Here is a 72,089-nt window from a genome sequence, read left to right on the forward strand (position 1 = left end):
TAATCAACTTGAACATGTAACTAAAATTCATTCATAAGCAAAAGAATAGATCCATAATCAAGTAAAAGTGTAAAATTAAACCACCTCAAAATACAAGTGCTCATACATACATACATACATACATACATACAACATACATACATACATACATACATACATACATACATACATACATACATACATACATACATACATACATACATACATACATACATACATACATACATACATACATACATACATACATACATACATACATACATACATACATACATACATACATACATACATACATACATACATACATACATACATACATACATACATACATACATACATACATACATACATACATACATACATACATACATACATACATACATACATACATACATACATACATACATACATACATACATACATACATACATACATACATACATACATACATACATACATACATACATACATACATACATACATACATACATACATACATACATACATACATACATACATACATACATACATACATACATACATACATACATACATACATACATACATACATACATACATACATACATACATACATACATACATACATACATACATATCAAATGTCAAAACCCACAAAATTGATCAAACATCTCACTTGATCTAATATAGTTGAAATTTTAAAATGAAAATCATAAATTTTAGATCTTATACAATTGAAATTCAAACCCAAATTTAAAGTGAAAATCAGAATTTTGAGATCTAAAATTATTAATTGAGAGTTAAAACCACATTTTAAAATTAAAATCAAAAATTTAAATTAGAATAAAATCAAAAACTTGAACTAAAATTCTAGATAAAAATCATCATATGAACACCACCTAAAACACGAATTGATGAATGGCGACGGCTAGCTTGAGAGGAAAGAGAAGGAACACCGCTGTTTGCAGCCACCAGCCAGCTCGGCAACGCCAAACACTAATTAACTCGCTACAACTTGCACCCAAAACAGAGAAAAACAGATATTCAATGGTTCAATAGAACCAAGGGCGTTATACAAACAACCCAGAAATATCACATTCGGACTTTCGCGACCAAACAACCCAAAAATCATCACGATCAGACTTTTGCGAACCAAACCACCATGATCGGACTTTCGTGAACCAAACCACCATGATCAGACCTTCGTGAACCAAACCGCATCGGAGTTAGAGAGTTTAAAAACAGGGGAGTGATGGTGGTATAATGGGTCGTTGTTGTGTGTGTGCATGGTGGGGAGAGAAGTGACTAGTAATTGAGGGATGAAGTTAGAGGAGAGAGGGGTTAGGGTTAGAGGAGGGAATGAGGTGAGAGATGAGGGAAGTGCCGACTTATGAGGGAATTAAGTAGGGTTAGAGTGGAAATGTGAAATACCCAGATTTCTTTTTCTTTTTTCCTTCTTTTTTTTCTTAATAAATTATACTTATAAAACGATTATCTATAAGAGGCGATCTACTACGTATATCATATAATGTTATATTTGGATATATCATATAAAGTTGTTAACTTAGACAAGCGCTCTATAAGTTTCAACCTACAAAATGCTTATCTTACATAGGTGCTATGTATAATGCTAGAGATTGCCTATGAAACTTGACAGTTATGTATTGTGTGTTGCTTATTCTCCTTTTTGTGGTAGTGGATTATAGCTAATTGTAGCTTATCATTGATGGTACTAGCTGATTTGAAAACGGGGAAAACGACCTCTATTTACAAGGAAAACAGAGAGTGTGGACGATCAGAAAAGATCAGAATTTGGAACGGAATAAAACAGCTCGTATTGCAGGGTGACGAGAGTATCGCGGCGCAACAGAATCCATCGCGACACGATGGGGTCCATCCCGGCGCTATAAAACTACCGCGGCGTGATGGTTTTGTCGTCCTGTGATGATTCTAAAGATAAAAAGGTCATACGGAGTTTTATTTCCAATAGAATTGGGTTAACAAAATACATCCTTACGTCTTTGAATTTGATCGGATAAGAAAAGAGAAGTTTTATTCGGCTTCGAACTCTTTTAATCTTTATCTTTTTCGGAAAGGATAAATCAGAACCTTTTAGAGACTTCTAGAAGCTTCTAAGGAATCCTAATGGGTTTAGGATTGGGAATAAGATATTTGGACCCTCACATGATCATTGGGTCATAGGTAAGGTGGACCTAGGCTCGGTTTGGGCTTGGTTTAATATTTTGGCGATAACTTATTAGTTTTATGTCGGATTTGGGCTTATAATATATCGTTGAAAAGATCTTTTCAAGCTCTATCCAACTAAATAATAATTGGACCAGTATTATGGACCAAAATAATCTGGTTTCGACTTTTTATGAATTGGACACGAAATGAATGATTTTGAGGACACGAAATGAATTATTTTGGATTTAAAGGCACGAAATAAATGATTTTGGATTAAAAATTTTTCGGTAAGGTTAAGAGTACGGTCAAGACTTAAGGAAATTTCACGAGACTCTTCGACTCTTTACAAAACTCGTTAATCAAAACGTGCAAGGTACTCATCACTGGGTTTGATTTTTGGGGAGACACAATCAGGTGTTTACACCTAGAGCTTTAAAAAACTGACCCGAACCGAGAATCTGACCTGAACCGGCAATGATCTGAACCTGACTTGTACCCGAACAATAGGGTGAAACTAGTGACCTGTAACCCGACCTGAACTCAACCTGATGTTAACCGTCAACCGATTTGATCCAATATTTTATGACCTGAAATCGAACCTGCATCCGACCTGATAATAACCATCAACCGATTTAATCCGACTCGACAACAATCCGAACCCGAACTAGTACTTGACCCAATTAGAACCTGAAACCGGTTATAACCCAACACAACCTGTTATTGACCCGAGTCATGGAAGGTTTGATAAAAATTTTATATACCTTTTATTCAGCTTATATATTGGTACAATTCTGTAAACCCTCAATCCTAACAACATATTGGTACAATTTGTTCACCTTATAGACCATTTGTTCTCTATTACTTCGTATATAGGTTTAATAAAATCTTGATAATGTTTGATCAAATTATGAAAGGTGTAATTATTTAGGTTCAACTTGACCACATCGATATTTATTCGAATTGAACTTGAACCAAAACCAAAAATGATCTAACTTTAAGATTATCCGACCAAATAATTATCCGACCCAACCCTAACACAAACCCGAATGTATCATCTATTAACCTGTCCAAACCCGACTCAACACAACTTGAAGTTGAAATCGAACTCGATCTGAATTTGACTCGAATCAAACCCGACCTACACCCGAAAGGGTGAACGACCCCGAATAACCTGAATCGAAATTGATCCGAACTGAACTTGAACCTAATATGAGGCTAGATTGACCCGACATAACCTGATCTTGATTTGACTTGAGACCTGATTTGACTAGACCCCAACCCGACTTGAATACCCGAATTAACAGCTCTATCTACACCTGGCCTTCTGAAATTTCAGTCATTAAAGTTGGGCCACATGTTCACAATATACATCATTATTATTATTAGTATTTTCGTGTTTTCTCGCACAGTCGCAGGGTTCGAACACAGGTGAACTTTGCATATTACACACATTCGTTATTTACTAGACCATTGGACTAAGGGGTATCAGCATGTACATTAGGTGCAAAGAAATTTATTTAGCACGTACATTAGGTTATTATTTTTAAAATTCTTTTTCCGGGACGAAAAAGGTTTTATGCCTGACATGAATTAGTGTCCAATTACAAATTCCGGCAACAAATTCAACGAAATATGTCCAACATTCAATGGTATAGATCAACCAAATTTGAGTTAACATAATTTTAAAAGTAAATATATTTTTATCAAAAATTATTAACATCAAAATTAATTTCATTAGTCATAAACACCGGCAATGGGTCACCATGCCGAAAACGGTGAAGAAGCTGTAGGGCGAACAAGCTTGACAAACAACAGTTGCACCGGCGAACCCACCTCATCTCACAAATCAGAAATTTCGAAATCTTGCTTTTTAATTATTTTTGCTCTTTATAAACGCTTGAGTGAAAAAAAAATAGACGAAAAAAAATAAGAGACAATTTTTTTGGGGATTATATACTAATTAAAACAGGCAGTTGTAGGGTTAGGATTTTATTTGAAATTCAAACTTCAAATTTCAAAAAAGACGTTTGAAATTTGAATAAAAAGTAAAATGACCCACCTAAAAAAAAGATTTTTTATTTTTTTCATTTTCTTTTTCCGGCCAATAGGAAGAGTGGTGCACAAGATGTTTTTTTTTTTTTCTTTTTTCAGCCAATAGGAAGAGTGGTGTACAAGATGCTTTGTACACCTAATGTACCCTTATCATCTCTCACTCCATATAACATATAAAACCTAGATTTCAACAAAAGTATAGTACGAAATTCTAGAATTATGCAAACAAAAATACAAACAAAAACCGAAAAGAGAGAGAAAATTTACCTAGATTTCACCATTGTTGCAACTAAACACAATTCAAAACAAAAAAAATAGAAAATGTAGATGAACAATTCTGCAAACCGAAGACGGTAAACGCAATTCGAAGCAAAAATAGAAAATGTAGATGAACAATTCTAGAAATTTGAAGGCAATAAAAGAAGAAAGGAGGAGAGAGAAATAAGAATGGAAGAATTCCGAAGAAATAAAACCTTGAAAATATCACGTGCAAGTAGCATGCAGCAACATTAGAAATAAAATAACATTTATAACCCTGGGTATACCGTACCCCCAAATAATAACACTAATTCTATTTGGGTGCTTGGTGTTTCAAAAATCTCATGCACTTTTACATACCATATTCGACAATTTTGACAAACACAAACACAACACAATTTACACAAATACAACCATGAATAAAATTCCCAAAAAAAGACAGCCAAAAATCTTATCCTCGAATCCAACACGTGTTCAGTCTTATAGCCTTTTAGCCCAAGTAGATTTCAAGCAAGACAAATTCACACAACTTCATCCAAATCCTATACGTCGTCGTATTACCCTTATCAATAACACCACTCTCACTCTCACTCTCACTCCCTTCTCTTACCAACTGGCGTACACACTCACTACTTGCAGTTGCAGCAAAACCAGAGGAGAGAGAAAATGGTGAAACTCGGCGGGAAGAAAGTAGGAGAAATGGTCGGAAAAATCGGCGGTAATGGCGTCGGTCAAATTCTGATTGCCGTCGCTGCCGCTCTCTTCGTTCGTTTGTTTTCCGGCCCTGGTCCTGCGTTGTTGCCGGAGAATGAATTCGACGGCGATGAGAATGAATTTGATGATTCTGATGAATCTTCGTTTGACGGAAAAGTTTTTCCGGTCACTATTCGTTGGAATAATATTACTTGTTCACTCTCTGATAAGAAGTCTAAATCGGTTAGTTTCACTGAATTCTGCTGTTATTTTTATGAGTTTTTGTACTAGTATATAGTTTGGTTTGAATAATTGTTATTGTGATTTGTTGATTGTTTATTTTTATTGAATTATGCTAATGCTGTAGTTGTTGACTTGTTGTGGAAAATTATACTAAAAAATTTATGTACACCCGGGTGCAAGGCGCACCCAAGGTAGTTTTTGCCTCTACGTGCACCCGGGTGTATATAAAAGCTGTTGGGAAAATTATCCTCGTAGTATAGTACAATACTTTATTACCTCTGAAGGTTTTGTAAGCTTTTCGTTTCAGTTCATTTCTTTACACTATTTTTGGCAAACCCCGTTTATTACGCAGTATTCTTAGTTAATGAAGATGTACTCTAAAATAATCATCTCAGTCTGAATTTAAAATTAAACTCTGTAAGCTTTCGGCATCAACTTCTCCACAATTCCACTTATATACATTTCCATCGGCAGAATTTATGATCGGTATTGTTATCATCTTGGAGAAACTTTGGAGAATTTATGCTTTCTAGAATACAAATAGTGCTTATAGAGTGGGTGGGGAAAGATTTATTCAAAAGTTAAGTGATGGGGTGCTTGCAGTTAAGGAGGTTTCACGTTATGCGTAAGCCATGCTCTTAGAGGCATATAGAATTATGTTCATACCAGGTATGACAGTTTGAGAAGCTAGTGTATATCAAGTCCATCTATGCAAATTCCAGGATTTGTTTGCGAATAAATTTTTGTATTTACCCTCCCCGCATCGGACCTAATGGACTAGTGTTCAGTGTCAACTATTTGGGAAAATGTTAGGATTCAGAGTAAATCTCATAAGTTTGTGAAAGACCAAAAATGGTTTGGTCATAATGATATGCTCTTTTGACTTGTAAGGTTTGGTGCACTAACAATTGGAAACATGGGGGGATTTTATTACCATTTACTGGAAATGTGGCACTATCTTGATAAACAAAGTGTCTATATCCATAGAACATTACAAGAATTTTTTTTTTAACTAAAACTTATAGTGAAGCAATTATTGGAACTTGGAAAGGTAAAAGCAAATAATAGTTGCAGTATTAAACAATGATAATGGTTGATGAAGTTACAGTATTAAACAATGATAATGGTATTGATGAAGTTAAGTGGTAGAGCCCGCAATAGAAATTTAGCTCCTCATTTCTGCTGCTAGATCTAACATTGAGAACTTGAAACACTTGCATAACTTATGAGTTGGAATGCCTAGAAAGTACAAGAGTGAGCAAGGCAACCACCCCCCCCCCCTCCCCCTCCCCCCCACAGTTGGAAACTGTGATAAAGATTTTATTAGCTTCAAAATCCTACTCCCTCCATTTGTATTTATTGATGCAGTGTGTAGAAGATGTACATTTTTTAAGGAGCTCATGTGTAGAGAAGAGAGATGTAGAGAGCTAAAAAGAGGGGCCCATGTGACAAGTAGAGAGAGATGATAGAGAACCCATAGCATATATTGTGATTAGACTAGTCAGCAGACTCTTGAATATGAAGCCTAAGCCAAAGTTAGCTGTATTCTCATAGTAGCTTTACTGTTGTACAGGGTAAAGAAAGTAAATGTGAATATTGCTGAGCGATCTAGTCTAGATGACTAAAAATGGACTAAATTTAGTAAAAGGCTTATGTTGTGTTTGAGCTAAGGGATTACTTCGACTTGAGTTTTCTTCTTTAAATGATTGAAATATGTAATTTCTGGTGGTGGGTGCCCTTTCTCTTGTTGAACTTCCTAGGGCAGAAGTGCTTTGGTACACCCTGATTATCGGGGAAGGTTTTTTTTTTTTTTTTTTTTTTCTAAAAAAAATAAAATTATAATTATATCATGATCTATTATGAAGAACTCAATGTATTCTTTCATGGGTGCTGAATATATTGGCAATTTTTCTTAAATTTGCTTCTTTTGAATGAAGTTTTTGTTTTCTAGGATATCAAATGGCCATGGGCATCATGGAGCAACGTTTTTTTCTAAAATCAAGACTAAACAATAGAAATAATACTTGTGTTGTAATATATTTTTTTCTTTGGCAGAACGCGCCTCACGGGCGCGATAACAAAACCACCAAAAAGCAAACGGTTTTTCAAGCCCCTAGTTTTCTAATACCAGTTTCCTCTAGCTTTTCTCCGGCGGACCTCCGGGCGATCTGAGTAGGCCGCTTTCCCTCTCAATTGCCGGTGAGTCCATTGCTACTCAGATCCATCCATTTTGCGGCATCGACTCCGATTATTCGCGGGGAGGTCTTCAATTCCGAAAGCCGTATCTTGTGTAGACCACATCAGCCATCGCCACCGCCGTCTAAGAAGGCGCCATACTGGTGCCGGCGACTTGGTTGACGGCTAATCCGTAGTTGTTTCCCTGTGGTTGTTTGGGGGACCTGATGGTCCGATGTGAGGGATCTCAAGGTCCACCGATTTTCGTTGCCAGTGTCTGTTTGTGGTGGTTGGGTCTCGGCCACCGCCGGTCTGCAGCCTGGTTCTGGGTTGGCCGCCGATTTGCCTTCCCTTTGTTTCTTTAGCACTCTAATTTTGCCGTTCTTCTTTTGTTGTCATTTCTAAGTTCCGTCATTTTTCTTTCCCTTTTCAATTTTCTATTATGGACTGCCATTTATTACTTGATGCCCTAACGCACATCCATTTGAACGATGATTATGACGAAACCATTGACAACTTTGCCACAAATAATTGCCCCCGGAACATGCTTAATCAAGCAAAGGAATGGAAAGTGGAGGGTAATTCTTATTTCAAGAAAGGTGAAGTCGTTCTTGCTGTAGGTAAGTATGACAGAGGGTTGAAACTCCTATGCTTTTGTCTGGAATTGAAGATGAATGTGTCCTTCTATGGAACCTTGCCATATCTCTAGAGTTAAATCTTGTAGCTTGCGCCCTAAAGGTCCGTGATTTCGAACAAACTAAGGAACTCTGCGCATTAGTCATTATGCTTGATGGTAACAATACTAAAGTCCTTTACAGAAGGGCTTTAGCCGAAATCAAGCTTTATCAACTCGAAGAGGCCCAGGATAATCTTAGCAAAGCAACTGAGAGTAAGCCTAGAAATCCGGGCATCCTTCGCGAAATGGAGAAGATGGAGGGGTTGAGAAGAAAAGCTAGCTAGATCAAGAGAAAGAGGGGCACTAAGGAGTCCGACTTGTCCCACGCCATCTTCAACAAAAAGAGGAAGATCAGTAATCCCTCTGTCAACCTAGGTTCTAATGGGTTGTCTAGTAGCGATGCTCAGAGTGATATTACAGCCTTATCCACCATGGACGTTGCGAATGAGATGTTGGCAGAGAGCCTTATTAGTACACCCAATGTTCTTACCTCTTTGGAAAAGGAGGAGGATGATGCTGCTAGTTTTCCAAACAACCAAGATTCTTGATGTGCTAAGAACAAGGGACCGAGGAAATCGCACATGTTCCTCAAAGGTTCAAGAAGTAACAAGTCCCTTAAGATTTTTGAGTTGTCTTATTTGGAACTTTATCAAGGGAAAACCTTGAGTTTCTGCAAAAATTCTTTTGTATCTTGGATGACTGTACGAGTGAAGGAAAAGACCACCTATGATGGGATTTCAGAGCCCCATAGGCAAAGGAATCCAAAGCTCCTAAATCCTCACTCTCGCCCACTAAGATGGTGGGTCCAAGAAGGAGGTGTTGCAACAGAAAGGGCCAATAGGAAAAGGTCAAGTGAACCCTGGACTCTGCCGTGGGCAGCCACATTGTTGGACTTCCAAGCCCAACAGTGCTGTCATGGAGAAGTTAGATGATCATTTACCCACTAGCCTAACTTCTAGTAACAATGAGGGTTTAATTATTGAGGAGGGGAACGAGTTACATGCGAGAGATTTAACTACCACTGATTTCAATAAAGTGGAATCCGTAGGTTCTAATGACGAAGACTCCATGACTGTTGAACCCGATCATGTGCAGTCCTTTCCACCACTCACCATCTTCATGTTCTCCGCCATGTCAAGAAAAAAATGGAAGGCCAATAAGGTCAAGGGTGAAGAAAAAGAAAGGTAAAAGGTATTCTACTTGGTTTTGCTGCAGCTTAGGGCTAATTTTGGCGATGGATATCCTCAACCCCCTTATTTGTATTGCCAAGCTGTAACCCCAATCCCCTTTTTAGTTATTGTATTAGTTTGGTTAAGAGGCTTAAATTTTCTCGTTGTTGTATCGAGTCAGTTCGGAGCTAGTCTCCTTTTGATCCGTTGTAGTAAAAAAAAAAAAAAAAAAAAAAAAAAAAGGTTTTTACATTAGATTGCCTTCATTTATGGTTTAGGTGTGGGTAGAATGGTAGATTATGCTGCTATCACACACTTTAAGAAGCAGAAGCTTTAAGATGGGGCAGTGTATATATATGGAATAGAAATGGCTGTTCAGTAGTGATGAGAATTTTACATGTCTAGCACACTTTGTGGCAATTAGATCTTATGGCCTAATGTTTCATGTCTGGGCAGCATAATTTCAAATAAAATTTACTTGCTTGATTGCCTGATTTATTGTGTAGGTAAGATTCCTGCTGAAAGATGTTAGTGGGGAGGCTAAACCTGGAAGGTTGCTAGCAATAATGGGGCCATCAGGTTCTGGGAAGACAACATTACTTAATGTTTTAGCTGGTCAACTTTCAGCTTCGCCAAGGTTAAGTTTATCAGGTTTCTTGGAGGTCAATGGACAGCAAAAGTCAAAGAAATCTTACAAGTATGACCACCTTTCATGGAGCTAATCCTTTTAAATTTGATCATAGGGTTTTTGTTTCCTGCTTAACTTCATTCGATGATGTTCTTGCTGTTCTAGGTTTGCTTATGTCAGGCAGGAGGACCTCTTTTTCTCACAAATGACTGTCCGTGAAATACTTTCTCTTGCTGCAGAACTACAGCTTCCACAGATGTCTTCAGCTGAAGCAAGGGATGCTTATGTGAATGATCTCTTGTCTAAATTGGGCTTGGTAAGACTGATGCTATTTGATAATTTGCTGAATCCTCCAACTGATTTTTATATAAGCATTTTGGAAGATAATTATGTGCTCACCTTTTCCCTTTTATTTGCCTGTGTTGAACTATTCCCAAAGGTCAGTTGTGCAGATTCAATTGTTGGTGATGCAAAGGTGCGTGGAATTAGTGGTGGTGAAAAGAAACGTTTGTCTTTGGCATGTGAACTAATTGCAAGTCCTTCAGTCATATTTGCAGATGAACCAACGACTGGTATGCATGCTTCTCCTTAATTATGCAAGCTTGAAGGTCTTCTCTTTTCAGTATGATATAGTCTTTGCATTATATTTCATTGACTTGAATCTTAATACATTTATACATGTCTGTCAGTGTGATATACATTTTATTTTACTTGATATGCTGGTTCTAATCAATTACTCATATATTTTATTCCATGGACACAGTTACATAGTATCACTCCAAACATTTTCTACAACCAGTGGTAAAAGATTATCAGATTATGTTACCATAAGCCTTGGGATTTATTTAATCTTCAGGGCTTAAAAATAAAGCTGGTTGTTGAATTTATTCGCTTTATACAATTTTTCAAGCTCTAATCTTAAATAACCGGGCTATATTTGTGCATTTATTGAAGTGGGATAGCATGTACTCTGTATGTTCTCTAATGCTTGCCAACTTTTCTATTTTCAAGATGTCCCAATAAATATGTCAAGCTTTAGATAATTATATACTATAACATATAACATGGCACAAAACTTAAAGGCAGTTGGTCTAAAGAAATATTAATGGTGTGGAGTAATACAATAAATGATGCTCCCTTTGAGTTTTTTATCCCTCCAAATTCTTGTAGTATGACACCTATTATAGGATTAAAGAGAGTTTGTTTGCAATTATTTAGGTTCTGTACTGGCACAGTCTCTTTTATTACTCCATATTGATTAGGTAGTTTAAAACAATTCTAGTTGATCTTCATTGTATCTCAGAGGGTTACAGTGCAACTCCATTGTTCTAGTGGGGTCAATAAATAACTAGTAGGAAAGTGGCATTTGGTTACTAGTCTAGAATAACCTACCCTCCCATTACTAATAATGATTTTGTTACATACAAGGGCTTACACCTACCCTCCCAGACCTTTTCATCAGTCTCTTCAATAGTCCCTATGTATTTGAGATTGTAGTAGAGGTTTAGTTAACATGCTCACATAGTCACATATGTATAATTGTATATCTCTGTTATAGTCCTTTTCACTCCAAATTGAATTTGCTTTAGATTTGTTAGATCTGTTTGATTGTCTCTTTAGTCTATCTGACTTTTGTTACTTTCAGGGCTTGATGCCTTCCAGGCAGAGAAGGTAATGGAAACGCTCAGTCAACTTGCACAAGATGGTCATACTGTGATCTGCTCAATACACCAGCCCAGAGGATCGATTTATTACAAATTCGACGACATTATCTTGCTGACAGATGGTTCTCTTATTTATGCTGGTCTTGCTAGGGACGAACCATTGGCATACTTTGCAAAGCTTGGGTTGGTTGCTAAATCTCACACTATCTGTAGTTCTAATGTCACCTAATATTTGGTATTTAATGGTGTAAGCATTGGGATGTTGCCTAATCTGTGGGTGCACCCAACAGGTACCCTTGCCCAGATCACATCAATCCTGCTGAATTTTTGGCTGATCTCATATCTATTGATTATAGTTCATCTGAAAGCATTAACAGCTCTCAAAAAAGGATTGATGGTCTTGTTGAGGCATTTTCACAACAAACTTCCTCTGTTATTTATGCAACTCCACTTACCAGTGAAGATAAATTTATAAAAAGAACGAGGTTTGGTAGAAAAGCTTGTGCTAAGAGAGGGAATTGGTGGAGGGAATTCTTCTTGCTTCTTAGACGTGCGTGGATGCAGGTATTTGATCGCATAATTTTTCATCTTTGTATGGATTTTTATATTAAGTGCTTAGAAATGAGTTATTTCTTCTATATTTTAGTAATCCAGCAATGTGAATACATAATCTTGTCTGATTGAAGATATGATGTTTGTTCTTTACTTAATGGGTCCAGGGAATGGTACAGTATGTTTTTTAGTTTATGTTCTAATCTGTCCCACTTATCTCTTGTATACAAAGTCACATAATCATTTCTGCTAGAAATTGATCTTCTTGTTTAATTGGTGTCTCGGTTTCTGAATGCTGCTATCATATATCTTTTACTGCTGCTATCGACGTGGCTTGTGTGATACACATTTGTCTTCTGAGAGATTTCATCAGTTTATTTTCCTGTTGTAAGCTTTGTAATCTTGATCTTTGTTTTTGTTAGTTTTCCTAATCTTTTAAGTTTGGCTTGATCAGGCTTCTCGAGATGGGCCAACCAATAAGGTACGGGCCAGAATGTCAATTGCATCAGCAATAATATTTGGTTCAGTCTTCTGGAGGATGGGAAGATCTCAGATATCTATTCAGGACAGAATGGGACTGCTGCAGGTACAATCTGTACTTCATGAGTTATTTGGCTTGGATTAGCATATAGTGTCTGCACGTTCTCTTTTAAATATCGTCGGGGAAGGAGCTTCCATGGACCTAGGAATAAAGCAGGGGATTGTTGATAGAAGAATAAAAGATATGTTAACGAGGGATGTTGATACAATAGTGAAGTGTCACAGTCTGTATATTTGGGGTTTGGCATGCGCAGCGCACTCTTGCCTTTTGGCGGTAAGAATTGAGATGATTGTATAATTTCTGAATCCTCTTCGAGTCAAGTGCTAATTAATCTGGTATAAAGGCTTTTTGTTGTGTTGAAACCCCTTTGTTGTACACATGTGAGCTGTCCCTAAAAAAGAAAGAGAAAAAAGACTTCCATATAAGCTAGAGGAGTTACTCCTACTATCGCCAATTGGTTTTAATATGGAACCTCTTTTAGGCTTGGAAGTGAGCCGAACTTTTTTTTTTATTGGGTTGCCTAGGCTTGTTTCATATTCTTTGAAATGTTACAAGTTGTTAATTGCCCCCTCCCTCCCTTCCCTCCCCCCCCCCCCAAGAGGCTTAGTTGATTTTATTACAGCAGCAGTAGGTCAAATGTTGTTGGCGCACAATTCTTTTACGAGTTAAAAACTCTATTTTTACACATTCTAATGGCCACTATGCAAGAAGTATTCAACAAGCATAGTTTAAAGGCTTACGAAACATATAAGTTAGTTTTGTGTAGATAGGGAGGATACTAGCAGAAAGAGATCAAATAAGTTTACCAATTCATAGGTTTATATTCATCTTCAAAAGCAATTAGTGTATAAGATTCTTAAGAACAGCCAAAGTCTTTTTGCCACCAATTCTGAATGTAATAATCATAGGTTGCGGTCACAAGTGGTGTCTAGTTGGTGCTGCGTGGCGCATTGCATCCCTTGCGGCATATATTGACAAATTATACTTCATCCGATCTCTTTTATTTGTAACGTTTTGACTTTTACGCTTGTTAGTGCAATTCCAAAAATATAAATTGAGAAAATTTAATAAGATCCCATATAACTATATTTTGCCAACATATAAACCAATAAAGGTGGTCAAATGAGAGAATGTGAATACTGTAAATTTCCAAATGTACTATTTACATGCAGTACTTGGACTAGCTTTGATGATTTATTGTTAAAGAAGCATATGGTCATGTGGGATTTTGTTAGATTCAACTCGTTGTATACTTTCATAATATCAATTTTTTAATTAGTTTTACTTACTAATAATTTAAGATATTAGTGATTGAACTAATGCATTGACAAGTGAAATGAGAAAAGTAAAAGAAATAAAAATAAAATTAAATAATTACAGGAATTATTATATAACCTTTTCGAACACATTTTGTAATTTATGTTGTGAGTTTAAGATCTGTCCTATACATATGTAGTGATTATTATGTGAGTCTAAACTCTTAAGTGTGAGTTTTGGACTTTGGTAGTTGCCATACAAGTAATGGCTGATGCATTTGTACACTAACCTTTAATTATGTTGTGATGTGAACTTAATGCATGTAATGAAACTAAGTCAGAAACCTTTTCATAACAAACATCCTACATTTGCTTCAACAGTAATGATTAGCCAGATACTAGCAAACCTGCCAGGCTGCCACACAAGATCAGTAGTATTAAGCTATTAACTATCTGTCGATTTCCAAACTGGCTTCCGTTGTGCCTGCCTTTTCTTGTTGTAAGCTCGGTGATTATTTTTTGGTTCCTTGTGCTGGTAAGAAAATTTCTAGAACTTGTGGAAAGTGTAATCATGTGACAAATTTTCAATTTTATGTTTTCTAAAAATATGTTTTTGCAAAAGCTGAGATATTTGATTGTAGAGTTACAAGAGTGGAAAAATTATTTATTACTCTCTTACATAATCATAAGCTAATTTTGTCGCTTAACTTTTGAAGCTTGCTAAATTTACGTTATATGTTATGTGAATGCATGTGTATATATCTTGGTATTTTCTATTTGGACTTAAGTGTATGATATATTGGGAGAAGGCTTTTTGTACCACATAGTTTCTTTTTGTGGATGTATCTTGGTCCCCTCTGCTAGATACTAACATGTGTATCCTTTTAGGAAATTTTCCAATTATTTTTGAGAAAGTTAATAATGTTTTAAATAGGTGAATTTTCAATTTTAAATTGCTCACTAGTGACTAGACTATGCGTCTTTATTTTGTGTGTGTGTGTGCTTTTAAGCTGCCTTTTGGATCAAGGGTCTAATGGAAAAACCCTCTTTACAATATGGGGGTAAAGCTGGAGGAGCCTCTTTGCAATTGTACATGCAAGGCTTCTTATGCTTGACCTTCTTTATCTTGCCTAGGCATGAGCCTCAGTGGAGTCTTTGGGGTAGTGTTGTAGTTGTGTATGCATATTTAATCTCCAATATGTACCTGTGAAAGCATAGATGTTTATCTGTCAGTTTGTGTAAATGGGTTGTATTTGTCTTTTTTTTCCCTGATTTTGTATGTATTTTGCTACTTCTAGGTTGCTGCTATAAATACTGCAATGGCTGCTTTGACGAAGACTGTTGGTGTTTTCCCGAAGGAGCGTGCAATTGTAGATAGGGAACGGGCAAAAGGATCTTATTCATTGGGTCCATACTTACTGTCTAAGCTGCTGGCTGAAATACCTGTTGGGGCCGCATTCCCGTTGTTGTTTGGTTCCGTTCTATATCCTATGGCACGCCTGCATCCCACTTTGTCCAGGTAAAGTTCTGTGAAGATCCTGTAAACAAATTTGCGGGTGAGAAGAATTCACTAGCTCTACTCCGTGATGAGCAATATTTAAAGGGGAAATGGGTTAAGGGGTTTCTTTCTACTGCTGGTTTTTAAGATCTGGTACTAGGCGAGCTAGAATTGGTTTGATGCTAAGGACTTAAGGAGCCAGGCACCCTCTCTCTTTTATGTTTGCTTTGGCAATGGACATCCTGAGTGCTTGTGCTTTTCATTTTATTTTATTTTATTTTATAATTTTTATGTTTGTTAGTGTATTACTTGGATCAATCTTTTCCTTTCTGTACCCATGTTATACTCTTATCATATGACACATACCCGTATAGAGCATGTGTTTGATCCTTCAAAAATAGCAGAAACCTTGGAAAGCTAGATGAATACTTGGATTTTGGAATAAACCATATCCATGTTCAGCATTGTTGGCAAGCCTGAATAACATAAATGCTCAGGACTGGGAGACCGAACAAGAGGCTTTAGAGTAGTGGGAGAGGAGGTGTTTATTTCTCTTCTGCAATTTGTGGCTTCCTATGTTCTTTTTGTCTGATGAACTATAGCTATTTTTTTTATATATATATATTTCCTTGTCAACCCGAGAGGTTCCTTTCTGTGATTTTCCATATTTTCTTTGGCAATTCTAGTGTCATAGACTCGTAAGATTAATGTTCAAGTGCTTGTCTCACTTTGGATGCCTGTGTATGCACTTTATTTGGCATTTCTAATGATATAGAGTTTTTAATTTCTTTGTCAACCCGAGAGGTTCCTTTCTGAGATTTTCCATATTTTCTTTGGCAATTCTAGTGTCGTAGACTCGTAAGATAAATGTTCAGGTGCTTGTTTCACTTTGGATGTCTGTGTACGCACTTTATTAGGTATTTCTAATGATATAGAGGTTTATGATTTAGAATTTCCACTTTGAATTGGGCTTTTTTTTTTTTTATAATTCCAATTACATTGCACTTCATGTAAGTGTACTTTATTGCTGTCGCACATAGAGTTTACCATTGTTGTAGTGTGTTCTTACGTAGGCTGCATGGGTCTATCAGCCTTCATCTGCTCGTTTGACCTTATGTCACCCATATTGGCTTTTTGAGTTTCTTTTTGTTCACATAATATGCTCCTTTGCAGCTCAGTAGTTGTTGACGACCTTGACGTACTGGCTAATATATAAAGACAAAAATAAATTTAGTTTCATAAAAGCTACAAGGTCCAGCATGTTTTTGGGGGCTACTGGGCTGTTCCTCAATCACAGGCTACCCCTTTGAAGTTTGAACATCAAATCGGGTCTATCAACCCAAAACTCGAGAGTTAATGCTTCATAGAAAAATGAAAGAGAGCTACCTTCAAAAGTAGCAGTAAGCAATGGTTAAACGTTTTTTTTTTTTTTTTTTTTTTTTTTTTGAAGAAAAAAAAATGATCGGATGAAGTGGAAACTCTGCAAGTTGTGGTAGATGTGTATTCAAATAGTATACTAGGATAGTAATTCATTCTGTAATAATGTATTACAGATGTGATCATGTGCATCCAATTTGATTGTTCCAAGCTATCCATTAATCTAGCATTCCAGAGCCCATAGGATAAGCAATATTTCATGTGTTCTTGGGGGCCCTGGTAGTAAGTGGTTTTGAAGGTTTTATAAGGAATGATTGTTATGCTTCAGAAAGATTCAAATTCTTCTACTCTGAGGCAAGTGTTATACTTGTTTGAACAGCTTGGCAAAGTTGAATTTCTGAGATTTTGTGTCACTTTGAAAGTATCCTACACAAATAGCCATGCACATTTGAGGATCTGGAGTGTGTTTGACTTAGTGAGGTAAATCAGATGAGCAAGTGGACTACTGGACTAGGAGAAAGTAAATCAAAACCAAAAGACTCTTATTGCTGAATTACTTATCCATATTTCAAATTTGATGAAACTTGAATTTGTAAAAATGTTGTGCATGAGGCTGATCTTCACTTTTGCTTGGTAGATGAAAGTAGGTAGTGTTGTACTCCGTCCGGGGTTTTTTTTTTTAATAAAGTTGAAACGATTTGACTTTTTGCTTTATTCACTTAATCCACTTTGAATAATGTTAGTGATTTATACATATGAAAAAAAATAGTTTGTGGGTATTAATTATTATTATTATTATTATTATTATTATTATTATTATTATTATTATTATTTATTCATAAATTAGAGATATTATTGGTCAAAAATTTGCATTGGCATATGTGCCCAAGAGAAATATTCACTTAAAAAATAATGGAGGGAGTATATATTGTATGGCATAACTGGTTGCTTTTCAGAAAATTTGCTAATTAGTGGAGTCTTGAAAAAACATCTTTTTAATCAATTCCTTATTTACCATCTGGAAGTACTTCCTCTGATTTCTTTCACTTGCAACACAGCCTTATGGCACGCACTTTGAGGAAGAGATTAGACAATTTAAACGAATAAATTTATCAAAATAATTTTTACACATGGCACTTAACCTTTCCCTATTTCCCGTGTTAAAATTATTTTGATAAAATCGTTTATTCACCTTCTCTAATCACCTCCTAAAAGTGAGTGCCTCGAGGCTGTGCTGCAAGTAAAAGAAAATGGAGGATGTATTTGTGAATTTCGTAAGAGTACTGTTTTTAGTCCTCATAAGTATTTTTTCAGAAAAATGCTGAGTAATATTACACTTTCTACCCTATATGCTTACTTTGTATTTGTGACCTGCAGATTTGGTAAGTTCTGTGGAATTGTGACTGTAGAGTCTTTCGCTGCATCTGCTATGGGTCTAACTGTGGGAGCCATGGTTCCATCCACGGAAGCTGCTATGGCTGTTGGGCCATCTCTTATGACTGTCTTCATTGTCTTTGGGGGATACTATGTTAATGCAGATAACACGCCTATTATATTCCGCTGGATCCCACGCGCGTCTCTGATACGATGGTAATTGCACCACCTCTCCTGTCTCCAATAATAAATCTATAGGTTTAGCCTTTAGGCAGGGAAATCTGAACAGTTGCCTGAAAAATAATAATTTCTGCATTGCTTTTGTCCACTTCCGAATATTTTTCTTTATTTGTAGGGCTTTTCAAGGACTGTGTATCAATGAATTTAAAGGCCTGCAATTCGAGCATCAACATCCATTTGATCTACAAACTGGAGAACAGGTATTGACTATACAGAACCCCCCCCCCCCCAAAAAAAAAAACCTCTTCTTATTTCTTTTTTTTTTTTTTTTTTTTTTTTGGGTTTTTGAGATTTTCTGAAAATCAAGGCTATTTGTTGTTAGTGAAAACCAGAAGAAAATTAAATTCCTAGCTAGTAAAGGAAGATCTGCAGCTAAAATTTATACTTAATATGAGATAAGAAACTATGGTTTTGCGGTTGACATTTCCTTGTTTCTACTAGTATCTCAATGTTTGTGATTTCAAGTTCCTTGTCTTTCCACATCTCTGTTTGCATTAGCATCCCGCAACACAAGAGTTAAGTGACATATCAACTTCAGACTTCCCATCGTTTGGATACATATACACATTGGAGCAAACCTGTTCCTACATAATTTTTATCATCAATCAAATTTCTTAGCTGTGAACTCGATTCACATTTTGGTTGCAAAACATGAACTCAATTTTGTATGAGTAGAATTAACCTCCTCCTCCAACTGATATAAAGGTTTGTCAGTAGGGTCAGGAATAATCGCTTTATGGTCAATATGTTATTATCATCTAATTTTGTGACACTTTGTGAACAATCAACTCAATCAGTGAATATAAACTGTAATCTGAGCAAAATGGTTCAGCTGCTATGCTAGTTCATGGTTGTCTTGGAGGTTTGGTGTTAATGAAACTTAAATTCTAGATCTTCTTAAGTAAGCTCTTCATCTTTTTCTTTTCTAATAATAAAAAATAAATTAACAAACCCTCATTTTTTGGGGTTCTGCCCACTAATTATACTTTCACAAACAGAGGAAAGTAAGAAAAAGGTAAGGAAAAGGTGGATTAATTGTGGGGCAAGGGGATAAGGTGGTATAAAGTGTGTACTAGGTTTGGAATTTTTATTTTTATTTATTATTTTTTTAAATGGTGGTTAGAACGAAAACACACACTAAAACAGAAAGTGGGTAAATAATTTTTTTTTAAGTAAACAAATGTGGAAGTGTGTAGGATGGAGAATGGTTAACTACTTGTCAAAAAAAAAAAGAATGTTTAATAAGAATATTACTTTGTCCCTCTGTTTTGGACTAGCTGGTGTTCATGCTCGAGCCCTTTCGAGAATAGCAAACGTCGGCTACTTTGGGGGTTTAACCAAGGGAACCTCCTTTGCTGCCTAAGTCACTTTTCAAGTATGAGAGTTTGTATATTTAAAGAGAGAATTTGTTTAGAGAGAAGTGAGAGTAAAGTACAATGTGTCAGGAATCACTCCAATGGGAATAAGTAGGGGGTACTTATACTGTGTTGCAGCTGCGTGATCATCGGGTGCCCCACACGTGTATGGGTGAGATAATTCTTTCTAGCTGAGCTACTTGACAGACTAGTGATCAGCTAGGTTGCCATGGGCTTATTTATGCTTAGAGAGATATCATGATACGTGTCACATCTTTTGTTCAGGGTTATATCCCATACAGTTGGGAACTTGGGAGTATGTGTCCTACTGGGGGGAGTATCAAGTAGATGACTACGACACATGATCTGAAATGAGGATTTTAAGCGCCATGGATGTTGCGAGTGTGATCATATGTTAAGTTTATGGCAAATACTATTATGAGTGTGTAACATGTAACAGGGAAATGTTCATCATTAAATCCAAGTATACAGAAGAATATAACTTCATGCCTTGTAAAATGGCAAAGCGGCTAAAACATAATAATGAAGCATGCAGTGTGTAATTTTTGCTGTGTTTGCATGCCCGTCACCAATGAGTTCAGGCAACAGCGACCTGAAATCTAAATTGCAGATTATGATGATAATGACATAATCAGGCAGTTGATTGAGCTCCTTTGTTGTCTCTCAAGCAAATCACTGTCCAAAATGTGAGGAAATTATTGCCAAAAAAGGAAAGCAAAGAAATAAATATAGCTATTAATCTATTATGTAATTGTACATTGTATTACATTTTGGATGAAAAACCTTCATATATGATTTTATGATCCTAACCATTTAATTATATAACCATTATTTTTATTCTCTAAATTATTCAAGTAAATTAGCAGCTTGGATGTTTTAGCATTTAAGATGTTAGATTTGTATTATCTCTAGGAGATGTTTTGTCTGCAAAATAAGTGGAAGATTTGTCCTGCATCTTATGTTTTCAGTTATCAGCTATTTTATGACATGGAAAATAACGAGGTAGGAAGATTTGTTTTGCAAGTTTTTGTTAGGACAGGAACCATCCTTGAACTGGCTCTCATGTTATCAGTTTATATGTGTGCAGGGGAGAAACTATCACTGTCAGTTATACAGATATTAATATGTTATGGTTCTCTTGTCATGTGATATGTTATCGGAATTTTTTCGTATAAAATGATATATGACCTGGTAGCTTTGCACTTTGGCTTCAGTTGTACGTTTCTTATTTTGACTTTTGAGATCAATCTGCAGGCACTGGAACGACTTTCATTTGCTGGCAGTCAAATTAGAGAGACTGTGGCAGCGCAAGGCAGGATATTGTTATTTTGGTATTGCACAACTTACTTTTTACTGGAGAAGAATAAACCCAAGTACCAACCACTTGAGGTTCCTTCTCCAGATCAAGTGCACCAAGTGCTACCATCCGAGACAGACATAGATAAAGAAGATCAGCATTTCTCTGATCAAGTTGAGGGAAAAGAGCAGCTTGAACCTCAGGCAGATCAAATCCAACCATTTATCCTGGAAGGTTTGTAGAGTCTTGGGTACATTATAGTTGGCATACGATACGAAGGCATTTATTATTTTATCTCATACAGGTTCTAAGTAAAGAAGATATACTATGGCAGCAAAGGAGGCTGTCTTGCCTGCTCTGATAACAGAAGATAACTCAGTAAACAAGCTGTTGTGCTCAACTTCACAATGTAGCTAGAATAAGGACATATAAGAAACTGATCAATTTGGTCCATACGGAATGCTTGATCAGCTAGAGTCTGATCATAGAGCTTGTTTTGTTGTACAGAATCACTACCAGATTTAGTCTGTATTCCCTTTTTCTGGTGTTTTATATGTTTTCCTGGAACGGTGGTCTAATTATAGTGTCCCGATGATATGGGAAACTACTTAATGTCACATATTCACATTAACGATCATATTCTGGAATAACCCGGTGACTAATTTTGAGGCTAAGCGCTCATGGCAAATCAAAACTGTTGAAAGGGTGTTGTAGAAAAGATTATTGTTCTATGGTATGGCCGTATGGGTTGGAGTTAGAATCCCCGTGGAATGATGTTCTGCTAAACAATAAAAACAGTCAACCAAACACTAGAATGGATTTAAGAATTTGGTCCAAGAAACACTAGTTGATTCGATGTGTTCTGCCTCCATCAATTGCACAATGTAACGCAACTCTTTGTGAGGTGTAATGACAGTATTGTTGCCATATTTGCTCCCTTATATACGGGTTACTGACTTTTGTAGGTCAATATGTTATTCATGAAAACAACTTTTCAACATTTGTAATATAGAAACTTGAAGATAAAAATGTTCAAACAGATCGCATCAAATGCAAAATAGAAAAGCTTCAAGGAATGCAGCAAATTTTTAGAATTAGCTAGAGTGCAAGAAACAAGTTTTAAAAAAAAATAGTGCATGCAATTATACATTTACACGTAGCAATAATAATTATACTCCTTATAATTAAGGAAAAAAAAAGTATATTCTATTGTGGTTCATTGCAAGGTATGAAATTTGAGTCCCACATCGGTCATATTGGGGGCTAATGTGGTTTATATAGGACAATGGGCTCTCCTTCTCTTGAGCAAGTTTGGGGATGGATCTCCTATTATCCTGTATCAATGGTATCATTGTCGACCACTGCTCGCTCCTTTGCGTCCACAATGGCCTTGTTTGGCAAATGACGGTTCGCTGGTTCACTTGGCTTGTTTGACCAGCTGGAATGTTTGGCCATTTATAATGGCTTTTTCATTTTGGCTTAAATGCCAGCATTTTCACTGAATGAAAAGCCAATTACCAAACACTGTTTTTGGCTATTTGATCACATAAAAAGCCAAAAGCTAACCACAAAGCCATTAACCAAACATGGCCAATGTGACCGATGGAGGTGACGCTATAATGTGTTCGTCCGGGGCTCTTTCTCGGCCTAGAGACCAAGAATCTCTTTTGAGACATCGTGGTGCTTGTGGCTTTCCCCAAAACTGCTTATTCAGCGTTGGCACCAAGTACCAAGGGCTGATACCGCTCTTAGTAGCTTAACAAGATAAACAACCACTCTCCTAAAAGGGCTATCCTCCCATCTATATGACCATGGTATGGAGTAATGAATACTCTACCATTTGGGAATTAAGCATCCATCAAACTTAACTTGGTTGCCAAGTCCCAACAATAGAAATTGCAAATGGAGAAATTCCACCAAGACCACAAACAGCAAGCCAACAAAATAAGATGAAGTCATTGATTGTTTATTGCAATATCAAAGCCTTAAACTATATGGCTATATCCTAAGAACTTGCCTCTAACTCTGTAAGAGCTTTACTTTAAAAACGTAGGGTCTCTCACCATTTATAATACTCTCTCCATTTGCTTTTATTTGCCTTCTTGGATTAAGCCACTTTTAAAATTTTTGATTGAAATAATATAATTAGGGGTCGTTTGGTTCGCTGTAATAAATAAAGGGAATAGGATTCTATGGGAATCATTCCCTTTGTTAGTGTTTGGTTTTCCATTTCAATCATTCCCTTTCCCCTTTGATTACCCAAAAACCTTCTACTCCCATTCCCCACCCCCCTTACCTTTTCTATTCCCTTTCCCAGCCACCAACATACCCACCATACCTTTTCCATGTCGGAACTCGCCACCCCTCACCGGACCACCGCCTCCCTTCACCGGACCACTACCGCCAGCGAAAACTGACCGCGAAACCTTAGCGAAAGGCCGACAACCACGGGCGAAACCGGCAGTTTTCGAAGGCCAAGATCCGGTGAATTCGCAGGCCAACATCCGGAATCTATGGTCGCCTCTCCTTTCGTCGCCCCTCCTCTCACCGAAGGCCAAGATCTGACAGTTTTGGGCGGAAGAAACCAGCAGTTTTTGAAGGCCAAGATCCGGCGAATTCGTAGGCTAAGCTCCATCGAAATCGCAGGCCAAGATCCGAAATCTATGGTCGCCCCTCCTCTCACCGAAATCCACCAGAAATCTGGTTGCGTGGGTGTGGTGGTGGTGGTGATGGTGAATCCAGTGATTCCCATTGTTTTTATTACACGAAACAACATACTACATTTGAGGGATTTTCATTGCATTCCATTTCATTCCCTTTGTTCATTCCATTCCATTTACCCCATGCAAACCAAACGACCCCTTAGAAAGAAAACCGATGAGATCAATGTAGCTCTTGTGAGATTTTACAAGAAAAAAGTGTATCCATTGTAATTTAATTTCTCCATTCCGTTATGTTTGTTACACTTTGAACATTTATTTTTTACAGAAATATTCCAAACACAATCAATAATAAGGAGCCAGAGATAATAGCTTTTAGGATTTGGCTTTTACCCCTTTCACATTTTTTGCCTTTTCACCCTTGCTTTTCATCATATAAGAGTACTTCCTTTGTTTTCTTTTATTTACAACACAGCCTTCGACAACTGTAGACACCTAATTGTATCTCCCCAAACACCAAACCCAATGATGACTGCCTTTAACGTTTTGATTGACGAGTTTGGCAAAGAGTTGAAAGGTCACGCAAAGTTTCCTTAAGCCTAGAACATCTTTCTAACCTTACCCAAAGTGTTTTTAATCCAAGAACATTCATTTCGTGTCCTTAAATCCAAAAACATTCATTTCGTGTCCTTAAAACATTCATTTCGTGCCCAAATTATAAAAAGGTACAATATGATTGTTTTGGTCTATTTTCTCATTCCAATTATTGTTTAGTTGGATGGGGCTTAAAAATAGCTTTCCAACGATATATTATAAACCCAAATCTGACTTAAAACGAATAAGATATGACCAAAATACTAAACCGAGCATAAACCGAGCCTAGGCCCACCTTTAGTACGACCCAATGATTATTTGGAGTTCAAATATTTTATTAAAGCCCCATATGATCATATTCCTAATCCCAAGCCAGCTAGAAACTTCTAGAATATTCTACAAAGTTCTAATATATCCTTCCCGAAAAGTTAAAGATCAAGAGTTCAAGATTAAATAGAACTCTTATGAGAATCCTTAATTTTTAAAAAGACGTGCGGATATATTTTGCATAGATAACCCAGCAGAAACCAAATCTCGTACCAAAATTTGCTATCTTATGAACAATCACTCAACGACAGGTTCATTGCGCCGTGATAACCCTGTGACGACGCGACAAGAAGTTTTATCACAGTTCAGAATTCTGATCTTTTTCCAATTGTTAGACTCTCTTTTTTCCTTATAAATATAGGTTGTTTTCCCCGATTCGAGTTCATCAACCCAACCAAAAAAAAAATAACAACAATCATCAATAACCCACAACAAGAATTCAAGAGAATTCCTAAACCCATGTCCTTAGCCTAAATCCTAGATATATCCCCATCATTCACCATACTTCCTTCGCGTGATTCAAATGCTCCAAACCATATTCGACGTTGTCTTCGACCTCGACGTGAAAGGTTGATATTTCTGAGGGTTTGGACCCAAATCTATATTTCTATTCCTATTTAATTTAGTTTATTATTTAGTTTATTGATTTTTTTTTTCTTGAAGTTTACTAATGTGTGTATTGTCTTAATAGCAAGAAAGTCGAAGCATCAAAGTGAGTAATTTAATTACTTTTTGGAATAGAAATCGTGTTTTGGATAACGCTTTGATTTTGCTATTAGTAACATGCTAAAATTGTTATTAATCTGTTTAGTATCATGCCTGAGATCTTACTACTAACGATGTTTTCGTGATGATGCTTATGATGATAATTATACGTTGCTTGATTACCAATGATTCGTTGCTTGATCACACCCCTAAGGGAATCTGTAATTGAAATCATGCGTAATAAGATAATTAATAATTGGATTTAGGTTTAATATTATTTTAATTCAAGTGATCACCAATATTAGATTAATTGTCCATTAATGATCAACCAACATAGATTATAAAAGTTTAGGATTAATTTAATGTATGACTGTTGATCGAAAAGCGCGCATGAATATCAATAAGAATCAAGTAGAGACTTATTTCGAGCGGGTTTGACTTCTTTTAAGAGGAAAATTCGTACCATCATCCCTAAACATCCAGACATGATTCCGAACCACTATGGAGTTAGCAATCTCTTTGATTGTGAATGGGGTGTAACCTTCACAATCGTGAACAGTTTACAAGTTCCTAAAACTTGTTGGCGACTCTTTTTCTCTAGCTTATTTTTTCTAGGATCCCCGGCATACCTAAAAACATGACTCACATGTAGGGCGGAGGAAAAATTCCCTACAGTTTTTGGCGGCTCTACTAGGGAGGATTTCTAATTGATTCCTAATTTGTTTGGAAATTAATTAGAATGAGTGAATGAGACTTGAAAGATTCTTGATGTTCATGCACGTAATTTTGATTAACATTGTGACATAAGAATAAAAAGGTACGCATTGGAAAGATCATCCGTAGTCCGTAAAAGCATAGGAATACACGTAGAAAAGGCCAGAAATGTTTTTCACAACTAAAATCGAAAAGACGCTATGAAAATTGCAAAAAATATCGAAGGTTGAATTTTCTGTAGAGCGCCAGATCTGTCGCATGGCAACAGTGACCAACGTCGGACGACCTCTTTGTCGCTTAGCAACAGAGTTGTCGCCAGACGATGGTTCCTGCCGTCCAGCGACAGAATCTAACGATTCTGCGCTAGTCTTCTCTCTTCGCGTTTTGTCTGGTTCTAGTACTTTCTCGACGATTTTTACTTCCTGATTAAGTTTTTTGGACCTTTATAAACCCATATGTGTTTACATATGGTTTTATCCCTTGGGAATTCATGCTCCGTCAACCCTAATAAACGCTCCGTGCAATAAAGGGTTTATCCGAGTTTATTGAATTCACAAAACCATGGAGTTAAGTTTAACTCGCGGGGTCCCGTCCATCGCACCAACCCTTCTAAGGTAAAGCTTCTGTGTGATGCATTCGGACTCTTAACCATGGACCCTCTTGGACACAAAAATCCTTGACCTTAGAGAACAAGAGCCATGGTTAGGTGGAAAACTCATTGCATTGTTGTGACTACTTGGCTACTTGTGCATAGCTTGTATGTGTTTAAACTAACCCTTTGTTTTGACTTGTTTCTTGTACATATGACTATACATTCTAAACCAAAGCTAAAAGGACCTTGATTAATTAATTTGGTTAATTAAAATGAACCCATAAAGTCTAACCATGCTCGACCTAGAAGACTTTAGGCCTAAATCTTCGAAAGAATAACTAAAAACAGATCGTTGTGGTGCACCAATATTGGCGCGTCACTCCGGATTTTTGACGCCTGACAATGGTCATATATCATCGCGTCGCGACAAGCTTATCGCTTCGCGATGGAACCATCGTCATGCGATGGTTCAGCCCTTCTTTCAGCGTCTTCACATCGAGTCTAACTACCAGTTTTAACGTCTGTATATGGTCTTTCCCTGGTCTTGTATGAGTCTAACCACATGTCTAGTCACTTGGTTAAATCACGAGTCTTGTAAATATCACTTACACCCACAAGTCTTCATACACACCTTGTACATACTGTCTGCCATGACCATGTCTTAGATCCATGCACGAGTCATCTTTTTCTAATCATTTGAATTGAGGGTCTGTCTTATTCCCAGAAATATCCATGTTTTTCCACAAGTACATCCTTTCCCTTTACATAACTTTCCATACATTACATACCTTACCATAAATACATTTTCTTTCTTAAACACTTTCGACATTCACACACTTTTCCCTATACACATATACCTTCCTGCATACTTCCCTCGTACATGCTTTCCCTATACATATCATTCCCCTCATACACTATGCTCTTTCCTCATATGTGCATATTGAATCGAGTTCGAGTCATGTGATTGACAAGAAACGTCCATGGTTTCCTTTTCTACAGCGTTTGGTCAAGGAAAGAGGGTCGATTAGTTCGAGATAACTCGTACATTCAAGAGATCTTCTTCAAAAACAGGGTTCGAAGGAAGAAGAAACAACCAATGGCGGCCACTAAGGAAGACATTGAATCTCTCCAAAAATCCATGGACACTCTTTCCGAGCTTGTCAAGGGACTCTCCACTCGAGTGGAGAAAGTTGAAAATATCAATGAACAAGTTCTGCCTAAGACTATCAAGCGTATCCAAGAGAAGCTAAGCCAATTGTCCAATGATTATAAGTATCTTGATATGAGTACCAAGGGAATCTCATTGGATAAGAAACTTCTTCCGAACAAGTTCTCTACCATTGACATTCTAAGTTCAAGCCCACAAATAACCCTTACTTTCACTTGAGAGCTTTCGAAACAGTCATGGAAATGAAGAGGATTGACAAGCAACTCTTCCCTTCGATTTTCTCTTTTTCATTAGAACCGGTATGCCAACAATGCTTCTTTTTCGCGGACTCCAAGGAAAATGCTACTTGGGAGAATATTGTACCTACTTCCATCAAGAGATACAAGTGCAACGTACAAGTAGAGACTGATCACTAGGAACTCGAAATAATGAAGCAAAAGGACAACAAAAGCTTTACCGAATTCTATACTAGGTGGAAGGAAGCTTCTGCTAGGATGATTAAGGCCCTAGATGAAAAAGACTCTGTGTGAATGTTCATAAAAAAACCTTCAAGACAAGTATCAAAAGCACCTAAGGTTCTTGGGGTTGACTACTTTCAAGATAGTCTATGACATAGGTATTGACATTGAAGATGAGCTCTTGAAAGCTAGGGTTAGTAACAATGGAAACAATGGCAATAGCAGGAAGACCGACAATCCTTCTTCCTCTTCTTCCCATCAAAATATCAACTTCATTAATAATGTCGATGCCGATGAAATCTTGGCCCTTGACAAGGACACTTCAAAAACCAAGAAACCCAGAAGAGAATTCACACCTATTGGAATATCCTATAATGTCGCTTTCGATCGTCTTTACGATTGGGGCTTAATCAAGCCTATTGGTCCCACTGAAGATCCAGCACCAGAAAAGCGATCTTCAAGATGGAATCCCAACTCTTATTGCAAGTACCATCGAGGCAATGGTCATACCACGGATGAATGTTATAGGCTTCAAAACCTTATTCAAGATCTCATTGATGCAAATAACTTCCATTCCCTCCAGCTGGCAAGAAGACTGGGTAACAATGAGACAAGGCACAAGGCACCTCATTTTTTAGGATTTTCATGAATTTTCTTTCTTATTTTTGTGTTCCCCTTTCCCTTAATTAGTCTAGCATAGGCACCCTCCATCATTTTTTAGATTTACTTCATGTGTTTGTTTTTACCCTTTGCATTTCAATAAAATGAGCATTTATTCCTTGCATATGATCATCGCATTGCATTTCTATTTTTTTTTTCTTAAAAAAAAATAAATAATCCTCGTTGAGCACGAGGTATACCAATTATTTGAGGCACCCCTTGTAGCCATATTATATCACCTTTAACCTTTTAAGTACATGATCTTTTCTTGATAAACCACTTTGAGCCTCACGATAAACCTTCATTTTTTCAACCCATATCTACCTAAACCTTGGGATGGGACGGTGTGCAATTTATGCAATTTTAAAATCCAAGTACAATAGCTTGAGTGATTCAAAAACTAATACAAAAGGCCTGAGAAATTCCTAAAGCAAAAGCAATAAAAGTGTGCAAAAGGGCAAGTGTTACAATGTCTTTAATATGAACATGTCTCGGATAGTGTCTCTTATTGAGTGCTCGGCACCGTGCCTAAGAAACATGAATACCAAATGAGCGATAGACCGCATGATCGGGATTTCCCACACTTGTCCAAAGAAAATTCAAGAACAAATGCAAAAACAAAAAAAAGTTCAGAAGAGAGAAACCTCAAGCATACAAATACCAAGATTCAAATGCAAGGTTGCACACCTTGGGGGCTTATTTTGGGTCTTAAGCCTTTATTCCTTCTTCTTCAACCTTTAGCCTAACCCCGTTACAACCTTTAGAAGACCTCCTTGAGGTGTACACACACTTGTGTGAGGTTCGGCTAGAGTTACGTGCGGCCTGATTCCTAACGGATACGTAGGCAACCTTACATTGGGGTGCGACCGTAATAAAAATGCATTCACTCATATTCACATCATGATCATATGCTCATCCCCATCCATTTAGAGCTAGATTTGGGGGCTTTATCCCTACTTCATTAGCCTACCCAGCCTAAGAGTCACCATCATTTGGCTCTTCACAAAATATTTTTCCATACCCTTAGCCTTTGCAGCATAACCTTAGTGTCACTCTCACACACATCACAAATATGTTGCCAAATAATCCTTCAATCCCCTTAGGAACCCTTTATCATGAAATCCTGATACGACCTTGAAGCACACCATGTTATCTTAGAATCACTCATTATCATAATCATCATCACAAAGTATGAGGTACTTAGCCTCCGAGCCTAAGTTACCCAAATACTTTCATTATCGGATCATCAATTGAGATAGTCTAGGATGCTACAATCCTTGCATCATGAGATACAACAATTAATGCATACACTTAACTAAGCTCATTCAACATGCGTCATTACTCGATTCATTCTTTTGATCTTTTTTCCTTTTGGGAAAGTTCAAAAACTTCATTTTTCATCAACATTTTACCCCTTTTCATTTTTGCCTACCCTCATTCATTTTCACGTCTTTCTTTTCGGGAGAGAGTCGGTACCCTCCACAAAAATGACAAAATTTTTTTGCTGGTCTACATTAACAGGTTGCACGAGCACAATCACCACACAATGCACACGAGTCATGCACATTGAGTCATGTCATGTCACCACATCAAGTTGAGTCTGCACACACGAGTCATGCACTTTAAGTCATGACATGTCAAATCAAACCGAATCGATTTGAGCACATCAAGTTATACAATGAGTCAAGTTACACAATGAGTCATGTCTTGAGTCAACCAACTGTCAAGGTCCTTTGGCAAAATTTAATTTTTTGCAGGTCTCAGGTACATCACCTATGCGGCAATTTTTCTAAGATCAGATTGTCATGTATCATCTCCTCTAGCAATATTATCGAGAGTGGATTGTCACACAACTTATTCATCTGGCAATTTTTCTAAGATTGGATTGTCATTTATCGTCTTATGGCAATATTTCCAAGAGTGGATTGCCACGCATCTTCTTCATCTGGCAATTTTTCCAAGATTGGATTGTCATGTATCATCTCCTCTGGCAATATTTCCAAGAGTGGATTGTCACGCACTCACGCATCATCTTCATCTGGCAATTTTTCCAAGATTGGATTGTCATAAGTCATCTCCTTTGGCAATATTTCCAAGATTGGATTGTCATACATGTATCAAATCCCTTGGCAATTTTTTCTGAGATTGGATTGTCATTCACCGAGTTCACCATGGCAAAGTTTCCCAAAGAGGATTTTCATGGGTCGTTATTCAATTTAATATTTCGGAAAAGGCTCCCCGACGTGGATTGTCATTCATTTTAGTGGTGGAAAAATTTTCCCGAAGCGGGTTGTCGTTTGGCTCTTCCGACAAATGTTCCAAACGCGGATTGTCGATTGTGGCAATATTTTCCTAAATGAATTCTAACATAGCATTGACAAAATTTTCCGAAGTGGATTGTCTTTCGAGAGTTATGTTCCAAGGTGTAGATTGTCGATCGTAATAATATTTCCTATGATGGATTGTTACGCAGCATTGGCAACTTTTCCCGAATTGGATTTTGGCAATTTTACCGAGATGCGGATTGTCGTTTCAATCGTGGCAACATTTCCTATGGTGAATTACTACGTAGCATTGACAGTTTTCCCTAAATCGGATTGTCGTTCATTATTCAGAATTGTGTTGGCAACTGTTCCTAAAGTGGATTGTCATCACTAGCGCGTACCCGGCGATGTCAGTTCGCGTCTCTTTCGCTATAACTTCTTTATTTGTAGAACTGACTTTTTTGTAGGTATCGACGTTAAAAGAATGGTTTAGGATCGCAAAACATTCTAGATCATTCTCTGTCCCTTTCGGAATACTTTGACTATCATTTCGAAACTTACGTTTCTCCAAACTGAGTCAAAGTGGGGGCTTCTGTAGACACTTGATTGTGTCTCCCCAAACACCAAACCCAATGATGAGTGCCTTTCACGTTTTGATTGACGAGTTTAGCAAAGAGTTGAAAGGTCGCGCAAAGTTCTCTTAAGCCTAGACCATCTTTCTAACCTTACCCAAAGTGTTTTCAATCCAAAAACACTCATTTCGTGTCCTTAAATCCAAGAACATCCAATCTGATTATTTTGGTCAATTTTCCCATTCCAATTATTGTTTATATGGGTCTTGAAAAGAGCTTTCCAACGATATATTATAAGCCCAAATCCGACTTAAAACGAATAAGATATGGCCAAAATACTAAACCGAGCCTAGGCCCACCTTTAGTACGACCCAATGATTATATGGTGTCCAAATATATTATTTAGGCCCCATATGATCATAATCCTAATTCCAAGCCGGCTAGAAACTTCTAGAATCTTCTAGAAGGTTCTAATCTATTATTCTCGAAAAGATAAAGATCGAGAGTTTGAGATTAAATAGAACTCTTATCATAATCCTTAATTTTTCAGAAGACGTGCAGATATATTTTGCATACATAACCATCAAAAACCAAATTCCGTATGAAACTTTGCTATCTTATGAACCATTGCACAGCGACAAGTTCATCGCGCCGCGATAACCCTGTCGAGACGCGACAAGAAGTTTTATCACAGTTTAGATTTCTGATCTTTCTCCGATCGTTTGACTCTCTTTTTTCCTTATAAATAAAGGTCGATTTGAGATCATCAACATAATAAAAAAAAAACAATCATCAATAACCCACAACAAGAACTCGAGAGAGAATTCCTAAACCCATGTTCTTAGCCTAAACACATCCTAGATACATCCCCAACATTCACCATACTTCCTTCATGTGATTCGAATGCTCCAAACCATATTCGATGTTGTCTTTGATCTCGACGTGAAAGGTTGACATTTCTGAGGGTTTAGACCCAAATCTATATTTCTATTCCTATTTAATTTAGTTAATTATTCACATTATTGATTATTTTTTTCTGAAGTTTACTAATGTGTGTATTGTCTTAATAGCAAGAAAGTCGAAGCATCAAAGTGAGTAATTTAATTACTTTTTGGAATAGAAATCATGTTTTGGATAACGCTTTGATTTTGATATTAGTAACATGCTAAAATTGTTATTAATCTATTTAGTATCATGCCTGGGATCTTACTACTAACGATGTTTTCGTGATGATTCTTATGATGATAATTATACGTTGCTTGATTACCAATGACTCGTTGCTTGATCACGCCCCTAAGGGAATCTGTAGTTGAAATCACAGATAATAAGATAATTAATAATTGGATTTAGGTTTAACATGATTTTAATTCAAGTGATCACCAATATTAGATTTAATTGAGCATTACTAATCAACCAAAATATATTAAACAAGTTTAGGATTAATTTGATGTATGTATGTTAATCGAAAAGCGCGCATGAATATCAATAAGAATCAAGTAGAGACCTATTTAGGGCGGATTTGTCCTCTTATAAAAGTCAAGTTCGTACCATCATCCCGAACATCCAATCATGGTTCTGGACCACTATGGAGTTAGCAATCTCTGTGATTGTGAATGGGGTGTTACCTTCACAATCGTGAACGGTTTACAAGTTCCTAAAACTTGTTGGCGACTTTTTTTCTCTAGCTTCTTTTCCTAGGATTGCCGGCATGTCTAAAACATGACCCACTGTAGGGCGGAGGGAAAATTCCCTACAACAAGTTTTTTTAAATGTTGATTAGAGCAGGTGAACGAGCGAATTTATCAAAAAAAAAAAAAATAACACCAAGATTAGAGAAGGGATTGGTATTACGTGTATAAATTATTTTGATTAATTTGTCTGTTTACATTACTTAGGGCTTGTTTAGTTCACCTTATTTTTTCTTATCTGAACTTATCTGATCTGGTCTGATCCAATTTGAAGTTATCAGATCTGGTCTGATCCGATCTGATCTCATCTGGTCTGATGTGATTGTTTGATTTGACCAAACTTTGACCTTAAGTGTACGATAATGTATAAGGAAAAAATATATCAAGTGGGATCTTGTTAGATTTGTGATAATGTGTATTTTATTAATATGTAATTTTATAATTTTCTTCATTATGAAATTAAAGATATTTAGCAATAAAAAACTCCTCATAAAACGATGATCTGATCTGAACTTTTTTTTTTTCTGATTTGATCTGATCTAAACTTAATTTTTCTTAAATAAGTAAATATAAGTTCAACTAAACAAGGCCTTAATCTCTTCTTTAATGTGCGTGCCATGAAGTTCTGTTGCAACTAAAAAAACAAAGGAAGATATGATATAACATCTAAAATTCATAAAAAAAAAAACAACAAAAAAACTCCCGCATTCGTTCCTTTTGTTTCTAAGGCCTTGTTTAGTTGATCAACTTATTTTTAAGTATTTTAGAAAAAAATAAGTTTAGATCAGATCAAATCAGAAAAAATAAGTTCAGATCAGATTAGAAATAAAAAGTTCAGACCAGATTAGATTAGAATTAATAAGTTCAGATCAGATCAGAAAAAATAAGATTAGATCATTTACTTATTATTTTAAACTCTAAATATTTACATAAAATTTGTGGGAAGCCGAGAAAATATCTAAGCCCCCACTCCTTTAGCTATAGCAAAGTTAATCCTAACAAAGATATGAGCTGCTGTCTAGCCTCGATATCCTGAGCCTGAGAGAATTCTGTACCCGCTTAAGCAAATTAAAGCAACGAAATTTGTCTCTAATTCTCCCAATGAAGAAAAGAAGAAAGGGATAAAACCATACCCCATTGTTTCACACTTAGCCTAATACTTTGCACGTTTGCGACTAGCCGCATCTATCACCACACGACCCGGCACGAAATCAGACATCGTAGGCTATGTCAAGGGCGATGACCCAATAAGGTCAACACACACATCTAGCCCCTATCCCATGAGTAGAGTAACATGTCTGCATGTCGGATAGGCTTGTCTTGCCCACCACATAGCATGTAACCTCCTTACCTGCAGAAATCGCAGACCGATAACAAATTTCGACGAGGGTGTCACGAACAGCATTATGTCGGTTTTTAATACCAACAATACAAGCACATGACACAGCATGATCTCCATAGATATCTCCAACAAAAACCCTAGAGCAAGCAGAGCACAGCTTCAATGCGGAAAACAAGGGGACCCCCAACCGGTAGCATAGCACAGAACGATAAGTCTTACCGTTATTATTATTATTATTATTATTATTATTATTATTATTATTATTATTATTATTATTATTATTATTATTATTATTATTGTTTCGGGGTTTTTTGATGTCCTACGGGAGAGTTACAATTCCGGGACTGGTATCCTTGCGCCTGTACCTGCAAAACAACGGAGACTCCTTGTGGTGGGAGCTCCGCCTCCAACGGTCAAGTTAGTACTTGATTAAGGAGTAATTAATGCGGAAATTAAAGTGATTGGGTCTCTCTTGGTGAGAGTGTTTAAGGTGTGTAATCTGCGTATTTTTCGTAATCTTTCTTAATGAGAATTAAGGGAGGTATGCGCCGGCACGTCACTCGGCTCCTTGGCTCGGTCGGGCTATCGAACACGGAGTCAGAAGTGAATGACGAGTCGGACCAATCTGCGAATCGAGCGAGCTACCCTTGCGTGCAATGATGTGGGGGTAGCAGAAACTCATCGAGCTAAAACTCACCAAAAGGTTTATTCGCTCAGTTCCTTCATCAGCTAGACATTAAAAATGCATTCTGACATGGCGAGGGAAGCAAGCACCTGGCTTTTTGACCCTCAGAACCTGGAACTGCAGCTCTATCTGAGGACGACTCGTAGGAGGTGAGAGGGGCCCTTACTCCGTCCCACACAGTGTACTACTATCGGCCCTACCAGGCAACATCTACTTACACAAGCTCGATCAGGAGATAGGGAGGATCCGACAGAAGTACGAAATTCCGATTGTTTAGAGAATCAGATCGGTTCTATTAAAGACAAGTCGTATTGATGACCAAGAAAACTCTGGAGAAGAAGAAAGCTTCAACGCTCCCCAAGACAACAGAGCCATCATTGTGGATAGGGTAAAAAGCATCCAACGCAAAGCGGCCTTTCATTCCCTTGTTTCGTCGTGGCACACCCTCCCCGCAAGCACCCCCCGGCTCAGGGGGGACCAGAAAAGGCCCTTCGTTTTCCCCCCTTCGTCGGCCCTTGCCGCCTTCCTTAACAAGCCCTCGAGCCTCCTTTTCGCTGCGTTCCTCATAGAAGCCGCCGGGTTGACCCCGAAGGCCGAATTCTACGGTAGAGAATGCTGTAAACCTCGGGAAACGTGCCAATCTAGGTTTAGGTTAACCTTGGGCTGATTGGGCTTCCCTCGGAAGTTGGGCCTAGGTGACCGGTTATCCCAGGTGTCATGGGAAGGACACGTGTCGTGTCGTAATCGGTCCATAGTGGACGGATCATTGCTTGACACGTGGCAGGCGCCTATTGGCCCATGTGACGGACACATGGCGGAACCTGATTGGTCCACTTGTCAGATGGTGATTGGTGGGGAAAAATCCCCTAATCATTTGCTCTCACAAGTGGCACGTGACTGGTCACGTGTTACCTATGACAGGTATCGCCCTGTAACAGGCGACGGCCTGCTACAGGTGTCACTCGGCGAGAGGCTGAGAGAATCTCCCGCCAAAATTTTGAATTCTGGAAGTGACCCTTCGCCTTCTCACTTCGCCTATATAAAGGAGTGCTGACTTCGGTCATTTTCACACTTGAAAACTTTGAGAGAACATTCGGACCCCTGAACTTGCTCTGACATTTTGGACCCTTTCTGCCTACCGCCTGCTCTGACAAGCCGACTGCAAAGGATTTTCATAACTTCATCAATCGTCACTCGTTCAGGTAACCGTCGGTTCTCTTACTCTTAATTTTCTCTTTATTTTATTCTTTTTTAAAATGGCACCACGGAAGCACACGACACGACCTAGGTTAGTGATCAGCCGGTCACCGGGGACGGCTGAATCTAGGACTAGGAGTGCCGCCTGCCCTTTTCTGGACCCATCTTTGCCCTTTATACAAAGTCCGACTGTATCTGTGTCTATGTAGAGCATGATGGCCAGAACAAAAAAGACTGCCAGGATCTCAAACTCAGACGGCTCCTCCCACAGGGTGCCGATTAGTGAAACATCTGACCAGGCGCCAGATGTGGAAGTGAAACAAAGCGGCTTGAAAGCCGGCAGTTCTGAGGGAGGAGTCAAAGTGACCCCTTCCCATTTTACAGTTGACAATTCTACATTCTCTCCTGCTCCTATTAAAGGAAAGGAGGCGGGCCCCTCCGGGAGAGGGGAGGAGTCGTCCTCTTCGGACTCGTCGGAGGACGATTCTGAGTCTAGCTCTTCTGGCCATGCTTCTCTGGACACAGAAGAGAAAAACGGTCGCCTACAAGAGGCGAGGCTTTCTCACGCAGTTGAGAAGGAGGACGATTGGGCGGAGCCATCCGCCTCTCACCGAGTGCAAAATACCCCTACTACTGCACGGTACCTCGGGGCCGGATCACAGCCATGCAAGAGAAAATGGAGAGCTTTATCGCAAACCACACAATGGGCCCCGACTTTTTAGTGTTCGTGCCGGATCCAGAAGACACAGTCGTATGGCCGGCTGGTACCAGTTATGATGGCGCCTGCTTTGGCTGCTACGAGGCGGCCATCAAGGCTGGGCTGCGCTTCCCACTACATCCGGCTGTTCAGCGGATCTTGGATGGGTATGAGTTGGGGTTATGGCAGTTAGCCCCGAACTCCTGGGTCAACGTACTCGGCTATGTGGCCGGGTGCGAACTGCACGGGGTGGAGCCGAACTTCGAGGCTTTCGCCCACATGAACTACCTCAGTCGGACCCCTAAGGCAGGCGGTACCGGCTGGTATCAATTGACGAGCCACAGGGGCTACCTCATGACGAGAGGTAAAGCAAACAAATGGAAGGACTGGCAGAGCACCTTCCTTATCATTGAGAGTTCAGACACAGAGATGAACAAGCGCTTCAACAGGTGGAACAGGAATCCGCCCCTTCTTGCAGGCGGCCGCAGCGTGCCGCCTGTTCCCCCAAGGCTAAGAAAGAGATCCTAGATAAAGGACTCTTCAAAGTAGAGTCGAAGGTGAACTCTACTTCAGGGGTACGAGAGCAAGTACCCCTGCACTGCGTCCCGAGCTTCAAATGGCTCTACGACGAGTACTTTTTGGCCGCCTGTGGCCTCAGCAGTCGGTGCTCAAGAGGTAGCCGGCCTGTCGAATACTCTGTTGTTCCGTGCATTTCTTGTTATGACTTTTATTAACTTTGCTATTTGTTTTTTGTAGCGGACGCCATGAGCAAAATTACCGCTTCCAAGACTGCGGTGGCCATGTTGCGGGCCTCCATCATGCAACAGTTTCAACCGACTCCCCCAACAAGGGGGCACCCTTGGTGGGGTTCGAACCTTTCACCATCTTTTTGGAGTTGTGTTTATGCATATACTGACTCTTTTCTTCTTTTTTAGACGGGCGCTCCAAGAGCTTCTTCTTCCCACCAGCCGGACCCCAAGGCCCGAAACACGATTGTTGCGAGCTCTCCTGGTTCTGCCAGGAAACATGTGGCGGCTTAGAAACTGCCGACCACTTCTTCTAAAACTCCAGCTGGGCCACCTAGAAGTATGAAATTGTCCTTGTAAATTTTAGACTTGCTCCCTTCTTTACTACGTCTAATCCGTTTGTTTATGCTTGATGCAGCCGGCCCTCAGGAGCCTGACTTGGTCGAGGTGGCCAAGTCTATGATCAAGGCCGTTCCTCCAGCTGAAAGGGAGGCGGTCAGGGGTGTCGGCACCCTTGACCTAGACGGGATTGCAGGGGTCCTTGCTGAGGTATTCTTAGCATATTTTTGAGTATTTGAATTCCAGGACGCCTGTTTTCTTTTTTGTTTGGAAACTGACGCTTGTTCCCCTTTTTACTTAGGCCCTGCTCCGAGTGAACGGCCTTCGCAAGCCGCTTGACCGGAAGAACAAAGAGGTAAAGGCTGCAAAAGCTATGGCCGCCTCTGACTGTGATAAGGCAATGTTTCAAATTGCCCAAAATGAAGTTCTGACCATTGATATTCTTTATTATCAGGCGTAGGCTACCGCCGCTATCCGGGCTCAGTTAGAGGCGGCCCAGAAGAGGAATAGCGAGCTGGAGGCGACCATCAACAACCTCAAGGCCGAGCTGAGACCTCTTCGCCAAAAGATGTCCTCATACAAAACCTTGGAGAAATCCTTGGCGAGCGTAAAGGTACGCCTGGTGACCCAGGAGAAGAGTCTTACTCAGGAGCTCTCGGAAAAGGCCGAGCAAGAAAAGAAGGAGCTGGTCCGGGAGATGATGGAAGACTCTGCTCAAATCCAGCGCATGACTTGGGGCCGCCTCTTCCCCAATGCCGAATTTGCCCCATGGAAAAAAAAACGTACCGCCAGTGTTCTGATAGATATAATCAAGAGATCCTGGCGGCTGCTGAGGAAGAGGCGTTGGAGGAGGAGGAGCAGCCGGTAGTGGCGCTTGTGCCGCTTGGGGGTAATGCATCAAAGAAGGATGCAGCTGAAGCCGATTCCAGCAAGAAGAGTGCTGACCAGGCGGCAGCTGCTATTATTGAAGATCTGCCCCCTTCTTAAGCTTTATGTCTTCTTTGCACGGCCTGCGTGCCGTTTGTTTGTATTTACCCGGCCAGGGGGCCGGGGCTCTGAATATTTTGCCGGTCTTTAATGACCGGCTTCCTTTTAATGAATATTTTTGTTTTGCTTCAAATTTGTTTAAGTATTGAATATTCTGATATCCAATTGTACACTATACCGACTGTTTTACATGGCCGATAGTTGCAGACAGGTACGGATAGTTAGTCACGCCGCCTATGCCCCTGGACGACTGGTTGTCTGTTTCCAGGCTAGACGATCAGTCGGCCATTTATCCAATCGGTATTCGAACCATTTTAAAGACTGGATCCCCTTTAGGCAGACGGTCATGTCATTTGTAAAATTAACCAAGTAGGAAAGTGGTTTGACCAAGTAAACATGATTGTTACCTAGTCGCCAAGTAACTGAGTAGTAGAGGTATCAAGCGGTTGGTACCGGTTATTCCCCTTTATTCGCCAATGTTTGTTGGCTTTTAACTCATAGGTTGTTAACCTAGCAGGAGTAGTGGTTGAGAGCCCCTGTTTGCTAAAAACAGGCGGACGACTCATACCTTTTAGGCTCCATACTAAGTTTGAGAGAGTGACTATGAGTTAACTTTGGTGTTACTCAGTCGCTGTCACTCCTGCTTGAGTAGTAAAGGTACCAGGCGGCTAAGGCCGGCTGAACCTTTTAATTCGCCAATGTTTGTTGGCTATTAACTCAAGAGGTACCCCCTGCATTTATCCCAAGTAATACAGGCGGTCATCTGACTCAGATGTCAACTGCTACCACTGGTTTGGTTAGTGATAGAGTTATTCTTGTCTCAAAAACGGCTACGTGGTTGCCCTTGGGGACAGTCGTATAGGTGCCGTGTAATTAGTTTATAGAGCAATGTTCCACCCAAAAGGGAGCTGCTCTCTGCGACGAATTTCATCCGGAGGGATGCCGCCAGACGCCTGCTATGATGTTGGGACTGGTCGTATTAGTTTTGAAGATTGGATCAGTTGGCTTGGCGCCTGGTCTGATCATTCGGCCTGTGGCCTTGGTTAGTTCTTGGTGAACGTAGGTGCTAAGTAAAAGGAGGGTAGCCGCCTGTTTAGGCACAGGGTCGGCCAGGCCCTGATCATTTTTAGTTAAGTATAAGGGGGGTGGCTGTGTGTTTGGAACCAGTCGGCCCTCTTCTATGGAGAGTAGCCGACTATATGTCCAGACGACATGCCCCTATGATGATAGAGTAAAATATTCAATGGAGAGTGCCGACTGTAAAGGTACATGCGGCATGCCCCTCTGAAGATAGAGTAAAATACTCAATGGAGAGTAGCCGACTGTAAAGGTACAGGTGGCATGCCCCTCTGAAGATAGAGTAAAATACTCAATGGAGAGTAGCCGACTGTAAAGGTACAGACGGCATGCCCCTCTGAAGATAGAGTGAAATACTCAATGGAGAGTAGGCGACTATAAATGTATAGGCGGCCTGCCCCTCTTAAGTAAGAATAAAAATTAAACATGGAGAGTAGCCGACTGTTTGTCAGTAGGCATGCCCCTCTTAAGTAAAAATGAAAACTATGGAGAGTAGCCGACTGTTTGTTAGTAGGCGTGCCCCTCTTAGTACAAAATTGAATATTAATTATGCAAACTTTTATTAAGTAGCCCTTGACTATTTACATCATTCAAAAGAAATATTTCTTAAGATTATCTACATTCCAAGTTCGAGGCAACGGTTGTCCGTCTGGTGTTCCCAGACGGTAGGTACCGTCCCTGACCTCTTCACAGATTCGGTAGGGTCCTTCCCAGTTGAGAGTTAGTTTGCCAGACTCATTAGCCCTACCAACTGCTTCCATTTTTCTAAGTACAAAGTCCCCCACTTTGAGTGGACGCCTGTGTACTTTTTTGTTGTATGATCTAGTCATTCTCAGGCGGTAAATTTCATGGCGCAAGACAGCATTGCCCCTCCTTTCAGGAAGTGAATCTAATGCCAGGCGCATGGCTTCCCAGTTTGCCTCTTCGTCATATAGCATTACTCGAAGAGTCGGCTCGTAGTGTTCTATTGGAAGAACAACTTCCGCACCATAAGTTAGGAGGAATGGAGTTTCTCCAGTCGCCCCTTTTTCAGTCGTCCTAATGGCCCAGAGAACATGTGGTAATTCATCCGCCCATAGGCCGCCTGCTTGTTCAATCTTTTTCTTGAGACCGTCTGAGATGATTTTATTAAACGCTTCTACCTGGCCGTTTGCTTGTGGACGGCCGACAGATGCAAAGTAGTGTGCAATTCCTTGGTCAGCCAACCAGCTTTTGAGAACAGGCGTCTCAAATTGGGGACCATTATCAAAAACCATAGACATGGGAACCCCGAACCGAGTGATGACATTTTTCCAAATGAATGAAATTACATCCTTCGTCTTGATTCCCTTTACAGCCTCCGCCTCTACCCATTTAGTGAAGTAGTCGACGGCAACTAGTATGTACCTCCTTCCGCCTGTAGCAGGCGTATATGGACCCAGAATATCCATGCCCCACTTAGCAAACAGTAGTGGGCTATGAATGGTAGTGAGGTCAATAGCCGGACGGTGAATTAGTTTGCCAAACCTTTGGCACTTGTCACATTTTTTCACCATCTCCATTGCATCTGCTTCTAAAGTAGGCCAAAAGTAGCCCTGCCGCCTTGCCCGTTGAGCAAGCGTCCTACCGCCTATATGAGAAGCATAGTAACCAGAGTGAAGATCGTCCAGTATCTCTCGCCCCTTTTCTGGAGTAACACACTTTAAGAAGGGTTGAAGGTACCCCCTTTTGTGAAGTTCTCCCTTAATTATTTCAAAACTGGTTGCTCGTTTTTTCAGTGCTGCCGCCTGTTGATGATCATCCGGCAGGGTACCATTTGTCAGATATGCCCTGATTGGATCCATCCAGGTTGAGCTTCTGTCTAAGATTCCAATAGGTTCTTCCTCAATGCTTCTCCTCTCCATTACTTCCCAAAAAATAGTTCGAGGAGTATCACAGGAGGCGGATGATGCCAATTTTGAAAGTGCATCTGCCTGGTTGTTTTCTGATCTCGGCACTTGGGTCAGATGGAAATCCTCAAGGGAGCCGACTGCTTGTCGGACCGCCTGTAAATACTTGATCATGGCCGGATGGGTTGCTTCGTATTCGCCATTGTACTGACTCACTATCAATTGTGAATCGGAACAGGCGTCTATTTTTCTTGCCCCTGCCGCCTTGCACATGCGGATTCCGGCTAGTAAAGCTTCATATTCTGCCTCATTGTTTGAGGCCTGAAAACTGAAGCGTAGAGCATACTCGTACCTATCGCCCTCTGGTGACTGACATATGACGCCATTTGAAGTAGAGCTTCCGTCCACATATACCTTCCAGACTTGGTCTGTAACTTGAGAGTCAGGAGGACGAGTCATCTCAACAATAAAGTCAGCAAAGGCTTGCCCCTTCACTGCTTTTCTAGGCTCGAAAGTAACTTCGAGGCTCTGTATTTCTATGGCCCATTTCATCATTCGGCCTGACGACTCCATGATGGTCAGTGGCCGCTTGATAGGTTGGTCTGTATACACGACGACTGCATGTGCCAAAAAGGAGGGCTTCAATTTTTTAACAACCATGAAGAGTGCAAGACCAAATTTCTCCACTAAGGGATACCTTAACTCAGCATTTTTCAGTACGTGACTGACAAAGTAGACCGGGAGCTGACAACCGTCTCTTTCAGCAAGGAGAACAGCGCTTAACGCATGATCAGAGACGGCCAGGTACATGTAGAGTACTTCTTTGGGCAAAGGGCTGACCAGCCTCGGCAAGGAATGCAAGTGAACTTTCAATCTCTGGAAGGCCGCCTCAGCATCCGGACCCCATTCAAACCTTGCCTTTTTCTTAATTGCCTGGAAAAAGTATAGGCATTTGTCGCCTGATCGGCTTAGAAATCTTCCCAAGGCCGCCAGACAACCTGTTAACTTCTGAACCTCTCGGATGGTACGAGGCGACTGCATGTCGATGACCGCCTGCACCTTCTCAGGGTTCGCCTCTATTCCTCTCTGATTGATAAGGAATCCGAGAAATTTCCCAGACTCAACTCTAAAGACACATTTCTTGGGATTGAGCATGACATGGTGCCGCCTGAGTGTGGCGAAAGTTTCTCGGAGGTCCGACAGATGATCTTTCTGAAGTTTAGACTTGACAATCATATCATCAATGTATGCCTCGACATTTCTCCCAATCTGATCAAAGAACACAGTGTTTATCATTCGCTGGAAAGTGGCCGGGGCATTCTTAAGACCAAACGGCATGACCGTGTAACAGTATAACCCCTGATCAGTGACGAAGGCCGTCTTCTCCTGATCTTTCTCCCATAAAGGAATTTGATGGAAACCAGAGTAGGCGTCCATATAGCTCATCAAAGCATGGCCGGCTGTTGAGTCGACCAGGTTATCAATTTTAGGCAGAGGGTAACTGTCTTTGGGGCACGCCTTGTTTAAGTCTGTGTAGTCTACACACATTCGCCAGGTGCCATTCGGCTTTTTAACAAGCACCACATTTGCAACCCAGTCTGGGAAGTAACATTGCCGAATGAACCCTGCATCAAGTAATTTTTTAACTTCGGCGGCTGCCGCCTGACTTCTTTCTTCGCCATGGTTCCGCTTCTTCTGCCTTACCGGCTTCTTTTTCGGATCCACAACCAGTTTATGTACCGCCAGGTCAATACTAATGCCTGGCATTTCGTGGACTTCGAATGCAAAGATGTCCTTGTATTCTTTCAATAGTTTGTGAAAGTCGTCACCCAGGACTCTCAGAGCAGTCGTCCCAACTTTGATTGTTCGGTCAGGACGCGAGTCGTCTAAGATCAGGTCCGTATGCTCACCAGTCGGCTGAGGGCGGAATTCATCCGACCGCTCCTTTGCCAATGATTGTTATTTTCTGTCTTTTCTTGCGGCCCCCGTCTGGGCTGCCTTTCTCTTCCTGCCGCCTGCTTCTTGAACAGGCGCACTCTCCTTGACATTGTCAAGGTCTGTTTTTCCACCACTTGACCCAGCGGCCATAACAGTGGGCTTGATATCCGAGAGATAGCACTCTCGGGCCATCCTCTGATCTCCCCTTAGGGATCCGACTGTTCCATCATCCCTCTCAAACTTGAGCAACATAAGAGATGGGATTATAACAGCCTTGGAATTATTCAGGGTTGGTCGTCCCAGAATCATGTTGTAAGCCGAGAGTTCTTCTACTACCAGGAACCGGACTACCATGTGTCGTCCTTCTCCTTTTTCACCCAGGCGGATGGGTAAATCCACTCGTCCCACTGGGTGGACGACTCCTCCTCCAAACCCTACTAGAGGGTGGGATACCAGATGTATGCAATCAGTCTGATATTTGAGCTTAGACAGACATTTGCTACTGATAAGATCTGAGGAGCTGCCGGTATCTATGAGGATTCGACCAACTCTCTAGTTGGCCACTTTGCATTCAATAACAATAGGGTCGTCATGCGGCCCCCTTACCCCTCCTAGATCTTCTTCAGTGATGACAATCTCAGGAAATGAATATTTGGAGGGCCGTTCTTGGTGAACGGAATTTACATCTAACCGTCTGATATTGTCCTTGTTGCACCTAATAGTGGGGTCGCCTCCTGAGAAGCCGCCTGCAATGGTGTAGACGACTGCATCATCTGTATCGGAACTGTCGGCCTGCTGATTCTTTTTGGCCGACTGCTTTTTCGAGGAAGTGTTCCCCGTAGATTTCTTGACATAAGTGTCAAGATCACCTTGCTCAGCCAGGCGGTCCAGATACCGCATGAGTCTGATGCATTCATTGGTGTGATGACCAACATCTTCATGATAATCACAGAATTTTTCTTGGTTCCGGTTGTTTGCAGAACCCTTCATGGGAACTGTCCCTTGATTTCCTTTAGGATAAATTGGCTATCCTTGTTAAACGCATACTTTGGGGAGTATGGTTTGAATTCTTTTTTCTTTTTCTGGGCCGGCTGTTTAGAGGAATCAGCCGCCCAGACCTCTTTTCTCTTCTCGTCTTTGTTTGACGACTGTTTCTGTCGGCTTTCTTTGTCGGACCTTCTCCCGTCTGACTGTTTTACCGTACTACAAAGATCAGTTGCCTGTATATAAGCTTCCGCTTCAATCAAGGCCTCTTGAAGAGTCGCCACCCTCTTTCGGACCAAATCAAATTTAAAGGTCGACCCGTCTTTGAGACCTCTGAAAAAGTCAGTATAGGCTACTTCATCCGGTAACCCTTGAATCTGTATTCTCATCAGGTTAAACCGCCTGATGTAAGAACGAAGCCCCTCCTTTTCGCCCTGCTGAATTGTTCCTAAATCAAGGGTCGTTTTCGTCGCAGGGATGTTCATGGCGAAGTTGGAGGTGAATAAGTAAGCAAGCGTCTTGAAGTTATTTATACAACCAGTCGGCAGGTTGTCGAACCATTGTTGTGCGATTCCTTTGAGAGTCGCTGGGAAACACTTGCACCAAGTGGGATCATCCAACCCTTGAAGGTACATCAGGTTGGTGAATGCCATCAGATGGTCTTCTGGGTTAGTAGTGCCGTCATAGGCGCCTACTAATACATTTTTCACTTTGGCCAGCTGAGCGGCTTCAGTAATTTCCTTGGAGAAGGCCGACGGCTGTTCACCAAGTCTAAGCAACTGTAGCTGCCAGTCCATAGGTTGGACATTTTTTGCTGCATGTCCACCAAACGGAGGTGGCCGTAAAAAATACTGTTGTTGCGGTACAAACGGTAAGTTTGGTACCGCCTGGTCGCTATGAAAGCCGGACTGACGGCAGGTGCCGCCTGACTGACCCTCTTGATACGACTGAGTATGCCTCATCGAGGTATTTCGCAGACTGTCTTGGAAGTTTGAAGTAGAGGCCGACTCTGACAATCGGTCACTCTTCTTCTGCTCTAGCAGTAGCCGAGCGTCTGTGTATGTTTTCCTCGACCCGTCCGCCTGAATATGACGAACAGGTTTCCTATTTCCTGGAGTAGGAAAACGGTATTTTGAGAAATCAAGGGCAGGTGGCTCCCTCTTCCTAGATTTAGGATGAGGGGTCGCCTCTCGCCCTTGAACTGGCTTCCTCTTCCGTGAAGTGGAGGGTTTCTTAGCCGACTGCTCCTTGTCCAGAGCAGGCGGCTTCTTGTTGATCGACTCTTGAATTTTTCCCTTGAAGTCCCTCATGAAGGTCATGAGTTCGTTCCTTGTGATGGGAGCAGACCCATCAGTCGGCTGCTGCCGAACAGGCGGTGCGCCTGCTGGCTCGCTTCCAGTTTGAAGATGTTCCCGTTCCCTCCTTTCGGTATGACGGGTACGTCGGGCCCTTAGGGTCCCGTCTGAAGCTGTGTGAGCTTCAACTTCAAATTCATTCTCAGTATCGTGGTCCGACTGAACTAGAGGGTCGTCCAGGGGACGTCTCTCTTCAGGAGCCGGTACAAACGTGGATTCCATCTCAGAAGTACTCTCCCCACAGACGGCGCCAGATGTTTCGGGGTTTTTTGATGTCCTACGGGAGAGTTACAATTCCGGGACTGGTATCCTTGCGCCTGTACCTGCAAAACAACGGAGACTCCTTGTGGTGGGAGCTCCGCCTCCAACGGTCAAGTTAGTACTTGATTAAGGAGTAATTAATGCGGAAATTAAAGTGATTGGGTCTCTCTTGGTGAGAGTGTTTAAGGTGTGTAATCTGCGTATTTTTCGTAATCTCCCTTAATGAGGATTAAGGGAGGTATTTATAACCTCGGGAAACGTGCCAATCTAGGTTTAGGTTAACCTTGGGCTGATTGGGCTTCCCTCGGAAGTTGGGCCTAGGTGACCGGTTATCCCAGGTGTCATGGGAAGGACACGTGTCGTGTCGTAATTGGTCCATAGTGGACGGATCATTGCTTGACACGTGGCAGGCGCCTATTGGCCCATGTGACGGACACATGGCGGAACCTGATTGGTCCACTTGTCAGATGGTGATTGGTGGGGAAAAATCCCCTAATCAATTATTATTATTATTATTATTATTATTATTATTATTATTATTATTATTATTATTATTATTATTATTATTATTTGTTTATTATTGTTGTTACTTTTCTATTATTAAATAGCACAACAATAATAAATGATACTCCGTATTACTAAATTTTCATTACATTAAGCAACAAATTTTTTTCGCTTTATTAAGTTGTACTTCACTCATTAAAGTCTTATGATTTTCATCAGACAAATCATAATCCGCTCTTGATTCGATATCTATGTCATTTTATTAATATATCTCATCTAACTCATATAATCGAATGAAATTATGAAGTGTGAATGCAGCAACCGTAATAGCCAATTGATGCTTGGTGTCCATACTTGACAGCATTGACAAAATTGTCCAATGAAATTTTAATGTTCTGAAACAACTTTCAATTGTTATACGGAGTGAAGATAATTAAAATTAAAGTATGCCTTGAGGTAGTAGACATCTTCGAAATTTGGGCATATGGACTCTAGTATCTTTATCTTTGATCGAAACCAAATATCCATTGGTATTCTGACATTACCTCAAGGTCAAATATATGCATGTATGGTCATTTTCAATAAAGGTATCCATCCATTGTTTATTGGTCATGTTTATAATCACAACACTAGGTGTTGCACAAAGTTTTAGAAAAATTATAGGGTTGAGACCAAAAAAAGAATTTTATAATATAAATTATAGTTAGTGGGGATATATTTAATTGTTAGTAGAAATGAGAAATAATAAAAAGTATTGTAAGTGAAAATTGGTAGGAGAGAGAAATAATAAAATAATAGTGGTTCTTTACCAAATAAGGAAGTGTTGCAATTATTATGAAACAAACGCAAAAAGAGTATGTTGTGATTATCATGAAACGGATGGAGTAGAATAATTTCTATTATAGGTCTTCAATAATTTAGGATTATTTTTATTTGACCATTGTATTTTACAATTATTAAAATATAATAATATGATAATATTAAAATTAAAATTAGAAAAATAAAATAATTAAAATTACTTTAGATCAGATTAGAAAAAATAAGTTCAGATTAGATCATAAAAAATAAGTACATATCAAATCAGAAAAAATAAGTTTAGATCAGATAGTTTAGATCAAACCAGATCAGGTTAGCTAAAATAAGGTGAACTAAACAAGGCTTACATGTGAAATCTTTTTTATGTATAAAAAGGAAAATTTGCCAATTGCAACCATTTAAAAAATATTTGCAAATTGTAGCCCAAAAATACTAATAACTTGTTAATTGCCACCCAAATCAATTTCTCTACGATTTGCGTGCTGAAAAATGTTCCGTAAATGTTTTAGGGGTCATTTTAGCCCTTAAGGATCTAAATTGAGCTCAGAATTGGTAAAAAAAATAATGTAAGTGCCTCTTGCGTATCAAAAAATGTATCGATTTGTGTACAACTATTTTTTGTTGTGAAAACGAGGCAATTTTTGCTAATTCTGAGCCCAATTCGGACCGTTAAGAGCTAAAATGACCACTAAAACCTCTACGAAATATTTTTCAACACGCAAATCAATGAAAAAATTGAATTAGGTGCCAATTTACAATTTATTAGTACTTTTGGGCTGCAATTTGCAATTTTTTTAATTGACTGTAATTTACAAAATAAAAACTTTAAATGATTGCAATTGACAAATTTTCCGTGTAAAAATGATCAAAATGTAAAAAATAAATAGTAACGTAGAGGTAATGTCACGGTTTTATTTATTTATTTATTTATTTTATGGTAATTTTTAAGTTGGCCATACCCCCATAGCCATCTTGGCCCATGTGTAGCCGCTTGAACTCCATCTTTAATTAATTCCTTAAAATCTATACTTCAACCATGGAATATACACTCATACTATAAGAAGTTTTAGAACTCTAAAACTCTGTTAATTGGCCTTACTTCTGGGAATCTTTCGCCACTATTCTGGAAAAGGCACAACAAATCTCGTCTTTTCTAAGCACTCATCAAGAAAACGTGTAATCCCACGTAAATCTCTCTTTCTGTCCTACTACTCCTGTCACTTTCAACTATGTGAATTATTGTACTTTTAAATTACAGATTAGCTAGTAGTAATTGTCTAATTACATACCCTTTTCATTATTGCTTTCAATTATTTTATCAGATTCACTTTCTGGGTTTTTCTATTGCATGACGAAATTGCTAATCATGATATACTTTGTCAAAGTTTATTCTGAGTTCACATAATATATGCTTAGATTTGTTTTATTGATGGTGCAGAAACATATTTTGATCTGAGAAATAATGGCACAAATTGGTAGATTGTTGTTTGAAAGTAATTTGAATTCAGAACGTGAAGATGTATTGAGTGCGATTATTCCATTGTTGAAGCTATTAAGCCTTACTATGATTGGATTAGTGCTTTCCCGCTTCGAAATGATTCCAAGAGCAACATTTAAGCTACTTAGCAAGCTTGTTTTTGTATTGTTCTTGCCTTGTTTGATTTTTACTGATCTGGGCGAATCGATTACTCTCGAAAATTTCATTCAATGGTGGTTTATACCGGTGAATTTGGTGATTAGTACCCTTATTGGGTGTTTGTTAGGATATTTGGTGGTACTTGTATGTCGACCGCCTCCAGAATTTAACAGATTTACAATTATTATGACTGGGTTTGGGAATACAGGGAACCTGCCTCTTGCAATTGTGAGTTCGGTATGTCATAGCTCGGATAATCCGTTTGGGCCGGAATGTCATCGGAAAGGGGTAGCTTATGTGTCGTTTGCACAATGGGTTGCTGTGATTTTTGTGTATACACTTGTTTATCATATGATGGAGCCTCCTATGGAGTATTATGAGATTGTCCAAGAAGGTGATGAAATTGAGGAGGAGGGAGCTGATCATGTTAGTGCACCACTTCTTGTGGAAGCCGAGTGGCCTGGAATTGAGGACAAAGCAACGGAACATTCTAAGACCCCTTTCATAGCAAGGGTGTTTGGAAGCATCTCAAGTCTTTCGAGCATACCTGATCTTGATTCTCGAGATGGGGCAATCACAAGAGGCAATACACCCATGTCAGTTACTTGTTTTGCTGGTCCAAATAAAGTAGCTAGAAAGATCAAAGTTGTTGCTGAGCAGACTCCCATTCAGCATATACTCCAACCGCCCACCATTGCTTCATTGTTAGCTATAGTTATCGGAATAGTACCTCATCTTAAAGAGTTTGTATTCGGTGATGATGTCCCACTGGCATTCATTACTGACAGTCTAGAAATTGTGGCTGCTGCTACGATCCCAGCTGTGATGCTTATTCTTGGAGGCATGCTAGCTGAGGGGCCAAATGAATCTACCCTTGGACTCCGTACAACAATTGGTATCATAGTGGCACGGCTCTTGGTTCTTCCTTTGGTTGGAATTGGCGTAATTGCACTGGCTGATAAACTGAACATAGTAGTTGCTGGTGATCACATGTTCATGTTTGTGCTTTTCTTGCAATATACGACTCCAAGTGCCATCTTACTAGGAGCAATAGCTAGCTTGCGGGGTTATGGTGTTAGAGAGGCTTCAGCACTTCTGTTTTGGCAGCACATTCTGGCTCTTGCATCTCTTTCTCTGTACATTATAATTTTTTTCAAATTAATGTCATTCATTTAGTATTGTTATTATTTGCCTTTACTTCATTCTTCAACTGTTTATTTCAAGAAATCTGTGCAAGTGTTGCCATTGTTACTCATGGCGTAGCTATCTGATACATGTACTTTTTTTGGTTAATAGCTCATAAACCTGTGGAATATATTATACCAATGTCATCTTTTCTTTCCATCTATATGTTTCCTTTTCCTGCTAGATCTATTCAATCTTTAACTGTCGAATTGTTGTTTTAGTTTGTTAATAATTAGTCTTACTTGTCTAGCTAACATGTATACTATCTTTTCCTTTTTTTGGTTGTTTACATTTATTGAATATTCAGAGAACTGATATAGTATAAACACTCAAAAACCTGTCGGCTGTCATGCTAAAAGTATTAGCTGCAGTCAGCAATGTCATATTAGAGCACCTTTACACACGAAATCCTTATTTTGGTTGTTTACATTTGATGAAGAGACCAACCGAAGGTAGTGTTAAGCTGAATGCTGATGGGGCCTGGAAGAAGTCAAGAAGATAAGAAAGGCAGGTGCGGTTTGTGTTATACAAAGGGGGAATGGCAATTAGGGGTAGAATGGCGCTTGCTCTTGACTTGGGATTGAAGGACATACATTATAGTAGAAACTGATGCAAGCTCCCTGGAAAGCACTCTGGAGGACATGGGAAAACATGGTACTCATAAATTGGTAGTAATTCTTGCTGAAATTAGGGAGTTCCTGAAATAAAATTAATTGCAACTTTAGGTTCAGCTATGCGCTTAGGGAGGCAAATTCTGTGGCTCACTATCTTGCTAACTATGCTCTAAGCACGGAGAAGGAAGAAAAGATCCATACTGGGGCTCTGCATTGCGCCAAGGATGCATTTGAGGGAAGGCCTTAGGGAGAGCATACCAGATACTGGTGGACTTGTTTTCCAATAGGGGACGCTTTTGCTCTTGCTTTTGGATGAAAAAGATTAATGTTTTATTCCAGTGCTTTGTAATGTTGAACTTTTTAGCTTTTGTTGTTGACCTGTTTATATACTTTTTTTTTTTTTTTTTGAGGAAAGACCTGCTTATATACTTTATCCTTGGGGATTTGGTTTTAATTTAGTATATAATATAATCTTCGTTTTCTGCTAAAGAAAGACTAGCTATGGTTTTGGGAAGGCTAGCTAGCCTATCATGTAGAATACATGGACACTTAATCCAACTGCCGTGTTCATGTTGGACATCGATACTCGTTGGACACACAGCGATACATCTTGGACCGTGTCCTTTTATGATATGGTCCGTTGTGCTTTGTGACATGCCACCTTATCTTTTTAACTTTTTTCTTAATGAGAAAATTTAAGTAAAGTAAGATAGATAAGACTTGTTGACTAGCTTTAAACAACCAAGTAATGACGTTGTTTGACAGTTGATTGTTGGCTGTTAATTGCTGAATGTTTCTATCGGCTAGTCTAACCAACTGTTTATATTGGCTTTTTATGTTGGTTATTTGACTGTTGGCTCTTAATAAATATGTTTCGAAAAATTGGTTATTTTATTTAAAAATGACCTTTAAGGCATTGATATATATATATATAGGGTCGGGATCCGGTGAGAACCACCCTTTTATGTGAGAACCACCATCTATGTGAGAACCAATACCAGCCATTAGATTATATGAAATTCAACAGCTAAAATTAAAATACAAAGCTGCCTAACAACCAACCCATGCTTAACTGAAAATTGGTTCAAAGATATGCTTCAACTTTCTAATTTATTCTCTCTGCACAACAAAGCTCCATAATTTTCAATGGCGGCTGATTAATCAATTTGAAGGCTTGACAATTTCGATTTCATCTTCTTCTTCACAAGTACGAATAACTTCGACTAAAGAATTTGAAGGCTTGATAATTATCAAGGTTTGTTCATCTTTTCAATTTCGATTTTACTGCTCTGAAAATTTTGAATTACATCAATTAATAAGGTTTCATCAATTATTGAAATTTTTTGAAATTCATGAATACAGCGAAAAACTTGATAGTGATTCTAATGATCTCAGATTAAACTTATCATTAAAAATTAAGTAATAATATTTGACTTTAGCTAGTAATTGAGAATTTTCGATTCTATTGCATTGATAATTTTGGATTCTACTGTTATGATAATAATATAGAAAAATATGTGTAATAATATAGAAAAAAAATATAATGAGCAAACATAATTAAAATGAGAAATTTGAACATTTAGTGATCTCAATACAAGATTTTCATCAAAATAATTGTATTGCTTGTTATAAATTTGCTAATTTGAATTGAAAGTATGTAAAATGAGCAAATATATTCAAAATGAGGAAATAGGGTTAGGAGCAAAACAAACTAAAATGAGCAAATATAATTAAAATGAGCAAAAAGAATTAAAATAACCAAACAGAATTAAAACGAGCAAATATTATTAAACTAAGCAAATAGATTATGAGCAAACATAATTGAAATGAGCAAACATATTATGAGTTCCTTAATCTACTTGCCTACACACAAGCCCCACCCCCTTCTTGGTCGGTTGACTGCACACCAACCCTACCCCCTTCTTCCACTTTCCTGCACAAACCTATCCCCCCTACCCTCTCCTTCTTCTACTTGTAGTTCTGATTTCATAAACTGATTACAGTTTTTATTTAAGAATCTAATTTCAGTTCTAATTGTGAAAGTGTGTGTGTGTGTAACTGTGTTTAAGGGGGTGCAGAATTGCAGAAGATCAATTACAGCTATGTTTTCTATATTACTGTGTTACTCACTTGTTACTATTTTGTTGAATTGTTCTTCACTTGTTTGTGACTTGTTATTTCTATTATATTTAATCACATAAATGATGAGCAACAACTAACAACTTGAGAGTGATTCTAGTGCCATCACAAATGTGCCAATTACTCCTACAATAGTAGTTTCTCTTAAAGTAGTGCGCACCTTTGCTAACTCCCGGAGGAAGAAAAGAAAAGGCTGTAGAACAAAACCAGAAAAAGAAGAGATTATGCAAAAAGGCTAAAGGGAGAAAAAGGCTAAAAGGACTGAGATTGACGTGTCAAATGTTGAAACAAGAGCTAGAAGTGCAAAAAGGCTAAAGGAGGAAAAAGAAAAGGTTGTAGAACAAAACTAGAAAAAGAAGAGATTATGTAGAGGTTGTGGTGAATTGAGTCATCATGATAGTAGAAATTGTCCAAAAAAGTGTAATGATACTTTTATATACATATAAAATTTAATATTTTTAGCACATCCCCTCATTATTTATTGAACATATAGAAATTTTGTTGAATTTTTATATTTAATAATATAGTTTTAATTTTATATTGCTCATAATTTAATGAGCAAATTAGCAATTGAGTGAACTTACAACAATTGATTCTATCATTGAATCAAATGAATCTTTGGTTGCAAATCAATGATAAATAACCTACAATATTTTGATCATTTGATAAATAAGCATAATTTTAGTTACTCATTTGACAAATGAGCAACTAACTAGTTGCTCATTTGTCAAATGAGCAAGCATTTCTTTGCTCAATTAATAAATGAGCAACAATAATTTGCTTATTTGTCAAATGAGCAAATAAAAAGTTACTCACTTGTAAAATAAGCAAACAAATATTTAATCATTTGTCAAATGAGCAAGCAATTTTTTGCTCATTTAGCAAATGAGCAAATATTTAGTTGCTCATTTGACAAATGAGCAAATAGTTAGTTGCTCATTTAACAAATGAGCAACTACTCATTCATTAAATGAGAAAATAGTTCGTTGCTCATTTGTAAAATGAGAAAAAGAGTTAGTTGCTCATTTGCCAAATGAGCAAACATTTCTTTAATCATTCATTAAGTCAGCAAGCATTTCTTTACTTATTTGAGAAATAAGCAAACATTAGTTTGCTAATTTGTGAAATAAGCAAACATTAGTTTGCTCATTAGTCAAATGAGCAAATAATTAGTTACTCATTTGTAAAATAAGCAAACATATCTTTGATCATTTGGCAAATGATCAATCAATTTTTTGCTCATTTAGCAAATGAGCAAATAGTTAGTCACTCATTTGTCAAATGAGCAAATATTTAGTTGCTAATTTAACAAATGAGCAACAACTTAGTTTCTCATTTGTCAAATGAGCAAATAATTAGTTGCTCATTTGTCAAATGAGCAAACATTTCTTAAATTATTCATTAAATCAGCAAGCATTTCTTTGCTCATTTGTGAAATGAGCAATCAATTCTTTTCTCACTTGACAAATGAGCAAATATTTCTTTACTCATTTGTCAAATGAGCAAATAGTTCGTTGCTCATTTGTAAAATGAGCAAATATTTCAAATAAACGCTACGTATAAATGAAAATGTATTTCAAGTAAAAAAATAAAAAAAGATCCAATTTCAATTTAAATATAACCAAACAATTCTTGTGTTTGTTTTATCAAATGAGAAAACAATGCAATTAATTGCTCATGTATCAAATGAGCAACAATTCTTTACTCATTTATCAAATGAGCAAACACTTATTTACTCATTTATTAAATGAGCAACAATTCTTTGGTTATTTATCAAACGAGCAAGCAATTCTTGTGTTTGTTTGTCAAATGAGAAAACAATTCTTTGCTCATTTATCAAATGAGCAACAATTCTTTACTCATTTATCAAATCAGCAAACAATTTTTTGCTCAATTATGAAATAAGCAAAATTATTTTTCTCAATTATGAAATGACGAAATATATATTTTGCTCAATCATGAAATGTGCAACATTATTGCTTTGCTCTTTTGCATCAATCAGCTAAAATGAGTAATACTTGTTTACTCATTTTAAGAGAATGGTAATCATAATTCAAATGTAACAATTGTGACTATATCCTATTATATTCATCAGATTGAATACAAATATAAATGTTTTTTACTACTAGCCTATGTAGGATTTGAACCTACATCTTCTGTGCAATGTAGAAACACGTTGCTCGACCAATTGAGCTAATAGGCTAACAATTTTATGTAATCAACAACACACCAATATAGGAACTAGTAAATGCTTAGCTGATCATGGCCTAGCTACGACTAAAATCATTTTGGCTAACAATTAAGGTCAAGTAGATCTAAGACAAATGGTTAGCAATTAATATTCAAATTCAGGTCGATCCACGATCTTAAATAATGTTGTACCCCCAAGAACATGAGTGGTTAGGTTATATGTACAAGATAAGGGACAAGTGGATTCCGGCGTATTTCAGCTAGAAATGTGTTCCTTGGGAGAATAATGCGTACAACATCAAGATCTGAAAGTGAAAACAACTTTTTCTGCTCCTTTATCAATCCTCGTGTGTCACTTGTTGAGTTTTACTTGAGATATGAAGCTGCAATTGATTCCCAAAGACACATTCAAGGTCAGAATGATAATGATTCAAAGCACAAATATCGTGAGTGCAAAACACCACTAGGGATAGAAAAGCATGCTTCGCATTTATATACTAACTCTGTCTTTTATGAATTTCAATATGAAGTTGAAATTGCTTGTTTTTCTTGTGGCGTTGATGAATTGAAGAAAGAAAATGGATTGGAAGTTGCAAAAGTAAGTGAAGGAAATCGGGCTAGAACATTTGATGTTGTGTTTAATCCAACTAACTATGACACCACATGTTTTGCAAGCTATTTTATAGACAAGGAATTCCATGTAGACATATGATTTGGGTTTGGAAAGCAAAAAGGTTTAAAACCATTCCTGACCAGTATATGCTACACAGATGACTACTATGGCATTGAAGAAATCAATTTTTGACTTGGAACGAAACATGTTGGAGCAATGTGGTAATATAATTGACAAGAAAAAATTGTTAAATGATTTATGGTCAGAGATACACACTTGTGTAAGTTTGGCAGAAGGCAAAGATGAAGATATTTAAGACCTTGTGATAAATCTTCAAGGAATAAGAAAAGATTTGGAGGCTAAGAGGATTGCAAGAAATAATGGAACAACAACTGGAAGTACAAACAACAAAGAACAAGACATTGAGCTATTGATTGGCGCTAGTGTGCCAACTGAAATAATTGTTAAACCTCCAAAAATTTCAAAGAATAAAAGGACTGCAGTTCAGGTATCAAATGAAGAGACTTCAAAAGAAAAAGGGACTGAGATTGATGTGTCAAATGTTGAAACAAGAGGTAGAAGTGCAAAAAGGCTGAAGGGAGAAAAAGAAAAGGATGTAGAACAAAACCAGAAAAAGAAGAGATTATGCAGAGGTTGTGGTGAATTGAGTCATCATGATATTAGAAATTGTCCAAACAAAGTGTAATGATACTTTTATACAAATATAAAATTTAATATTTTTATATAAATATAAGATTTAGCATTTTGTGTTTTTAATTTTGTTGAAATGAGCAAATAGTTAATTACTTATTTGTCAAATGAGCAAACATTTCTTTAATCATACATTAAATCAACAACCATTTCTTTGCTCATTTGTGAAATGAGTAAGCATTAGTTTGCTCATTTTTCAAATGAGCAAATAATTAGTTACTCGTTTGAAAAATAAGGAAACATTTCTTTGCTCATTAGCAAATGAGCAAATAGTTAGTTGCTCATTTGTCAAATGAGCAAAAAGTTAGTTGCTCATTAGTCAAATGAGCAAATATTTATTTGGTCATTTGGCAAATGAACAATTAATTGTTTGCTCATTTTGGCAAATGAACAATTAATTTTTTGCTTATTTAAAGAATGAGCAAATAGTTAATTGACAATTTAACAAATGACCAACAACTTAGTTAATAAGATTAACTTTTAGAAAAAGATATCCATTACATTGACATACCAAAAGTTATACTTAGAAAATCCTAACAACATCATAAAAACATTTGATCAACTAACAACATTTGTCACATTTAATTTGTCCCATTAAGAAAATCATAAAAACATATGATCAACTAAGAACATTTGTCACATTTGTCCCATTAAGAACATCATAAAACTAACACTTCTATTGTTCTATACAAATCCTAAGAACATCATAACAAATGATCAACTTCAGTCTTCAATTCTCTCCGTTGAATGCTCTTAGATTGTTGCCCCTAGCTTTCTTCAGTATCACTTGCTTCCTCAGCCTTTTTTTTCTTTTGGACAATTTGTTTAACAGGTTTAAGAGTATTTACTTCACTTGAAATAATTGAGAAGCTATACTTCAAACGAAGTTTTTCAATTGACTATGACCTGCAAAGAGAAAAAATGAAGCAATAATTCAGGGTAAGTATAGGGTATGTAATGGCTTCATGCATGAATATCAACAAGCTGCTCACAAATTTTAATATAAATTGCAATTAAGATAAAAAATGGATAAAAAGTGCAGCGGAGAGTACATGCAGTGGAGTTTTGTTCTGTGCTGATATACTGGTAATAGCTGCCCGCAATTCAATACTATTGGTATGTCTTATTGGGATGCATATAGAAAAATCACAATAGAACTCAAGGCTACTTTTAGATCATAGCCACATTTATAATACTTATATGAGAGGAACATAACCACATTTAATACTCATATGAGAGGAACATAGCCTGTAAGTTGCAACAACAAGCATGAAATGTGAAAGACTTACATTATTTTTCTTTAAACCTGAATTCCACTTTTGCAAACCCATATATGTTTCCATATGCTTCATCATTGCAACACCACAATGCAAATGATCATCATCTGAAGACTTCCAGGATAAATCAATCACTACAGACTCCATAGACTTGATCTGTTTTGACAAAACAACACTTTGTATAGTTCCTTCACCATCCATGAAATATGAAAATGCACTTTTCTGAAAATGAACAAATATATTAAAATAAGAACAAAAACAGGTAGAACAAATATAGTCAGAACAAATATAAGCAGAACAAGATCAAGATAAACAACTAAACTCTAATCATTTTTCTAAAATAATCTAACAAAATCTTGAGCCATACCAGATTTTAAGAAATTTCTTGTTTTCTCTAGGACCTTCACTATAATCAATAACCTCCATTGTACCACGCTTTTTGGTGGTGTTAAAACATACCAAAAAATAATGATCTTTTTCAAATACTGGGAAAAAGAAAAGCTCAATATCTTTCTTTGAGATGACTGTTTTGCTGAATTCCAACTCCACAACCTCACAAAACATTTTATTCCTTTCTTGAGCACGATCACTTTCGTATTGAAAAAGGCATTCCTAAAAAAATACATAAAGAAAAATACATAAATAAGATGAATATAATTGAAAAGAGTACATAAGAAATGAGCACAATGAATATGAAATTAAAAAAGTCATATAAAATGAGTAAATTGAAATTTTTTTGACAAATGAGCAGTGAAGGTTTTGCTCATTTGACAAATGAGCAAAAAATTAACTGCTCATTTGGCAAATGAATAAAAAATTAATTGCTCATTTGACAAATGAGCAAAAATTAATTGCTCATTTGTCAAATGAGCAAATAATTAGTGATAGGAACAACAACTTTCTTTGCGATGTGCCCACCCCCATCATCAGCAAACTCAGATTCCCGAGAGCGTTTACCCAACTTGTCTTTCACCAAACTAGGATCACTCCCACCTACACCCTTTCTAGCAATTCTCTTCCAAGTACGAACACTTTTGTCACCACTAGTCTCCTGAACCGTGCCTATTTTTTAAATTGTGGACAAAGATTTAGTCTCCTGATCCTACTAAAAAATACTCACATTCACAACACTTGATGGTTTTTTCCCTTCCATTGAACCAAGTAGTCATCTCAGCCACTACCACAATACTTTGCAAAGGATTTTCATTACTGAACTCCTTAACAAGTGCACTCACACTCTTTTTTGGGGCTTTTTTATTTAAGACTAGTATTTTTCTACTATACATACATATCTTGCAAATCTCAAAATTCTTCAGCAAACAGATCCTCATAAGTGATGTCATAACCCCACAAATAAAACAAAATAAAATGAACGAGTTGAACTTACAATTGCATTAAGACTAAAAAGGGAACGTCCACTAGAATTGATATCTCTATATTGCTCATTATAATTCAGAATAGTAGACCATGCATTAATGATATCGCCATGAATTTTGTTCTGATTTTTTAGCATTTCAAGTTGAAATAGCATTACTTCACTATCAGGCTCACCCTCGCATAAAAACCCTAGATCACTACATATAAGATTTAGGGAAGTTAAAATAATTTCAATCGAAGATATGTAAAGTGAGAATATAGAGCTAGACTTGTTTTAAGAAAGAAAAATAAGGTCAGTTGCCAATTTCCAGTACTGAAAAACTGAATAAATACTTACAAACGATTTTTCTTCTCATGAAAAAATGAATCCACAACACCTTTCTGAACTACTATTAACGGTGTATAAATGTTGATAATCCGAGACTTAAAAGGAGATCTTATCTGCAACGATGGTTGCACTTTATGCTTCTTCTTTGGAATAGAACTCTCATTTTTCAGCATCTCCTTTTATCTTAAGCGCGATTGGATCTTCTTGAGCATTCAGAGCATTAGCAACAGCAGCAACAACTGATTTAGAAGCACCAACTTGTGCACTGACAGGAGCAACTACAGGTTCATCAGTAGGTGCAATGCTAGGGGACTTATCCTGAGAATCAGTTTCTTGAGAAGAGATTCCTAAGCTGAATGGAGGAGTTCCACATCCTTTGGCAACTGAACTTCTTAAACTATATCTGATACTTGACTCTCCAAGTTTTTTAAACACATGTTCAGTAGCCTTAGGTTGTATGATAACGGATGGAGCTTCAACATCAGATATATCACTTGCTATGTGAACACATTCAGCAGCAATCTTAGTAACATCAATTGGTTATGATTCATTCAGATGATCAACCCTAGCATTGATTGTAGATTCACCATGCTTGTCATTGCCTGAAATCTTTGAAAACCTATCCCAAGCTTCAATTACAGCTGGATCTTGCTAATATTTTTTATCTTGGCTAAATGAGAGAGGAATATCTTCAGTCAAAGCTTTAAAGCTCATCTTGTGCTCATCACAAATGCTTATTGCATCTTCCTTCAGCTTTTGAATCTTCTCATTGTTTGGAAAATACTTGACGACAGCTTCATGTTTTTGACTGAAATCCATGTATGCCAAGACTAGATTTGTAGATGTTTTTGCAAGCTCCATAAGGCAATTCTGTAAAATATATATATATATGTATATATATATATATATATATATATATGTATATATATATGTTGTATATATATGAAAAGAGTAAATATGAAATGAGCAAAGTGGATGTGAAATGAGCAAAGTCATATAAAAATGAGCAAATTAAACTACATATGAGCACTGAAGTTTTTGCTCATTTGACAAATGAGCAAAAAATTAATTGCTCATTTAGGATGTCCCAATTGGGATCTGTGGGAGTTGACGTTCTCCTTTGTAATGGAACTCACATTACAACCTTACCCTGACCTTAACCCGACCAAGACATCATATGCCTCTAGTCAATATGGTTTTACCTTCCTCGTCACCAATGACTCACCCCTCTAGCAAAACACCTAATGATACTACCTCTAATTCAGCTCTTGTCCCTTCTGGTCAGCCTAAGTTTCCTTTTACCCCTATAGCTAACTCTTTTGTTCATGATATCATGTCCTCTGCTACTTGTCTTGTGGGTAAGATTTTTAGCAAAAAGGTTTATAACTAGTATCTTATGCTTATGGCTCATGATTAAATACAGGTTCCTGGCTTCAATGATGATAATGATTAAATGATACAGGTTCCTGCCATGTTTCCAATTAAACCAACTAATAACCTAAATACAGGTTTCTGACTTCTATCATGTAATTCTTCAGGCATGTCATAATGTCAATATGAGTGATCCAACACTCAAAAATTTTAAAAATGAGCAAAGAATTAATATAAGTTTCCAGAAAACTCATATAAATACCTTCTTTGGATCTTGTTTAGGTTCTTCATTTTTTGTACGAATTAGATCAGACTGTTCCTAAAATCAAGCAAAAAAAAAGATAGAACAAGTTGAAAGCAAATATCCTAACAAATATAAACCAAGCTTTCTTATAAGACATAACCAATTGTATATTGCTCATCTGTCAAATGAGTAAAAAATTATTTGCTCATTTCAAAAATGAGCAAGTAATTGCTTGCTTATTAGCAAATGAGCAAATATTAGTTTAAAAATATTTTTTTGCTGATTTAAGAGGTCTATTGATGTGCCATATAGAACGCCACATTGCATCATTTTCCTAAAGGCAACTTTGTTCCAATTCAATTGTACAAGCAATGCCAAAGGCATAGAAAAGCTAAGTATTGGTTGAAAGTGAAATACCATTTTTGGTTGTTTGCTGCCAGAAGGACCAACAAGCTTCAGATTTTTATCACAAAGTCCAAGCCTCCCCTTAAAAATTTCCAATTTCTCACGAGTAGACAACATATTGGTTGTCCAACCTTTGAGAACTGGAGTTTCTCATTTGGCTCTAACTTCCTCAATGACAAATTGATCAACATATAAAAGCTACAAACAAGTAAGATAGAAAAAATTAGCACATTAAAGTTAAACAAATAAATAACAATTAATACATAAAAATTAAATAAACTTAGAAAATAGCAGCCCCACCCCTTACTACCACCTACCCACACAAACCTACCCACACATTTCAATTCAGTAGCTGAACACAATTCTGATTTCAGAAACTAATTTCAAAATCTGATATTTGAATCTAATTTCATATTCTATTACAGGTTGTGAGTGTGTGTATGTATTGTATGTGTAAGTATCATTATACTTTTTAACAAGAAAATACACATACACACACACTCTATCTCACACATACACATGCACACACACACATACACACGCACACGCACACGCACACGCACACACACACACACACACACACAAGCACACATACACATACACATACATATAAGATATAATATTTTTAGCAAATAACTATTTATCAATTTTTTGCTCATTTAACAAATGAGCAAATAGTTAGTTGCTCATTTGTCAAATAAGCAATTATTTAGTTGTTAATTTAACAAATGAGCAAAAAACTTAGTTGCTCATTTGTGAAATGAGCAAACAGTTCAAAGATCCTGGAAAGTATCGAGTAGGAATACCATAAGAAATAATAAAGATCCTGGAAAGTATCGAGTAGGAAGCTCATCCCATTTCATCTTCGCCTTCACAAGAGAATCAAGGATAAATTTCGACCAATTTAAATCCTTGATTTAATCAACACTAGTCAAATATCTGAGAATGTCATGATTAACATTCTTATTTTGTCCTCCTAACATAAAATAACAAAATTAAATTAAAATGATCAAACAAGAACAAAAATGAGCAAAATGAAAGTAAAATGAACAAAATTAAATTAAAATGATCAAAATGAAAGTAAAATGAGCAATATGAAAATGAAAAGACTACCTGACATTAAAGTGGAAACACAAAGAACTACAAAATTGCGTTTGAACATTGGCCAAGCTGATTTATGGTTCTTTAAATACAATGAAAGCTCCCCAATGTTGACAGATAATGAGTTCTTTTTGAACTGTTTTTTCCATTGGGTAATGACTTTATCATCCTTTGAAAAAACATTTGCATCCATCTCCATGCCTCCAACTAGCAGCCCTAATCTTGAAAGGTTCAAAATCAAGAATATTCAAGGAACAACTCTGAGCATCAAAGTGCTTAACCAACCAAAAACCCAACTGTAAAGGCAGTTGGGACACTTTCAAAAACTGCAAGGACCCAAATTCTTTAGCTCTAATTGCGATCAACTAATCTTCTGAAAGCTCCTTAAAAACATTAACGACAGATGAAGGCGACATCCTATTACGCAAAGTCCCATAAACAATAGATATTGATCCTTGCACTTCATCAACAACATCTTCACCATAAGGATCCTCAAACTTCACATTCTTTTTTTCTTTCACTCCTTTTTCAATCTTTTTGCCTTTACCCTTAGTAGTAACTAATTTGATTCTCTTCTGCTTCTTTTCACTGAGCTTCTCTTCTGCCACTATAGCCCCTGATGAACCAACATCAGCAGCAGCCCCTGATGAACCTACATAGGCAGCAGACCCTGATGAACCAACATCCGCAGCAGCCTCCTTTTAAATAGAGTTCCTGCTCATACAAAATAATACAAAAAAAAAGTAAATAATTAGTTGCTAATTTTATACAAATGAGCAAAAACATAGATGCTCATTTGTCAAATGAGCAAAAAGTTAGTTGCTCATTTGTGAAATGAGCAAACATTAGTTTGCTCATTTGTCAAATGAGCAATCAGTTTTTTGCTCATTTACCAAATAAGCAAATAGTTAATTGCTCATTTATCAAATGAGCATATATTTCTATAATAATTCATTAAATCAACAAGCATTTAATAAGAAAACATAAAATGAGGAATTAAGAAAACACGTACATTATCCTTTCCAAATGTACATCCGTATAATCTTTAGCATTGTTAGGATCAGTAGGAACCGAAGAATCCATAGCACTGTTACAAAAAACACGAAATAAATGTAAGCTAACTAAAACAAAGGATAAATCAAATTAAGAAGAAAATTTTTAAGAGAAATAAAGAGGGGGAAGGGGGGGTTCACCACATTTCTAACAAGAAGCAAAGGATCCTAAATGTTACAAAATTGTGTCCTACCAACAAAAAAAAAAAAAAGATTAAATATTCCATATAAAATATCAGAAGGTTCAATTCACAGCCCACATAACTTGGTTGGAAACTATAACCAATAGCCTCCCGACTAGTATTAGTATATCAAAAGATTCTAGGACATGATAGCAGTCCCTGTTTTTTCAAACAAGCAGCCTGAAAAATATGGACATAATAGCGGTCCCCCATTTATAAAAACCAACACAAGGTACATTTTGTATTTGGTCTGCATGCAAGCAAAAGAAAAGCCAAGTATAACATTAACTTAATCTACAATGTTGCATCAGGTAACATGTCCATTAGTATATTCGTATCAAGACACCTACGCATTATGGAAAAACACACACCTACACATGCTAATGAGGAGGTTTCCCCATCTGAGATGTTTAAAGCTAATCACATTTATGTTGCATTAATATTATTTTCAGATAACGTCTTATTAAACTGTGAACATGACAATTGCAAGGCTAGTTGAAGAAGCACCAAGGATTCACATAATCAACACAATTTCAAGAATAATACATATTCCAAATCCTTAATTGACTCTCTTGAACAACTGTAGTTTACAAAGAAGCTCGAGATTTGTAAGAACAGGTTACTAGCATAAAACTGCTCACTAGTGACTCAAAGACACAGTTCATAGTTCTAATTAGCATAAAAATGCTCACTAGTGACTAAAAAACGCAACATAATCGCAACAAAATCGAGCAAAAATTGCAACAAAACCAGAACATAATTTCGCAAATACACAACCAAAGCAAGAACACTAGTTAAACCTAAATTCAGGCAAAATAAAACTAAAAATAACTTGATAATTACTCAAAAAAACGAAAATAAAACTAAAACCAACAAAAAAAAAACTAAAACATAATCGACACAAAGTAACCTAAAATTAATGAGCTAAAATCAGAACAAATTAAACAAAAATAAACAACATAATCACAACAAAATCAAGCAAAAATCGCAACAAAACCACAACATAATTTCGCAAATACACAACCAAAGCAAGAACACTTGGTAAAACCTAAATTCAGGCAAAATAAAACTAAAAATAACTTGATAATTACTCAAGAAAACGAAAATAAAACTAAAATCAACAAAAAAAACAAACTAAAACATAATCGACACATTGCATGTTAAAATTAATGAGCTAAAATCAGAACAAATTAAACGAAAATCAAAACGAAAAATAAACAATGAATGTAACCTAAAATTAATTGAAAAACAGCAAATGTATAAACAATAAACTCACATTAACGAAGAATTGATGAAGATTGAAGAACTTGTGATGAAAAATCAGAGAGAAACAGAGTAGAAAACCGCAGAACTTGAAGGAGGAGAGAGAAAATTGAGCGAAAAAGAAGGAGGAGAGAGAAAAAACGCAGGAAATAAATTTGAAATAAATTTGTTTTGGTTTATCGGGTTGTATTATGACCGTTGGATGTAATTGATCCAACGGTTATAATGAATCCTCACATATAATAGGGTTCTCACATAAGGAGGGTGGTCTCATATGATCCTATTTATATACATATATATATATATATATATATATATATATATATATATATATATATATATATATATATATATATATATTGAAATAATTAATTTATTATTTAATAAAAAGTCATACGACATCCACAAATGAAATCTAAATTTATCATATACATAAAAACAAATCAAACAAAAGTTATCTTCATTGAAGCCACGATCATTTAATAGAACTTGCACTGTGGTATGTCTTTTGCACACATCGCTAGAATATGTAGCTTTTACGGAGAGACGGTCTAACAATTCTTTGTAGCCAAGAGGATGAATTTCATCTGATTCATTCGAACGCATCTGAAAAATTGACAAGCTTTGTAATTCCGCACGATTCTTTACCAACAAATCAATTGTAGGGCAGAAGAAGATAGATTTTTTGATAAACCTTAACCCACAATAATTCCTTATGAGGAACAAACAACTACCCCAACGACCAACAACTACACCAACAACCAAAAATTCCACCATAGAGAGACTAGTAAATCTACACTACTTGTGTAGATTTATTGAGAACAATGATGAAATTTAAAGCAAAACAAGGAGAATGGGTCAGAAATAGCCTAATTTCCGAAGAAATTAAACTATTTTTGGCTTAACGGCAAAAAAATATTAAGCCCTAGAGGAAAAGAAGAGGAGAGGGAAGAGAGAGAGAGAACGATTAGGTTTTTTTTTTTTTTTTTGGTTAATCTTTGTAATATACACATCTGTAATTAAAAATAATTTATTAGTTATTAATAATTAAGTATCATTATTAATAATTATAATTAGTAATTAATAATTAATTACTAAGTATTAATATTTATTAATTATTAATAGTTAATTGTTATTGTTAATTATTTATCATTAATTAAATTAATAAATAACTATTATTTATTAATTATTAACTATTAATTGATAATAATTAATAAAAAATAAAGATAGGAAAGTAATTTTATAAGTGTAAAGCCAAAAGCCAATATCAAACTATCTTTTTATTTTTGGCAAAAATGCCGGCTTTTTAACCAAAAAAAAAAAAAAAATCATTAATCAAACACTTTTTTTAACTATTTGACCAAGATGAAAAACCAAAATCTAATTGAAAAACCAAGCAAAAGACGAGAGAGTACTATGAAAGTGTGAGTAAGAAGCCCATAGCTCAGTGGAGCTAAGCTTGGCAGTGACCTGGGTTTAAGGCTCATATCCCCCCTCCCTAGTGGGTAAGAGAAATTCCAAGTTTCTCAACATGAGAAACAAACTATGTTTCTCAAATGGCAAAGACGTAAATAAAAGCACTTTTATTTTACTGTTCATCGACAAAGCCGCTACTTGAAGTCATAAACCGCTACTTGAAACAAATTTTACAAATTTAACCTCTTGAGAAATAATTTATTCCTCATGTTGAGGAACTGGGCACTTGGCAGCCTCAGTGGGTAATACCCCCTTGATAAGAGGAAAAAAAAAAGGGATATTCCCATTGATACACTCCAGGTTTTGACTTTTCTCAATGGTACCACATTTTTTTTTACTTCCTGCTGATACACCCAAGGTTTTGACTTTATAATTCACGTACCTAAGTCTGTTAATCAGACGTTAATAACTTGATAAATTAACATCTTAGGCTTAGTAAAAGATGAAATGACTAATATACCCCTTTTTTAATCCATTCCCTCCAAATTTTTCCCCTTAAATTGTCTGTTATTTCCCTCCAACTTCTCAAACCCTATTCCCTCCCTAAAAAAAGCCAATTTCCCCTCTTCTATTCTCCATTAAAGTTCTCTTCCATTGTTACAAACTTATCTCATCTCCATTAAAGCTCCCTTGCTGCAAACTTATCTTCTCTTCTGACATTGCTGCAAACTTATCATTGACTGTGTATGTTTAATATTGAGATCAACTAAAATAGACAAAGTAACTAAAATGTGGGACAAATTGAAATAGACAAAATGACATCAGTTGCCAACATTCATTAATATATATAGGTTATTTGGGAACATTGCAAAAATCTAACTTTCAATAGTAAAGTTGTCTACTAAATTACCAAATAACAATAGCAAAAATCATCCCAAATGACAAAAAAAACAGATTTAACTACAAGTTTTGACTTTCTATAAAATTATCAAAATGCATATGCCACTATACTGCGGAACAAAAGACTTAGGAGCTTGGAGAATTTGATTTTCATTGAGACATAGGCACTGGTTGGCTAGGCAACTGTGAAGCTGTCAGTACTATTACTTCCTCAGCTGAGGGTCTTCCCTTCTGTCCCTTTGCTTGTTTAGCTGAAGTTGCAGACTGAGATCCAACTTCTTCAGATTTCTTTGCTGCCTTAGCTGCCTTTGCTGCATTACTTTGGTCTCTGACCCTAGGATTTTTTATGACAACAAGCTCATTTGACTTCAGTTCTTTCCCAGTTAACCCTCCCTTACAAGTTGTCTTATTATGGCCAAAGCAACTACATTTGCTACATTTGACTGTTTTGGACCTTTTTCCAGGTTGCTCTTCACCTTCCTCCCTCTTTCTATTCCTACTTGGTCTTCCAATTCCCCTCTTCATCTTAGGAGGCATGATGATTGTACCTGACTCATCTGCAGGCCATTGCTGTGTGTCAGGAATTGGGTTAATGCAAACACTATAAGCTTACTTAGGGATAGACTCATATCATAGCAAAACAATCAAAAAATTGAAACACAAAGAGGAAAGTACTTGCCTTTTGCCTATCAGAAATAATGGTCCAATGCTCCCTTGATGAGTCTTTCACAATGTTTGGGAAGGTGCATCAATTGGTTGTGCAGATTTGGATTTGTTCCTTAACCTGTTGATCATTATATTCAAGGCACTTGGTTTCTTGGCAAACCCAACCCAAATATGATACATCTCACAGTCACCTAGGGTATGAATCATCTTAAAAAATCAGCATCATTTAGTAAAGGGTGATTCTTTTCATTGTGACCATAACCAAAGGTAGGGTTGATTAAGGGATACTCAGTGTCTAATGCAGTAGTGTCCTCAAAATCCATAATCAAGTCCATCAAATTACATCTATCTAAGTCAACATCAATATCAACATGTTTATCCCAGTAATGAAACCTTATCACAACATCACCCATTCTGCAAAATAAGGTAAACAATGCACACACTTACAACATGCAAATCAATTCCAATTCAATTATCCAACAATCAATCAAACATGATCATGGCATTTCATTCAATATAATTCCATATTCTAAACTAATAATTGAACAAACATAAGCCCCCACCTAATATACATGAAAGAACCCTAAAATCGCACAAATATACATCATTAAAATCATGAATTAAACCTAAAATCGCATATTAAAACAGAACATCAAACAAATGCACCAAATCATGCATAAATGAACAGTAGTAGTGCTAAAGTACCTGAATTATGCAAGATTTCCCTCTAATGGCTTTGTAGACCAACGAAATTAGCAAATTTTCCCTTACAAACCCTTCGTGAATTCAACAGAGAGCAGAGGAGAGAGAGATGAAATTTGAAAGTGAGTTTGGTTTATGTCAAATCGACATAAATGGAAGGGGAAGGGTTCTTTATCGTTGGAGGGAAGGGTTTAAAAGGGGGTAAAATAGTCTTTTTTTTTTTTACAAAATTATATTTTAACCTAGATTTACTAACTTATTAACGTCTGATTAACAGACTTAATCACGTGAGTTAGTAAGTCATAAACTTGGGTGTATCATTAGGAAGTCAAAAAAAAAATTGTGGTACCGTTGAGAAAAGTCAAAACCTGAAGTGTATCAATGGGAATTTCCCAAAAAATAATAATAATATGAGAGTGTGAATTATATGATCGTATGGTGGAAAATTAAACGATGAGTGTACGACAGTCTCAGTGGAGCTTTGACTACCAATGTGACAATTCAAAAATTTGAAGTGGCAATTATCTTCCAACTCCCAACATCAAAATCACCTCACCAATTTCTGCAACCAACAAAAACCCTTAAAATCATGTAAAAAATCTCATTCTCATACCAAACGTATTATGGGAAAGAAGAAGAAAGAAAGAGTACCAAACGTATTATGGAGACAATTCAGAGACAAAGCAGCTTCACTTTCCAAAACAATTATCTCAATTATTCCCAAATTTTGCAATTGTAATGGAAAGGGTAAATGCATTCGTTGTGTTTTCGGCAATGGCGATGATGAAGCTGCAATGTCGTATTTGATTAGACCTGATGATCCAATTGATTATCGTAGATTGATGACTACTTGCTTTGTTGTTGTTCCTCAAAATGCTCCTCCTTTTTCCCCTCTTTCTAGCTTCACTCGACATTGGTCTCAGTTGCAGGTTCTTTAATTTTTCTTCCGTTTTTGTTCTGTTTTAATTTTTCTGGGTTTTGCTTGTTTTGGGAATTTTCAGCATTTTTTTTTTGACTAATTTTGTTGAATTGTGTGTTGAGTGAATTGGGATTATCTGAAATGATCATATAAGCAAAGTAAGGTTTTGGGTCAACGGGTCGGGGCGGGTTAGATTTTGAGTTGTGCTAAAAAAAATATAGAAATAATGTAAAACATTTTATTTGTATAATAGATAATACATGAATAATATGATACATACATGGGTCACATCGGGTTGAATTTGGGTTGTTCGGGTTTGGGTTTCTCTCAAAAACTTCAGGTTCAGGGTAGTTCCAGCTCATTAGTCATAAGGAGATGTTAGTTGCTTAAAACTCTGAAACTTTTTCAGGATGTTCTTTCATTTCACATACGGAGTACTAATTAATAATGACCGTTTTTCGAGCTTTCAACATGGTACTGAGCTTTGGATGTCAATTTTCTTGAGCTTCTAACTTAATTTTAACAAAATATTGTATATGAGTGGATTAGTGGGGAGGTGGTATAAAATGGTGTTGAATTGGGTGCAGAAATTAGCAAGATTATGCCTATACAAATAGTAGTATCTGCTAGTTGATTTGATTTCATACTTTCTACTACTGTGCGATGTGGGTGTAAATGTGCCATGGGATTAAGTGAACTAGTATAGTTGATTTAGACGAATTGAGAAAAAATAAGTGTGCTGCCCGCCATAGTTTCTCATGGTTTAAGTTTCTGCTATTGTTTGCCTAATTTTCTTTTTCCTTTTTTTTCCATGTTTGAATAGAAAATTATTGTATGAAGTCAAATGTATTGGTTATTTTAGTGCAAAGCTAATTTATTTCTTGCTAGATTAAACTTTACTATTTTGTGCTTTAAGATTGTTGAAAAGACCATTCAAGCATTATTCAACAAGGCAATTGCACCATCAAATGTCTTATGCCACGGTTATCAGAAGGTATTCCTTAATTTTCTGTTAAATAATCATGTTATCTTTCTCATCTGCATGTTTGACAGGTTTAGCATGAAGTTATCAAGTGTTTCTTGTATATTAAAAATGAAATTCCATTAAATAGATAATGAAGTATACAGTGAGGAGCACTAGTCTACCAAACTAAATTACAAAGAAGAAAAACATATTTGTCTTATGCATTACATTAGAAGGGTTCATGCCATGAAAATCCCATTGCCCCATGTCGGTGAGCTTAAAGAGGCACTTAGTTTGCCATTCTATAAGAATGATGGAGAAGACACTTGATTATAAAATGTATCATGACACAATTCTGTGCATCTTCCACCTCCCTAACCTTATACACTCAACCTCTAGAT

At 37.4% G+C, this 72,089-nt stretch overlaps 3 protein-coding genes and 1 pseudogene across 4 annotated transcripts; all 4 read left to right on the top strand.

Moving 5' to 3' along the window:
* Nucleotides 1-4,999: 4,999 nt before the first annotated feature.
* Nucleotides 5,000-21,885, top strand: LOC110694249 (ABC transporter G family member 7-like). The gene is made up of 12 exons (XM_021871425.1): nucleotides 5,000-5,412; nucleotides 9,939-10,129; nucleotides 10,226-10,376; nucleotides 10,500-10,632; nucleotides 11,706-11,907; nucleotides 12,015-12,288; nucleotides 12,731-12,862; nucleotides 15,372-15,592; nucleotides 18,326-18,538; nucleotides 18,678-18,762; nucleotides 21,193-21,469; nucleotides 21,540-21,885. Exons 1-12 carry the CDS (start codon nucleotides 5,143-5,145, stop codon nucleotides 21,548-21,550), a joined length of 2,160 nt encoding a protein of 719 aa, XP_021727117.1. The 5' UTR covers nucleotides 5,000-5,142; the 3' UTR covers nucleotides 21,551-21,885.
* A 6,038-nt stretch (nucleotides 21,886-27,923) lies between these two features.
* On the top strand, nucleotides 27,924-29,102 carry LOC110694306. The gene is made up of 2 exons (XM_021871481.1): nucleotides 27,924-28,179; nucleotides 28,612-29,102. Exons 1-2 carry the CDS (start codon nucleotides 27,924-27,926, stop codon nucleotides 29,100-29,102), a joined length of 747 nt encoding a protein of 248 aa, XP_021727173.1.
* A 20,320-nt stretch (nucleotides 29,103-49,422) lies between these two features.
* LOC110694250 (protein PIN-LIKES 2-like) lies at nucleotides 49,423-51,417 on the top strand. Of its 2 annotated transcripts, none has more exons than XM_021871427.1 (2): nucleotides 49,423-49,609; nucleotides 49,872-51,417. In XM_021871427.1, the coding sequence occupies exon 2, from the start codon at nucleotides 49,896-49,898 to the stop codon at nucleotides 51,243-51,245; it is 1,350 nt and encodes a 449-aa protein (XP_021727119.1). In that variant the 5' UTR covers nucleotides 49,423-49,609; nucleotides 49,872-49,895; the 3' UTR covers nucleotides 51,246-51,417. The 2 variants fall into 2 exon arrangements, with proteins under 2 accessions (XP_021727119.1, XP_021727118.1); XM_021871426.1 differs by having other exon boundaries at nucleotides 49,424-49,619.
* An 18,248-nt stretch (nucleotides 51,418-69,665) lies between these two features.
* LOC110694251 overlaps nucleotides 69,666-72,089 on the top strand; it is a 22,070-nt pseudogene continuing 19,646 nt past the window's right edge.

This window comes from Chenopodium quinoa, unplaced genomic scaffold (genome assembly GCF_001683475.1).
Source record: "Chenopodium quinoa cultivar QQ74 unplaced genomic scaffold, ASM168347v1, whole genome shotgun sequence".
Lineage (NCBI taxonomy): Eukaryota > Viridiplantae > Streptophyta > Magnoliopsida > Caryophyllales > Amaranthaceae > Chenopodium > Chenopodium quinoa.

Excerpts from the sequence above, each read along its gene's own strand:
- LOC110694249 (XM_021871425.1), top strand. The coding sequence starts at position 5,143 with ATGGTGAAACTCGGCGGGAAGAAAGTAGGAGAAATGGTCGGAAAAATC. Across the intron at positions 10,633-11,705 it reads TGCAGATGAACCAACGACTG|GGCTTGATGCCTTCCAGGCA; the intron begins GTATGCATGCTT and ends TGTTACTTTCAG. Across the intron at positions 11,908-12,014 it reads GCATACTTTGCAAAGCTTGG|GTACCCTTGCCCAGATCACA; the intron begins GTTGGTTGCTAA and ends TGCACCCAACAG.
- LOC110694306 (XM_021871481.1), top strand. The coding sequence starts at position 27,924 with ATGGCGGCCACTAAGGAAGACATTGAATCTCTCCAAAAATCCATGGAC. Across the intron at positions 28,180-28,611 it reads CTCTACCATTGACATTCTAA|GTATTGACATTGAAGATGAG; the intron begins GTTCAAGCCCAC and ends TCTATGACATAG.
- LOC110694250 (XM_021871427.1), top strand. The coding sequence starts at position 49,896 with ATGGCACAAATTGGTAGATTGTTGTTTGAAAGTAATTTGAATTCAGAA.